Raw genomic sequence first — 70792 nt, 5'->3', positions numbered from 1 at the left:
TCAATTACATTTTTCATAGCTACCATGTACTCGGTTTGTGTTTTCCTCAAAACATTCCCACAAATGTTTGTAATATGCAAAGTGAAAAGGTTTGGTTTGGATAAGAAGTAAGAAAAAACAAGTAAAATAAAGTCTTAAATTATACAAAATTGAGTAATGCAGTGTGCATATGAATTTTATGTTATAACAGTGGGTTATTTCACACTGTTAACCAGAGTGACAGCCTGTGGGAAGAAAGTGTCTCTGTGGTGGATGGTTTTAGTAAACAATGCTCCGTGTCACCATCCTGAAGGCAGCAGTTTGAACAGTTGTGAGCAGAGATGTTTCCTAACCCTGGACGTGTACAGGTCCAGGATAGAGGGAAGACTGAACATCAGAGCCGATGTATTTATTGAATATGTTCACTGTACTCTGGAAATAAATGAGCTCTTCTTTAGTGTTTACAGGCTGATCAAGAAGCACACCCTGTTTAACACTTTCCACAGTCTCATTCATCTCCAGCCTAAACACAGGATTAAGGTAATCTTTATCTACAGTAAATATACATGTAAACATTTCATTAGAACTGCACATGCTGATTTGTTCTTTAACAAACTATGAAAGCTCATTGGGGATCTGCTTGTATCCATGTTAGTGTTTAAAGTCCAACATCTCCCTCTAGTGGTCATATATAAACATGTGTGAGGATGGCGTTAATGTAAAATGTGAATCATAGTGTTCCAGTCAGTCACCAGCAGGGTTTTAATAGTTTTGCAATTTTCATTAGTTTTTATTTTTATTTAGTTTCGACTTCAGATTTTCAATTTTATATCAGTTTTAATTAGTTTTTACCAATTTTTCGCTAGTTTAGTTTTTATTTTTTTGAAAATCCTTAGTTTCAGTTTAGTTTTGATTAGTGTCAGTTATAGTTTTAGTTTTGTTTGCAATAATTAAGTGTAACAAAATCCCAGTTTCATCATATCAGTCCTGCTCTTCTGCTTATCCTTGGGTATGTTGCTATTCCAGCTACCATACCCTGCACCCTGTCTGTCGCAGGGCTAACATGCAGAGACAGACAACTCACATTTCCACCTATGGGTTCTTTAAATAAATAAATAAATAAATAAATTAGGGCAGATGAACAACCATTGATACCAGGCAACTACAAAATGTATATCTTGGCCCCAATGAGACTATTAACTCTTGCAGCACCGGGTGTTCGTAATTTTGGTTCAAGTGAATTGATAAACTTTTTGAAGGCAATTGACTCACACAGTTGTGTAGATATCCCCGTCCTGTTGTCTCGGGATGCATCACGCTGCCTTGCCTGGGGTTAGCGTCTGTTTCTGGGGATGAGGGTTGAGTGTGCTCCCTTCTCAAGGTAAGCTAGGTTAGCCTTCTTGTGTGAACTTTTCAAGTGCACTTTAAGGTTTGTGGGATTTTCTTCCCTTTAGAAATGTCCCTCATAATTTGTCTCTTTCCACTACAAGACACTTGCTTTATCCAAAGCACAGTCATATTCAAAGTAATCCCAAATTGGACTCTGGCGCTTTCTCCCGACTTTTCCTGACACGATTCTGCGCGTCGACAGAGCAGCAACACAGACGACTCGACTAACGTACTGCCACCTGCTGGCATAATAAGACACAGCAAGAAAAAAATCTGGAAACTAAACTTCATTTTCACCCTTGACTATTGTATGACACACACACATTTACGAAAACGAAACACATTTTTGCTATAAATTCAGTTAATTTTAGTTAGTTTTGTGAACACTCATTACAGTTTTAGTTAGTTTTCCTTTTTTGTTTTTATTTTTATTTCCGTTAACGAAAATGTTTTTTCACTTCTAGTTTTCGTTATTTCGTTAGTTTTCGTTAACGATAATAACCTTGGTCATCAGTGTGTTGGTTAAACCCAGATTCTGTTAAAAGAATAAATAAATCCTTACATTTTATTTCGTATGCATTCATGTTTTACTACTTGTTTTGTAGCAGCTTTAAGAAATTTTTGTAAGGTTTATGTTATATAAAAAACACTACAGGGGGTTTGAATAGTTTAACACTGGCATTTTTAAATGAAGAGGAAAATAAGTGAAAAATAAGTGAAAAAAAAAAAAGCCATCCCCCACCTCTGTGTTTGAACCAATAGAAAAGCTGGTGCTCAGAGGAAGAGGGCGGGCTTTACTTGGTGTCAGTGACAGAAATGAAAAAAAGCTCAAATGAGTGAGAAGGACGATGAAGGAAACATCTGTGCTGTGTCTGCTCTGTAAGTAGAATCTCTGTGTTTGTTTGAATTCTTGTACTTTGACTGTCTGCTCTCCTGATAACTGATGATGGAGGAGAAGACATGAAAAACAAATCAGGCTGAATTCAAGTTCAAACACCACGAGGACCAACTGCAGGTCTGAACTGACTCTTTATCTTTGCTCAGGAGTCGAGGAAACACAGCAGGCAGTGAAAAGATCAAATCATTCACTCATTATATCAACACAGCTGCAAAATGGACACAAATATATCACTTTAATAATAAATATTTGGTGAATACCAACAGTGTAGTCAGTTCACATAAAGAGCTGCGTTTTAAGATAAAGGTGGTGCAGTGGAGTTGTTCTTTATGTTCACCTCAAATCAACCTGAGTGTCATTTCTCTTTAGTTCTGATCTCACTGCTGAGCTGCACAACAAACCAAGGTCAGTAACCTTCTTCTGTCACAGTTTAAACCTGAGAAATGCTCACTGATATGACCTGATTGAGTTCATGTTTGCAGAAACTCTCTTTTTGCTTTTCGAAAGAAAAAAAAAACTCTTAACAGATCATCAGTTTTTCATTTTAACCCTCACAGCTCGTCTGACTGTGAGTCCCAGCAGCTCTCAAATCTTTAAAGGAGACTTTGTGTCTCTGAGCTGTGAGGAGGACGACAGCTCTGCTGGATGGACTGTGAGGAGAAACACAAATATAGGAAACACAACTCAGTGTGGAGATGGGTGGGGAAAACTTGTTAATTCTTCTTGTAACATTAGCTACATCATCCCGTCAGACAGTGGAGTTTACTGGTGTGAGTCCAGAGAGGGTCCCATCAGTAACATGGTTAACCTGACAGTCACTGGTAAGCTGAGTGTGTGGAGTTAGTGTTGATGAAGCTGTGTGTAAATGGATGAAATGCTGTAGTTTGTCTCTGTGTTGAGGTGGATCAGTGATCCTGCAGAGTCCTGTCCTCCCTGTGATGGAGGGAGATGATGTCACTCTGCTCTGTAAAACAAAGACCACTCCCTCCAACCTCCCAGCTGCTTTCTATAAGGATGGCTCCCTCATCAGCAGTGGGTCTTCAGTTAACATGACCATCCAGCATGTTTCCAGGTCTGATGAAGGCCTCTACAAGTGTGACATCAGCGGTCATGGAGAGTCTCCATCCAGCTGGATCACTGTCACAGGTGACACACTCACCTGTCTGTGTTTCTGCAGCTTTCAACATTCACAATGTGACGACAACTTAATGACTGTGTTTGCTTTATTTTAGGGGAACACACCACCACACCTCCACCTACATCCACACCTCCTCCTGGTTCCACCTCCATCACTCTTCCTCCATCACTCTCTCCTCCTGTTCTCTCTGTGTTGTCATGTGTTGGATCAGTCTGTGTTGTGGTTCTACTGGTGTTACTGGTTCTGCTGGTGAGACGATGTGTTCACAGGAAACGTGAAGGTGAGACTCAGACTTCTAATTTTAGTGTTTTTGTTAGTTTTTTTTTTCTTTTAAACAGCTTAGATTAAATGTTCTTTCAGAGTTTTAGTCTTTCTTTTTTTTTCATTTTAAATTCACTGCAGCTGAACACGAGGCAAACATGGGAAGTGACGTCAACACTGAAATCACATACGTCCAAATATCACATCGCCAGCAGCAAAACAAAGGTAAATTGTTGCTTTGGTTATTTTTCAGGAGCTGCTGGGAGCGTGAAAATCCTGCTAGAGGAGTTGTTCCGTTCCAGTCAGGCGTTTAATCCAGTTACTTCTCACAGCTAACGTTGCAGAGTCATAAGGACCTGGTTCATGTCCCTGGATGAACGTTACTGTATATCTCAGTGTTGTTTGGTTCAAATACAGTTTAGCATCATTTTCTTTCAACCACCTTTGGCCTGGTGTTGCAGATTTAGCCAGTGGTCCACCTCGTATGGACCCCACAGACCATCTTTCTGTGACACAATTAGGCAATAAATCAGGTTGGGCTCAGATGTGTGTGTGCTCTGTTCAGTTTGTCTCTTTATGATTTTCAAAATTGTTCTTTCCAATCCTGCTAACAACTGTGACCTCTTTAAAATTCTGTTTTTAAAACCACAGCAGCTGCTTCCTGTTATTCCCATTAACTGCTGTCTGACACTGATGAAAGCTCTCACTGCAGTATGTCACGCACATGGTACTGTTCATGTTGTGAGGACCTTTCCGTGTTGCAGGTTTGGTTTGTTGTAAAATGTGCCTGTCTGAATCAAAGGATGATCAAAAGACCATCCACCTACTTTTTCTTAGAAACATCTTCCAACTCTGACGTCAAATCCTGTTTTGCAATAGTGAAGGAAAAAAAAGAAACTCTGAAAACCTGCTGTTATTTGAAAGGTTTTCATTAATATCATGCAGCTGCAATGAGTAGTGCGGTAATGTAAAAGTACTGTTGTTGTTATAACTGCAGTAATTTCTCTGTGTTTTATTGTGGAGAAAGTGATCCACCTGCAGTCAATTCAGCAGTGAGAACAGGAAGTGTCAGTTATGGACAATCAGACAGCAGACGACCGGATGTACAGCTGATCTCAATCTCCAGCTTTTGACAAAGCCAAGCTAACCACATCCTGACTAAAGCCAGTACATCAAATCGTCTTCTTGCTTGGAAAGGAAAATGTTTTCTTTCATGCAAAAGAGGAACTATTTCTATTTCACTGTTCTAAACTACACTGGTATTAAGAACATTTGCCAGAAATATTGTTTTTTGAACTGTGTGTGTTTGTGTTCAGACTTTAAATCAGAGCCAGACGTCATCTACTCTTCATTGAAGTAGTCCACCAGTCCAACCACTGACATCCAGCTGCTGGTCTCTGACTGCCCCCCCCCCCCCCCCCCCCCCCCGCACCTCAGACCAGAGGACATCCAGACGTCACAGAGATTTTTATGTCTTTTTTTCTAGTTAATAAGACTCATGCTTCTGAGTTAAAAAATTGTCTTTTAGTGCAAAATCAACAATATAAACTTTTTATATGTATATATGTGTGTGTGTATTTTTGCCATATTTCTGTAGCATCAATAAAATGTCGGTGTCAGTTGTGTTTCTCACGTGGGTCTCTGGGTTTCTAAAATATGTCCTGTGGAAAATCTGATTTGTTGCTGTTTTGTTGTGGCTGACACCCACCTGTCTTTAGTGCACAGCGAACATCAGTCAGCAGCTGCAGACTAAAAATAGCAGGATCATGCAGTAGTTATAACAGCTTCAGTACAGTAAAGGTGTCTGTTTGATGACAGAGATTTTTTTCTCACCTTGAAACCAACCAGCAGCAGCTACATCCAAAAAACCCACCGCAGTTTTATTATTACAGAGCTGAAGGGTTTTGGCATCTGATAAACCTCAAACTCATGAATTTGTGACTGCTGTGGAAAAGCATTTGACCACTTCCTGTCTTTGTACTGACATTTTCAAAATAGGCTCGATACCTTTGATTCAGCTGTATCATTTATAGCGTTTATACTTGTGAGGCAAGTGCACAGGAACAAGTGCAAGTGCAGTCTCCCAGTGCTTCCTGCAGGATGTAGCATCTAACTAGCTTTACTGAAAAGGTGCTTTACCAGGAAGGGAAAAGAGAGGGAGCCATCGTAACTACTTAATGGTTAAATGTGCTCGAGGGCATTTGATAAACTGAAAATTTTAAAATTACAGATGGTGTGATTTTCTTTTTAGCTCTCTGTTCTAATGTAAATCAGTTTTCTAAAGTTTGTGTGGAAAATTATCCACCAAAAAATCCAACCATGGCCTTGAACCTTGTTTGGTGGAGGCCATGAATGTCCATGCTGTATTAGCTGGGATAGTCTGGAGCCTGTCCCAGCTAATATAGAAAGGCAGGTTACACCCTGGACAGGTCACCAATCTGCCAGTTATCAATAACTACCAGAACAGCACGATGGTAGCACAAATCCACAACAGTCTAAGTGTAAGATTAAAGGTTTCCTACTTTTTATGCACTGTGAGGCGTGTGTTGATGGAGGTGACTCTTTAAAGCTGACGTCCAACTTGAAGTAGAAATAAGAAGAAGTAGAAATTTGTAACTTTCCATCTCAGATGAAAGTGACAATATTGCTATTGTTGTATAGAAGAGTGTAACTGTGTCGCTAGATTTAAGGGTTAGCTAAGTCATGCTTAAAGTGGTAAAAGGTCCATTTAAATCATCATGGTAACTTGTGATGAACACACATTAAGCGTAAAAATATGTATACACAAGATTCAAGCTTTTCTTCAGAGTTGGTGGGTTTTTTTGTTGCTGTTTTTTGCAGCAACAGTGTTGAACAGATGAAATAATTTGTCCAATAAGGATAAGAACTGTTTACAAACGCTGGGCTTGACATCAAAGAAGCAAAAACGAAACTTAATATAGAAAAAATGCAGATAAAGGTCAATGCACTGAGGTAATATATACACAATAGTAGTGTAAATTATGATAACACTGATAATGTTGAATTTTATTATTATATTTATGTTCTTTGCACATCCTTATTAGCTCTTTTTGTCACAATATATTTGATATCTGAGAAAGAAAAGTGAACCATGTCAAACAGTCACTTTTATGTCAGAGCACACAAAGAGGCTAAAGCTGAAGGCTGATCATCACTGTCACACAACTGGGCTGTTATGTTTGATCATCACCTGCGACAAAGAAAGCCTGGTTAGGTTGGACTAGCTCCATAGCACACCCTTCAGATAAGTCACTGTAAAAACATGATAATGTGCACATGTAATAAGTAACTTATTACTAATTGAAGGAATTGATGGTTCAGTTCCACCATCAGTGGGGCTGCACTATCGGAGAGTGAAACACTTATCTGTTTGTTTATTTATTTAATTCTGCACACATATTTACCATATTTGCTCATCCACCAGGGGACGCTGAAGCTCCCTCAATATCCTTACTTTTCACAACCTTTACTATGTTTTTGCTTAATTTGCTTAACTTCCAATATGTCTGTGAAGGTTCTCAGTCATCCAGGCCATCATAGTCTAAGGAGCTTGGAAAGAAAAGTGTCTATGCTTTTTTTAAGTTGCTTGAAGACGTTTGTCTTGGTGGGACACTCCCACAGAGCTTAAGTCTGGGACTCTCCACCATTTGACCCTAGAACTGAAGAAGCTTCTTGGATTTCATATACCTTTATTAGTCCCACAAGGGGAAATTTCATAAGGCTGCCGACCTATTGCACGCAATGGCGGCGCCATCTTACCCTCCGACCATACATTACACAAACATCACATGGGGTAGACAGGTCAGAGAGGTATAACAATGGAAAATGCACCACATGAGGAAAGATAAGGAGAAAAAATAACTCCCCCAGACTGAGCTCCAACAGGGAGATCAGTTTGAGAACAGAAAAAAACACCTCTGCACATAGTACATGAAAAAACTCTTAATAACCAAAGAAACACATGACAAGCAACAGGGGTGGGTAAAGGGTGAGAGACAGCCGATTTAGACAGTACATCCGGGCCTGCATGCGCTGGTCTCCTTGATCCACCATCAGCATCAGAAGGGAATAAGTGTCGAAGGCGTTTGGAGGGGGGATGAGTGTACATCTGCATGTGTATATATATGTCTGTGTGCGTGTGTGTGTGTGTGTCCAGAGTTCAGCTGAGACAGTGTCCTTCGCCCTGCCAGGCTAAGTAAACAGTCTTCCAGCCAACCCAGGTGGCCTTGTAGGGAATGGGAAGAACAGTCTAAACACAGTCGTTATCAGGGTGTTGTTGTTCAGCTCCAGCCTTGCAGCTGGCGCCGAAAGAGCATCTGCATAAGTGATGGTGCTTTTTACTTTAGTGCGAACAGGCTTATGGTTGAGAAATGAACATTCAATGCACGGGCGACAGATCTGGTTGACATTCCTGCTGTCAGCATGCCAATTGCACGCTCCCTCATTGCTTGTGGCATCTGTGGCATTTTGCTGTGAGACAAAACTGCACATTCCAGGGTGGCCTTTTGTTGTGGGCAGTCTGAGGTACACCTGTGCACTACTCATGATGTCAGATCAGCATCCTGATGTGGCACACCTGTGAGGTGGGATGGATTATCTCAATATAGCAGATGTGCCCACTACCACACATTTGGACTGATTTGTGACCACTGTTTGGGAGGGATGGTTATATTGTGTATCTGGAATGAATTTTAGGTCTCTACGTCCATCCCATGGGGAATGGGAGCAGTAACAAAGGTGTTGCGTTTATATTTTTGTTGAGTGTATGAAATGATGAGAGGTGAAACGTCTTCAAGAAACTTAAAGAAGTCCAGGCGCTTTTCGTTCCAAGCTCCTTAGATTCGATTTTCAAATCAAATTATTCAAAGCTTTTACTGTTTGACTATAAACTGTTGTTCAGTCAATGCCAGCTCAGAGAAACAGACCTGGTCCCTCCTGGTCACACTTTGTTCCTCCTCTCTTCTCTCCTGCTGAGTTTTACCACATTTGTTTTGCTGCCTTTTACTGATCATGCTGACATGTTTCAGTGGAAGAAGAATAAAGAGGAAAATAATGAAACTATAATCAGAGAAGCTGCTGATTAATTTTCACTCAACCATTTAGTCCTTGACAAATTTACTTTTACAGCAGGACATTTGACATGATATGAAACGACACACCCAGATTTCAGCTGTACCAACAACAAACACTGACTGGTGAACCCATCTGACCACAATATAACAAAAGCAGGCCTTTATGAAATGTGACACTCTTTATGTGACTCACTTCACCACAAACACAAAACTTTTTAGAGATTCCTTCAGATCCTTTTAGAGGAAATGTCAGTGCTGAGAATACTTGGAAACAGAGATCCAACTGTTAGTGAATTAAGGTCAAAATGAGACTCGTCATGCATTATAAGTAATTTTGAGCAGCCAGCTACCTCACATGGTGATATGAGTCTTCATAATTTTCCCAAAATGCCGTTTTTTTTAGTTTTCACCAATGAATTATCAGAAAAAACATCAAACAGGGTGTGTTTCTGTTGGTCTATGTCATAGATATTAAATTAGTAACATTTCTCTAAACATGATATTGTCCCATATATATATCCCATCGTGCACTTGGAGTTGATCTGGTTTCAGTTCAAATTCCATTTTCAGCCCTGAAAATTTTATGTGGCTTTATCATGGACGTTCCGTTATGAGGAATCAAAATGTCAAAAGAATCAGAAGAGAGGAGACAGATTTAAACCTCTCGTCTGTGTATAAATTTTAAGTATATTTATTGTATTTGTCAAATACAGAGCATCAGATCCTGTCACTTGAGAAGTCAGGGAATGTGGTTGCAACAGTGATGCTATGAAGTCAAACAGGTCTAAGGTGTGTTGTATAAAACAGCTGACGGGAAAATACGGGTTAGATTGTTCACTGGGCTGTTTAGTGCAGCCACAGACCAAACCAAGGTCACTGTCCTCAAAGACTTTTTTCTTTTTCATTCTTATTTTTCATGTTTTCTCTCGGTGGAAAAGTTTTCCATGCTGATGATCAGAAGAGTGTTTGAGGGTTTCAGAGATCCTTCAGAACAACAGTAAGTGTTTAAATGACGTCTTTCAGTCTTTTAGATAATCTGACAGGTTGATGAAGTCTGTGAGCTTCAGTGGATTAACTGATTGTTCATGTTAATCCATCTGAACCAGGATTAAAGCTTCACTTTACTGGTTACAGATGAATGTTTTGTGGAGTGAGTGTGAAGCATTTGATTTACTGTTGGCTGGTTTAAGCTTTTACTTGGGTACTCGCAGAGGTGGGAAGTAATGAAGTACATATACTTTGTCACTGTGTGCAAGTAGAATTTTCAGATATCTGTCATTTACTTATGTAGTTTTTTTCTGACAACTTTCCACTTTTAGTTCCTACATTTTTAAACAAATATCTGTAATTTCTAGTTCTTACATTTTCAGAACAGGCTCATTATTTCACATCACTGCAAGCCTTTAAACATCAAATCTATTTAAGCATAAACAGTAACACATGAAAGGCAACCTGCAGTATGTATTTGTAGACAGGGATGTGACCATGACGCACATTAGAAGGTTATTGAGCGCACACTGAGGATTAAGCAGAAAGGGTTACTAAAGAAAGCTGATAATCACTGTCATGATCTGACCTTAATGAAATGTGACACTCTTCATGTGACTCACTTCACCACAACCACAAAACTGTTTTCATAGATTGCTTCAGATCTTTTTAGAGGAAATGTCAGTATTCAGAATACTTGGAAACAGAGATCCAACTGTTAATGAAATTAAGCTAAAAATGGGCGCTTTCATGTATTTGTCACAGTCTGCAGAGACAGGCCGTGCGGAGGTGTGTGTAATGGACCCAGGTGCGTACACAAGTGAGCAGACGGGAGTGAGCTTAACAGAAAGCGAGCCTTTAATTGTGGCTGATGATCATAACAGAAACAAACAAGAATGAGGGCGGCACAAGAGCAGTAACTTAAACAAACCTGAACTGGGAACAAACTATGGTGAGGATATGGCTGGGAAGACAACAGACCGGGCATGGGAACACAGACGACGCGACACAGACTACATGAAACACAGAGACTAAATACACAAGAGGGATGATCAGGGGAAGTGGCCACACATGGGAACACAGCTGACACAGATAAACATAAGACATGGCAGGAGTAAACAACACTGACGGGAGACTGTCAAAGTAAAACAGGAAGTACACAGAGGTGCAAACAGGAGGAGAAAGAGAGCACGGGCATAGTGGGCTGGGGAAACATGGAATGAAACACAAGGAGGGGAGATGAGGGCTCACAGATACATAGAGGGGTACACAGGGGATAAAAGTCACAAGGGGAAGTCAAATAAGGAACAACATAACAGGACAACTCAGGAAACATGACCTAAATAAGGAACGAAATACAAAAATACAAGAAACTAAGAATACTGGGCCCACATGGCCCAGGACCATGACAGTATTAAAACTAGTTTTGAGCATCCAGCTATCACACATGGTCACATGAGCCTTAAAAAGTTGAAATCCATCATTCTTGGACTTGCAGTTATTAAAAATAGTTTAATTTCAGCTTTTAACAGAAACCCTTCTATGTGGATTTATAATGGACTTGTGCTTATGATGAATTAAAATACTGAAAAAATAAGGCAACACATTTGAACCCCCACTGCTTCAGGACTGATTCTCTGAAAATATTTGTAGTATTTGTAGTACAAAAAAACATCAGCTGCTTCGTAATGAGACTTTGCACAGATGAAGGTATAAAAGGAAAAAGTTGTTACTTTCTGCTGCTCTGCTTTGTGACAGATGTCTTTCCTATGTTGTGTATGGTTAATATTAAAACATGAACTTATTTTACTTTTATCATTATTATTATTAACTTATGATTATAGCATTCATACATAATTTCTACTGCTATTAGACCAAGTTCATCTAAATCCACGGACAGAGTTGATGGGAAAGTCAGCACATTACTCCTGTGTTTGAAAAACAAATTCACTTCCTGTCACTGTCAAATCTCTGCTACTTTAGGTATGTTTGTGGTATTTGCTTGTCAAATGTGCAGGCTCTGAGCCAATCACTTAAGAAGTCAGGGAATGTGGTTGCTAAGGTGATGCTATGAAGTCAAACTTGTCTAAGGTGTGTCATAGAAAACAGCTGACAGGGAGGTACGGGTTTGATTGTTGTTTGTGGCTTTGTAGTGCAGCCAGTGACCAAACCAAGGTCACCATCCTTGTTTGGTCACTTTTTTCTTTATTTTGTCTATTTGCTCTCAGTGGATAATATTTCCATTTCCATGCTGATGATCAGAACAGTGTTTGAGGGTTTCAGAGATTTCTCACAACAACAGTAAGCGTTTAATAACTAAATAACCACTTTAACCTAAATCGCTTTGATAAGAACTACTTTAGAAATCCTCTTGGGGCAAATTTGTCAGTAGTGATTTTTCGTTTATTAATGGATTTAATGAAATTCTAAAAAAGTGACCCACAAACCAAAGGATTAACACGGTTTGTCAAAGTAAATGTTGTGCCTCAGCGCTACACAATGTAATGTGTTTAAGTAAGTCCAACTTTTACTTTTTTCAGGAAACACCGTTTTCTCCTCCTGTCATTTTTAACGTTCGTTACAGATCGGGGAGTAAGTGCGTAGTGTTTGTCCACAAATCCATCACTTCCGTTCAAATACAGCTGCAGCAGTATGCTAGCAACCAAAATAATTAGGGAGAATTTTGTCATCCTGTCGGAAAATTGTTACTAGGGAATTTTTCCCTAGCAACAGGTGATTGCCAGGGGGTCGCTGAACAGCCAGTGTGACTCCCACTGTAGCAGACATTCCCCCGTTACTGCCATCAACCTGCAGGAGCTCCTCAGAACCTGTGGGGATTTTTGCCTCATGATCCGTGGTTAGCTGGTTGTTAGCGGACCACTGTGTTACTTGGGTCTTAGCGCTTGTACTTTTTATTGGGTCGTGCGCTTGTACTTTTTATTGGGTCGTACCTGAGTCACGTGCCTTAAAATAAGGTAAGTCACATGACTTCATTACCTGGAGAACCCACATTAGCTAAATACGGAAATGGCTCCTCCAACATATGCTCCGCTTTGCTCCATTTCGCTGTTGGTCGGCGTCTTCGTGTTTGTCTCAGCAGGTGAGATTTAACTTTTGAAACTAAAGAACCCCCCCACAGAGATAAACAGAAGGAATGATGTTTGTAATCGTGTTTAATTTTTCTGTGGGAAATTTCACGATTACGTTCAACTTTAGAAAGTGAAAGAAGCCCGAGTTCACAATCCAAGATGGCGGCAGTGCTTGTAAACATTAGTGAAAGTTTAAAATTTGTAATCTTAATCTTAAATCTGGGGTGGCAGCAGCCCTGAGCTAACCACTGTTAATTAGCAGTTGTCGGTAAAGAAAGGAAAACAGAATTTGTTTTGCTCCCGAGCTACGGTGGAGGCCTCACCCATGGACTCCATGGACTCCATGCTAGTTTGTCGCCCTGTGGCAATAGTCGGTTATTCCATAAGTATCAATGCTAGAAAAGTTCCACAGTGAAATTACAATCCCAAAACGTTTTCATTGGGAGAAACGTTTCGTTACTCATCCAAGTTCTTCAGTCTCAGCTGACTGCAGGTTTCTCCAACCTTATAAACAGTACATTTGTACAATCACAGAAACCAGCCCACTAATGAACAATGGGCTGGGAGGTCACTTTCTTAAACATTAATATGCAATTGTCATAGCCAGTGATCAGACCAATGAACAATGGCCATGAGTACCATTCACAGAGAGTTGGGGAATGGCTGTAAGATGGTGACAGATGTACCCTTAGGCCCCCTCCTCGATTCAGAGATGATCTTTCCCTTTTCACGTAAATGGCATCCTTGACTCCGCGCCGCGGTCAAACCAGCGTTCCTTCCTCTCCAGGATGTGCACATCCTCATCATTGAAAGAGTGTCCACTGGCCTGTAGGTGAGAATCAACTGCGGTACCAAAAAAAGGATAGCACAAGCTCAAGTCAGCACTCAGAAACTATCTGTGGCGCACTCACATAGTGTGATATGTTTTGTAGAGAAGGATGTGACTCTGAAGCAAGATTAAGAAGTTGGCAAGTTAACTCGAGTCAGTTTTTAGTTTCATGAAGGTGGCTCTTTTAATCGCCATGGTAACTTTCTGAACAAAAATCTCTATTTTCTCTGATGACTTTCTTTGGCGTAAGCACTTTGTATGACGCTGATTATCTGCTGAAGGAATATGAATTAATGTGTTTACCTTAGTAATATCCTTAAGAGTCAGACAGTAGCAGCATAAACTATATCTTGTTCTCACAAGTAAATAATAATAATAACAGTAATAATAATGCTTTTGATCGTTATATTGATGTCTCTGGTTGGAGAAAGTGATGGTCAATAGTTTCTAAGAAAGAAGAATGAAACGTGAACCAGACACTTTTTGTGAGCGCACACTGAGGCTGAAGCGGAAAGGGTTAGCAAAGAAAGCTGATAATCACTGTTGTGATACTGATCGTCTCTGACTGGAAAGAATCAGAAAACATTATGAATCCTAAAGGAAATAGTGTCATATGTAAACCTTGGTATAGCAGATAACGTTGCACAGAGCCAAAAATCAGTTTTGATAATGAAATGTCATTCATGTATTTTTCAAGTAAAAGTATAACAGTTATATTTCATGTAATCTGTGTGCTATTATTTATTTAGTTATTTAGTCTCAAATAAAACTTATTTATTGCAAGAGAACTGAAGACAAACTGAAACGTAAAAGAACAAACTTGTTTAGATGATCAGGTTTTGTTCTTTCTTAAATAATTAGACATGGCACACAGGAACATGTACATGCATGGATGTACAATAGTTTTGAATGGAGAGGCTGTACCTTCCTAAAAAATGGAAGATATCCAGCACACTCCTTTACTAAATACTTCAAAGGATGCAAAAGCTTTCCAGTTAGAAACAGAATAAACACATATTTATCTGTCCAGAAAAAACAAAACAATGCAGGTAAAGCAGAAATATTTCCTGCTGTGTGTATATTAATTAAAATTTTCATGAAACATGTTCACGATCACAGACACAGATCAGTAGATTAATAAATGATCGCACTGACTTGCCCGGGTGCTTCTTTTTTTTTTTTTTTTTTTTTTTTTTTTTTTTTTTTTTGCTTCTTAAGTTGTGAGGGGCACGAGGCATTTGCAGTGTTGACATTCTGATTTTGCTGGACAAAAAGAGAAGTAAAAAAACCCCAACCTTACAGCAGTTTCCTGAAAAACGCTTAATCACATAGCACGACTTTCTGCTCAGCAGATCGTGGCATCACCTCCAAATAGAGGCAACTGCTGCAGCAAATAATAGTGGCATCTGTAGGTGCCACTCTAGGTACCAACTACAGCTACAGCTGTGACCTGTACCTCTACCTACTGCAGCATGAGGCTGGGAGGAGTCTGTGTGTTGTTAACACAAACTCCATCCACTCTCTCTGCGAGAAGAATATGTGTAAAGAGGAGTTTACAGTCCAGCAGAGGCGGTGCAGCCACTGTTCAGGGACTGTCTGCATGCAGAGAGCTCTGCTGTCAGCTGTGCAAAGTATGTGATACAACCGGTCTGTGGTTCGTTCCTGCTCGTGTTGTTGATGGTTCGTCAGCCAGCCGGAGAGAAGAGAGCAGATCTAACATAAAAAGAGCTGAAGTGAAAACGAGTGTGAAGAACAATGAAAATGTCTCTGCAGTCACAGATTCCTGTGTCATCCACTTCCACTAATGCACAGTCAGGATTTTGGTGGACTACACTGGAGGGCATCTGAGTCAAAACCTGTCTCCCCCTGCTGTCCCAACAGAAACCTTTATCAGATGGACACATAAATGACACTTTGTGTGTGTCAGTGTGATGTGTTGTAGTGTCAGGAGTCAGTATGCAGCTACAAAGCTTTTAGTTCAGTGTATACAAACAGCTGTAGCTACATAAAGGCAACATGCAGAGACTGTGTGTTTTTTCTTCTTTAAACTTTTTACTTCTTTTCTCCTCTTTCAGATCAGAAAATCATCCCAGCTAAATCTGGACAGAAGAACGTCACTCTGCCAAGTCGAGCTCCAAACAACAACGTCATTATTATTGTAGAGTGGAGCAGAGCTGACCTGGGGGAAGAATATGTGCTTCTGTTTCGGGATAAGAGGCTCAATCCAGACGAACAGCATCCATATTTTAAGAACCGGGTGGATCTGCAGGACAGACAGATGAAGGATGGAGACGTGTCTCTGATTCTGAAGGATGTGACGGTTAATGATACTGGAACATACGAGTGTCGTGTCGTCCAAAGAGAAGCAAAGCACAGGAAGAGAGGTGTTTTAGATAATGAGCCCATCAGCAGCATCTACCTGAGTGTTGATCCTCCAGGTGAGTGAGCAGAGTTGAGTGTGTGTGTGATCAGAGGTGAAGCTGCTTCCTGCTTGTCGATGTTTGTTTCTAAAGATGTTGTTGATGAGACTTTGTAGAAAGCAGCTGGTCTGAGTGATGTGATCAGAGTGCAGTAGATAATGTCTGACAGCAGTTTGAAGAGGAAATGGATTCTGTTCTGTTCTTCACTCATCACCTACCTGACAGCTGACACCTCACACCTGTTTCTCACCTGCAGATCAGACAGGAGGAGACACAGAGGATGGAGGGAAGGAGGATGGATCTGTTGGACTGATCGCTGGTCTTTCAGTTTCTGCTGTGCTTCTTGTTGCTGCTGTTGTTGGATTCTTGATCTACAGAAAACATGAACAACAGCAGAGTCAGGATTCATACCAGCCTCCCGTTGAATCTCAGCCTGTTTGAAATGTCAGCTTAACTGTGATTCTTGTGCTTTTATTTTCAGTCTTGTCACTGAACATGTTGAAAGACAGAAATCTATAACACTAAACATCTATCAGGTACCTGTCAGACACGTCCAGATTTTAGTTTGGATTTACATTTTACATCTAAAGAAAAGAAAAAGTTCATTGCATTATAGACAGTTAATATCTGTCTGAAAGCATTAAGAATCCATTGATCAAATGTTACTTTTTTGACCAATTTTTAAATGTAATTACATTAAAATGAAACCAACACATTTCATTGTAGCTGCAGAGTCCAACATTTCCTTCCTTTGACCTGGAACGATTCATGCAGTGGGAAGCACAGGCTTCATTTAACTTTACCTTCCATGAAGGAGACTCTTCAGTCTGTTACTGTCCAATTGTTACTTCATTTTAAATAATCCAAAAGCTTTTCATATATTTCTGCTTTATTTCTATATAATTTTTTTATGCTAATTTGTTCACTGAGAAAGTTTCACATATGTTAGTCCTTAATGGATGTGGGCTGTTTTTCTTTACATTTTCTGTGGCTGTAATTATTAGTAGTATTATTTTAATCAGAGGCTTTCTGACTTCGTGAAACTGGTGATGCCGGTTTTATTTCACCTTGAATTGTTGTGCATGTGTCCAATCACCATGACCATGTCATATTCTGTTTTTACCCACATAATAAACAGAAACTCTAAAAGATATACAAGCCTTCAAGTTTTCATATAAAAAACAGAGTTGAGAGGGTATTTGGAGTGTAAACTGGGCCAGGTTATGCGTTCAGCATTTAGTTGGCGCCCATCAGAGACCAGACCTATATTATTTTAAATATTACATCTAGAAATCATATAATTAGACAAATAAAAAATTTTCTGTTAACTTTAAAATGAAAGATGTACAGTGTGATAAGATGCAGATGACCCGGAAGTTAGCAGCTCACAACATGACCTCAGAGTTTGACTGGATCTAAGGGAAGGAGCCAGGTTACCTTAACCAGTACATACCCTGCTGCACCTAACAGCCAAATAAATATATATAAGATATTTCTGTTTTGCCTGCGTTCTTATTTTATTTGTTTAGTTTTTGGTTTTACAAAGACGGCATTGAGATTGATTTCTGTGCCATAGGTAGGAGGATAGAAGAAATACGGCACACATTGGAAAAATAAAGCAGGAAAACATTCTAGTATCTGTTTATGTTAGTTAGGGGGCGAGCCCAGTGGTAGTCCTAGCCTGTTTGGTGCCCTGGGCAAACACTCCCTCCGGCCATTAACATTAACACACTTTGGGAAGGTCTGGCTAAAAGGAAGAGATGTTCTTCATGAAGGTCATCAAGATTCATAAAGACATTGTATTGATCTCCTTTCAAACAGTTTAAGGTAAATAGTGATGATGCAGTTGAGTGTATTTTTTATTTTATATATTATATATTTTTAGCTCCAGCTGTTGATAATAATATATGTTTAGAAAAATACTAGAAAAAGTAATATAAAAATGTGTAGGTGTAAACCAGGGGTGGCCAACTCCAGGCCTCAAGGGCTGATGTCCTGCAGGTTTTACATGTGTCCTTGATCCAACACAATGGGCTTAATGGCTAAATTACCTCCTCAACATGTCTTGCAGTTCTCGAGAGGCCTGGCAATGAACTAATCATTGGATTCAGGTTTGTGGACCCAGAGTGATATCTAAAACCTGCAGGACACTGGCTGTCGAGGCCTGGAGTTATGTACCCCTGCTGTAAACAATACTGTTCAATTTAAGATAAATTTGACAAAGAAAACTCGATTAGAAGAACAGGTGTTCCAGCAGACAACGTTTCCTTTCATAATTGTGCTAATCACATACTTGTGCAAAAATAAAAGGCCTTCTGTAATCATTAAACACATATAAAACTCAGCTGTAGTGATTGTGATGATCTGCTTGCATCCATGTTAGTGTTTAAAATCCAACATCTCCCTCTAGTGGCCAAATATAAACCATGTGTGAGTATGAGTTTAGAAGAGTTTGACAAAGAAAACCCAACAGATGTTTCAGAAGACATTTTTCCTTGTATATTAAGGCTCGTGTACTTGTGCAAACATCAAAGAGCATCAAACTCAGTTGTGTTGAAACCTCAATTTGATGATCTGCTTGTATCCATGTTAGTGTTTAAAGTCCAACATCAAAATCAAATCAAATCACTTTTATTGTCACATCACATGTGCAGGCACACTGGCACAGCACATGCGAGTGAAATTCTTGTGTGCGAGCCCCACAAGCAACAGAGATGTGCAAACACAACAACACAAACGAGCAAAATACAAGAATGGCCAACCTGAAACTAATAAATATATGTACAATATATAATAGTGTATGCATTTCTGGATGTGTATACTAAATATTTTCCTACGTGTGTGTGTGTGTGTGTGTGTGTGTGTGTGTGTGTATACACATTTTTACAAATTAAATAGTAAAAAAAAAAAAAAAAAAAAAAAAAAAATAATAATAATAATAAAATATATAAAATATACAGAGTTGAATATGTGCAGAACAAGTGGCATCTCCCTCTAGTGGTCATATATGAACCATGTGTGAGGATGGTGTTAATGTAAAATGTGAATCATAGTGTTCCAGTCAGTCATCAGTGTGTCTCTGCACAGCTGTAATTAAAATGTGTTCAGAGGGCCTCAGTGTCTGAATGGTTCCAGTTCAGCTCCATAACAGCAGCGTCCCTGGTTTGATTCCTGTGTTTCAGCTCATATCTGCCTCTCTCACTGAGGGGGACGTCCACTACATGGACATGATTTGTTCATCAACCAAACTGGAGATCACTGAGAGCAGAGGACATCTTACTTGTTTCTGATTGTTCTATCCAGCTGTGTGAATTGCCAAATGTCTGAGCAATCTCATTGCATTGAAAGATACGTGTTTATAGTTTATATCTTGCATTTAGTTACCCACTGTGTTTGAACCAATAGAAAGCTGGTGCTCAGAGCAAGAGGGCGGGCTTTACTTGGTGTCAGTGACAGAAATGAAAAAAAGCTCAAATGAGTGAGAAGGACGATGAAGGAAACATCTGTGCTGTGTCTGCTCTGTAAGTAGAATCTCTGTGTTTGTTTGAATTCTTGTACTTTGACTGTCTGCTCTCCTGATAACTGATGATGGAGGAGAAGACATGAAAAACAAATTAGGCTGAATTCAAGTTCAAACACCACGAGGACCAACTGCAGGTCTGAACTGACTCTTTATCTTTGCTCAGGAGTCGAGGAAACACAGCAGGCAGTGAAAAGCTCAAATCATTCACTCATTATATCAACACAGCTACACAGTGGACACATAACTTTGTGGGATTTACTTTTTCAGTCGTTTGTTGTCCGAACGTAACTTAACCTGCTAAGACCCGAACTCTTCCACAGCATGCATTTTTAATTTCTCTTTGATATTTGGGCATATTGGGGCCCGATGAATGTAAAAACAAAGAATTAACAGATTTTTTTTTACCTTATTTTTGTTTTTAAGAAAAATAAGAGCCACATAGGATATTTGTTTAAAATTTTGATAGAACAGTAGCAGTATAATGTCCTCGTAAGTGGATATCAGGCCCATGTAGAGCAAAATTGAGTATTTTGGTCTAAATAACCCGAAATGTTATGTCCACATATGTGGATGCCAGAGAATATCAGAGAGTGATGAGTTTGTGTGTTTGTCAGCTGTTTGTGTGGAGTTGTTCTTTATGTTCACCTCAAATCAACCTGAGTGTCATTTCTCTTTAGTTCTGATCTCACTGCTGAGCTGCACAACAAACCAAGGTCAGTAACCTTCTTCTGTCACAGTTTAAACCTGAGAAATGCTCACTGATATGACCTGATTGGGTTGATGGATTAACAGATCATCAGTTTTTCATTTTAACCCTCACAGCTCGTCTGACTGTGAGTCCCAGCAGCTCTCAGTTCTTTAAAGGAGACTTTGTGTCTCTGAGCTGTGAGGAGGACGACAGCTCTGCTGGATGGACTCTGAGGAGAAACACAAGCAAACAACAGAGGACTCAGTGTGGAAGAGACTGGGGAGATCCAGCTACTTTAGCTAATTCTTCCTGTAACATCAACTACATCTTAAAACAGGACAGTGGAGTTTACTGGTGTGGGTCCAGAGAGGGTCCCATCAGTAACATGGTTAACCTGACAGTCACTGGTAAGCTGAGTGTGTGGAGTTAGTGTTGATGAAGCTGTGTGTAAATGGATGAAATGCTGTAGTTTGTCTCTGTGTTGAGGTGGATCAGTGATCCTGCAGAGTCCTGTCCCCCCTGTGATGGAGGGAGATGACGTCACTCTGCTCTGTAAAACAAAGACCACTCCCTCCAACCTCCCAGCTGCTTTCTATAAAGATGGCTCCCTCATCAGGAAGCAGCCTACAGGTCACATGACCATCCAGCATGTTTCCAGGTCTGATGAAGGCCTCTACAAGTGTGACATCAGCGGTCATGGAGAGTCTCCATCCAGCTGGATCACTGTCACAGGTGACACACTCACCTGTCTGTGTTTCTGCAGCTTTCAACATTCACAATGTGACGACAACTTAATGACTGTGTTTGCTTTGTTTTAGGGGAACAAACCACCACACCTCCACCTACATCCACACCCCCTCCTGATTCCACTTCCATCACTCTTCGTCCATCACCTTCTCCTGTTGTTCTCTCTGTGTTGTCATGTGTTGGATCAGTGTGTCTTGTGTTACTAGTTCTGCTGGTGAGACGATCAGTTCACGGGAAACCTGAAGGTGAGACTCTTACTTCTCTTACCCACTTCTCTTCTGGTACCAGCAGCCACAGAATGAACCACCAGACCCGGTCATGATGATGCTCAGCATTCACATTCTTAGAGGCTTTACTAGATCACAATCTCACACACACACTTCTAGAAGTTCAATAATATATCTACTGGTGTCCTACACCAAGGATAGCAGAATTTGGTAAATTCCCTTGCATCTTTAGTCACAGACAATCAGCTCTGCTATCAACTTTATGACCTACAGTGATGTCTTCCATGTGTGTTTCATTCTGCAGAGAGTGCTGAAGACCACTCAGCAGTGACAACAGATGAGGTCACTTATGGGCAAATCATCATCAACAAGAAACAAGACAATTCAAATATGAGAGGTAAAGCTGCTTTTCTTTGTCTTTATCATGGTCTATTTCTACAGCCCGGAACTTCGGTTATGTTTGGTTAGGTAGGTAGGTTTGTTAATTATGTTTACTATGTGGGTAGCATGCTAACCTTTCCTAAAAAGCATGAAGCTGATGGGAATGTTGGGATTTTTATTGGTTATTAGACTTTATTGGCTACATCCCCATAATTTTAGAACTTGAAATTAACAAGATAATTATTTTGTCCTTAAAGATAACAAGTTGTTTGTTCATGCAAATAATGAGTTTTGACAAGATCATCAGCCATTTGTTTGTATTTATTCATTCCCTAACATTTCAGGGTCCAAGTCGCAGAGGCAGCAACCTACAACTGTGACTGTGACTAAAAAGAAGAAAAAGAATAGCCCTTTATTGTCACTATATATGTTCAACAAGATTGTGGTGCTCCACACAAATTCTGCAGGCATTAAATTTAAACAGTAAGACAGCAGGAATAAATGACAAACAGGAGAAATGTATAGAAACCAAGATAAAGGCATTCAATATAGAACAGGTTGCAACGTGCTAGGAAGTAGTGTAAAGATGGTTCTGACTAGAGTTGGTTTGTGAGTGGCCTGAGTTTTGAGGGTTACTCAGACCATGGCTCGGATTGGTGGGTGGCTGAAAACAGTGTGCTATTGGGGATAGTGTTTGTTAAGAGTCCAAATAGCCCAGAGCAAGACATGGCGCACAGCGTGATGTGAAATAAGGCACATACTTTGACATTGCGTGACCTGTATTGCTCGTCCACACATGAACGCAAAAAAGGATTTTAAAAAAAATCTCAGTTTTCGGTGATTCAAAACGCCGTTTACGTGTTGTAACAGTTGCTATTGTAATGCAGTGTATGACCACATGGCGGCGCCTCCTGACTCATGACTGGTATGTCAACCCCTTTTTGTTCTTCTTCGCCCTCCTCCTGTAATGGATGCTCCCATGTGTACGCGGACTATTGTGCTCTTTAGTAATGTGTGGTAGAGGTAGCACTTTTATTTTTGATATTGTAAATAAATGAGTACTTTTTGGAAAGTCAGAAGCTGTTGCTCATTCGCTATCCACCTGCACACCTCCGCGGCTGGCTTCATCTCCACCGCACGTTACAGTGTGGACGAAACAGCTGCGTTTTCAAAAATACCTGTGTAGGTGTGGACGTAGTGTAAAAGAGTTAGTAGTTTATTTTCTTATTACCTGCAGATTACTTGTATTTACTTAATTGTTTACTAAATGTTTGAGGTGTGAAATAAACAGCAATGGAGCAAAATATGGGTGTGTGTGGTTGGAGAATGTGTTTGTGCGTGCGTGTTCGCTGACGCGGGGGGTGGGGGGCGAATATTTTTCTTGTAAAACAAGGTGGGGTCTAGCAAAAAAAGTTTGGGAACCACTGCCTCAGACAGTCAATGTAGATCGCATCAAATGCTCAAACCATCAACTTTAGAATGTAACTGTAGAAAATGCTGGGAAACAACTCCTCTGCACTCTCACATATCATCATTAAGTTCAGAATATACCAAGGTTATGTATTATCCTCAACTTCTTAATTTACTCACAAAGAGTCGCTATAGAATGCTCTCTTACACATCCATCAGAGTATAAATGTGTGTAAATGTCAGATACAAAGTATTTACAACCGTAGCTGCCTCCACCAGTGTATGAATGTGAGAGTGAATGAATAGTGGTATTGTAAAGCGCTTTGGGTGCCTAGAAAAGCGCTATATAAATCCAATCCATTATTATTATTATTATTGTTATTATTATTATTTATGTACAAAAGAATCCAAAAAATCCATTTCAATCAGTGAATGAAGCAACTTTTTCAAAAATACTCAGAGTACAAAAGTTCGATGTAAGAACCAGTCCGTTTACCATGACCAAATGGTTTCCAAGAAAGGGAGGGTGATCTGAACTGAAGAGTAGAGTTGCCAGAAGGCATACAGACAAAGAGAAAAACAGAATAGCTGCAACTAAATGCATATCCACTGTCCAACAGGAACCATGATAAAGAGATCAGTCAGAGCCAAATATTTCCAGAAGATAAGACAAGTGTTGCGAAGCCAACTGAGTGGTAGATATAAGTCCTAAATAGGTCCTACTCGTCATCAGATAACAAGCTGGAATAACAAGCAGGCCACAAGAAGAGATGGCTCCCATAGATGTAAAACACGGAAACTCATGCACAGAGGTGTCCACCAGCGAGTCCACCAAACATGCCCGAGAGATTATCCAGCACATAGCAGCAGGATGTAAGATGCAAGCTGGTAGATGGTACACAGAGAGGCACAGCCAAGCTGCTAGGATAGTATACAGGAACATCTATTCCTCATATGGACTAGAGGTTCCCAAGTTCCAATGGGAGACACCCAAAAGGTGGTTGAGAACAACAGGGCTAAGGTCCTGTGAGACCTGATACCAACCAACCAGGTTGACAACGAGCAAAAGACCATAGATGTAATAGATGTGACAATCCCAGTGGACAGAAACATCATGAAGAAGGACCACAAGAAAATAGAGGCATACCAAGGGCTCAAAACACAACTGGAGCAGATGTGAAAGATAAAGTCTGCAGCGGCCCCAGTGGTAAAACATCCTATTTTAGATAAAACATCCTTCACATGTGTCCCCATCAGCCCATATACAGACCCTTTCCAAAAAATTTGAATACCATGGAAAAGTTTATTCATTTCCATAATTCCATTCAAAACGTTAAACTTTCATGGATTGTAGATCCAGGGCCCACAATTTAAATGAATTCAAGTATAATATGGGCTTCCAGCTCATAAAACCCACGAAAACAGGATTTCAAAAAATTAGAATACTGTGAAGACATCGCCATTTATTTTTCAGTTTTTGCAGGAAAAATAAAGAAAGAAAAGCATTCCTCGCTGCGTGTTGCTGGGTCTGAAATACACTGTACACAGTGTATTTCAGACCCAGCAACACACTCAGACAGAAACTGGTTCACCCGAAAGACAAAACGCCAAAACACAAACTTAACAATGTGGTGTATGCTGTACAGTGCAGCGAGGAATGCTCAGACCTCTACATTGGAGAGACCAAACAGCCACTTCACAAGCGCATGGCACAACACAGAAGAGCCACCTCCACAGGACAAGACTCAGCAGTCCATCTGCATCTTAAGGATAAAGGACACTCTTTCGAGGATGCCAATGTTCACATTTTGGACAGAGAGGACAGATGGTTTGAAAGAGGAGTGAAAGAAGCCATCTATGTCCACTGTGAGCGACCATCTTTGAACAGAGGCGGGGGTTTACGACACCAACTCTCTGCCATCTATAATCCAGTTTTGAGATCCCTTCCCAGACGCCTTAACGCCCACTCACATCCTGGGCCATCTGACCTCAGGAATTCGCATGATAAGGTGGGGCCAGGTTTCACAATGAACACACCCGAAACTCTGGCTGATTGGGTCCCACACCCAATTTCACACCTTGGCTCAGGTGATTAGAGGATCATCAGGGGGTCCTTTTGTCCCTCTGTGGGGGTCACTCCCACTAGGTTTATATCTGGGACTCTCCACCATTTGACCTTAGAACTGAAGAAGCTTCTCGGATGAGAGGTGAAACGTCTTCAAGCAACTTAAAGAAGTCCAGACGCTTTTCTTTGCAAGCTCCTTTGACCACAATGATATATCAATCTTCAATACTGGGTTGGGAATCCCTTTGTCTTAACCAATGCCTCGATGCACCGTGGCAGTGAGGCAATCAGCCTGTGGCATTGCCTGAGAGTTATGGAAGCCCAGGTTTCCTTGGTGTTTGCTGTCAGCTCTTCTTTGTTTTTGGGTCTGGTGGACCTCATTTCCTCTTGATACCCCCATAGATTCTCAATGGGGTTTACGTCCGGTGAGTTGGCTGGCCAGTCAAGCACTATGATGGCATGGCAGTCAAACCAGGTTTTGGTTCTTCTTGCAGTATGGGCAGGGGCCAGGTTGTGCTGGAAGATGAAATCTGCATCTCCATATAGATCCTAAGCAGAAGGAATCATGAAGTCCTCATAAAACATTCTGGTAGACTGTTGCTGTGACCTCAGATTTAAGAAAGCAGAGTTTACCAACACCTGCACCGTACATTGCATTCAAAATCATGGCTGACTGTGGATATTCACCCATCTTCCTCCAAAAACTTGGACCTTGATTTGCGAATGAAAGGCACACTTTATTTTCATTGGGAAAGAGGACCTCTGACCTCTGGCCAACAGCCCAGTCAATCTTCTCCTTGGCCCAGTTGAGTAGCATCCGACGTTGGCTCTGGCTCAGAAATGGTTTTGAAGCTGTGACTCCTGCCCCATTCCACTCTTTCTGGATCTCTGCTAGATTCTTGAATCTTCTGTTTGATAATCCGCTGGAGGCCACGGTCATCTCTTCTGCTGGTGCATCTTCTCCTGCCACATTTTGCCCTTCCACTAGACTTTCCATTGATATGCTTGGACACCACTCTGTGAACAGCCAGCCTCCTTTGCTATGAACTTTTGTGGCTTACCCATCCACATGTGGAGGGTACCAATGATGCTCTTCTGGCCAGTTGTCAAGTCTGCAGTCTTCTCCATATTGAACCTAACTGAGACAACTGGATCAAAGTAAGACAATTCAATGACACCTGGGAAAACCTGTGCAGGTGCTTTGAGTTTAGTAGATGAGTTGTGTGTGACACTCAGTTTAAAACATTCATGCCCTGTAAAATTTGGGCTGATGTCTTCACAGTATTCTAATTTTTGAAATCCTGTTTTTGTGGGTTTCATGAGCTGGAATCCCAAATTATGTACAAATAAACAACTAAGATTTTTTTTAAGGTGGTATATTTCAAAGGCACAAAAGGGGGACGTCACAACAATGTGATTGGTCACTTGCAATGTTGAACCTGGAACAACATTTATTATGATGATGTGGGTACAACTTGAAATTGTTTAAGTTGTGGGCACTGAATCCATAATCTATGAAGGTTTAATGTTTTGAATGGAATTATGGAAATAAATGATAAATGATATTCTAATTTTTTTGGAAAGGGTCTGTATGTGTGTGTATTGTCAGCTAATCTACTGTTATATAAAATACTGAAGGCATCACCTATTCATTGTTGTGCTGAGGGCTTGTGCCACAATGATTGTGAATGATTAAAACTGATTACAGCATGTGTTCATGACCATGTTCATCAGTTCAGCTGTCAGTGATGTTTTAGGAGGAATCAAATATCTCAGAATTGTTTGGTTCACATGTGGCAGGTCTACGGGTTTTGGGACCACATTTGGCAGTGACTAATGGTGTTAGCTCAGCTCAGACCTCTGGTCTTGACTCCGGCAGGACCAGAGGTGGAGGTTTGTGCATTTATATTAACAATGCTTGGTGCATGAACTCCACTACTACTGAGAGTCACTGCTCACCTAATGCGGAGTTTTTAATGGTCAAATGCAGACCTTATTATCTCCCCACAGAACTCACTTCAATCATACTCACTGCCGTGTATATCCCCCCCGATGCTAATGCTAGGTTAGCCATGAAAGAACTTTCTGCAGCCATTAACAAACACCAGAATAAACACCCCGAGGCTGCTTTTATTGTTGCTGGCGACTTCAACCACACCAACTTAAAGACAGTCCTCCCCAGATTCCACCAACATGTCTCCTGCCACACCAGAGGAGACAAGACTTTAGACCATGTGTATTCCAACCTGGCTGGAGCCTACAAAGCCACACCCCTCCCCCACATTGGACAATCGGACCATCTCTCCCTGTTCCTCACACCTCGGTATTCACCACTCATCCAACGTGTGAAACCTGCTGTGAGGACAATTAAAGTGTGGCCAGAGGGGACAGAGGCAGTGCTCCAGGACAGATTTAAAAACACAGACTGGAATATGTTCACCCACACAGACCTGGACCAGTACGCCTCATCTGTACTGGATTACATCTCCGAAACCACAGACAGTGTCACCACCCAGAAACGGATCACCATGTACCCCAAACAGAAGCCTTGGATGAACCGGGATGTTCGTCTCCTCCTGAAGGCCCGCAACACCGCCTTTAGGTCAGGAGATGCACACGCCTACAGCACAGCCAGGGCTAATCTAAAGAAGGGCATCAAAAAAGCCAAACACCATTACAAAAAGAAGGTAGAAGAACACTTCTCCAACTCCAACCCCCGACGCATGTGGCAAGGACTCCAGACCATTACAGACTACAGGACCACCAAACCCTCCCCCGCATCCTCTGATGTCTCCTTCCTCAACGAGCTCAACAACTTTTATGCTCGTTTTGAGCGAGGGAACCCCACAACCACAACCAAAGCAGACATGACGCCAGACCACCAACCTCTGACTCTCTCCCCCACCGATGTAGGAGCGGTGCTGAGCAGGATCAGTGTCCACAAGGCTGCAGGTCCAGATGGCATCCCCGGGCGTGTTCTCAGAGCGTGTTCTGGGGAGCTTGCAGGAGTGCTCACAGACATATTCAATCTGTCCTTGGCCCACGCTGTGGTACCGGCCTGCTTCAAATCCACCTCCATCGTCCCGATACCCAAAAACTCCAACCCATCTTGCCTCAATGACTACCGCCCAGTAGCACTCACCCCCATCATCACTAAGTGCTTAGAGCAGCTGGTCCTAGCACACTTCAAATCCTGTCTCCCCCCCACCCTGGACCCCCACCAATTCGCATACCGCCAGAACAGGAGCACAGAGGATGCAGTCTCCATCGCACTGCACTCTGTCCTCTCACACCTGGACAGCAACAACACCTACGCCAGAATGCTGTTTATAGACTTCAGTTCAGCATTCAATACAATCCACCCCTCACAACTCATCAGGAAACTGACAGACCTGGGTATCAGTTCCCTCATCTGCAAATGGTTACTGGACTTCCTGACCAACCGCCCCCAACATGTCCGGCTGGATAACCACTGCTCATCTACCATCACAATGAACACCGGTGTACCACAAGGCTGTGTGATGAGCCCTTTCCTCTACTCCCTCTTCACCCACGACTGCAGACCTGCTGATGGTTCCAACACCATCATTAAGTTTGCAGATGACACCACGGTGATTGGCCTCATCAGTGACAACGATGAGGCCGCCTACAGGGAGGAGGTGGATCGTCTGGCTGAGTGGTGCGACACAAACAACCTGCTTCTTAACACCGAGAAGACCAAGGAGCTCATCGTGGACTACAGGAGGAATGCTGACCCACATCCACCCATCCACATTAAGGGGACGGCTGTGGAGCGTGTGAGCAGCTTCAAGTTCCTGGGAGTCCACATCTCCGAGGATCTCACCTGGACGACCAACTGCTCCAAGCTGGTCAAGAAGGCTCACCAGCGCCTCTTCTTCTTGAGGACCCTGAGGAAGAACCACCTGTCCTCAGACATCCTGGTGAACTTCTATCGTTGCACCATCGAGAGCATCCTGACCAACTGTATAACAGTCTGGTACGGGAACTGCTCTGCCTCGGACCGGAAGGTGCTGCAGAGGGTCGTGAAAACTGCCCAGCGCATCGCCGGAGCACCACTTCCTGCCATAAAAGACATCTACAGGAAGCAGTGTCTGAAAAGGGCTGGGAAAATCATCAAAGACCCCAGTCACCCATCACATGGACTCTTCACCCTCCTGCCCTCTGGGAGGCGCCACAGGAGCCTCCGGACTAAGACCACCAGGTACCGGAACAGCTTCTTCCCCACAGCTGTCAGACTCCTGAACTCTGCCTCCTGACATCTGACCCACGTTAAACTCATGCACTGAACATACACACACCCACAATGGACAACTGTACCCTCAAACACACAATAATAACATGGACTGAACCACCACTCACAACCACTAGCACTTTATATAGCCTCTGTAGAAACTATCTACACCCTCACTTATCTTAACTGCACTACTGTATAGCTCTGTGTAAATAATCATTCTCTACATTCAATAATCTTTAATCCTACAACTGTTTACAACTTGCATAGTTCCCATTTCTGTATAGCTGTATATCTCAGATTTCTGTAAAGTTATTTATTTCATATTCTGTATAGTTTTTCATATTTATATCCTGTTCATAGCCTGTACATAGCTTGTACTCACTACAGCCTGTACATACTTAGTTATAGAATATTCACAACATACTTCATACCGTGTACATTATAACATACCATAATAGACCCATTTCTGTAATATACTTACATATCTATACTATTGCTAATATATATTGTAATATATCTATATCACTAAAGCACTTCTGGATGGATGCAAACTGCATTTCGTTGCCCTGTACCTGTGCAATGACAATAAAGTTGAATTCTATTCTATTCTATTCAAGTCCACCTTACCTGCACAAAATTTCAGGTGTGTTGTGACTTTTTGGCAGGACTATAAGTGAGTGTTAAGTGCCACAGCATTGTTGATTGTAACTTAGTAAACAACTTGTTAGCAGGAATAATTCAATGTCTTAAGATGGCTAAGGAGACAAAACTCTTGACACTTAACCCACTTTGATACAATGAATTATTTTGACTTCTTTCTGCATGCGAAACCACAGAAGCAACATCCTGTTGTTGACACCGGTTAACTGTAGTCTGACAGCGACGAGACCTCTCACCACAGTGTGTCCTGGTTTGGCTAACAGAAGTGTTCATGTTGTGAGAACAAGTTTGCTTTGTGCTCTGTGGTGAAGCGTCTCAGTCTGCATTAAAAGAAGATGGCATTTTTGTGGTCTTCTGCCTGCCATGTTCACAGAAACACCCACCGGTTCATTCTGGTCAAATGTTTTTCAGCAGAGGTGGAAAAAAACAGTGAAAACCCACACCTGTGTATAAAGTTTAACACTTAATATCTGAATAAACCAAAATAACAATGTGCTACCACAGCTGTAGTATAATACTAAAACAGTACCATTGTACATGCAATTATTCCTGTATGTTTCAGAGAGTGATTCAGCTGACGTCTACTCAGCAAAGAGAACAGAAGCCATCAGTTATGGAGAAATAGCTGTCACACCAAAGAGGACCAGAGGTACAGCTGCTCTTTACCTTTAACTTTGGACACAGCCAAGTGAATATTTCCAGACTGTTTCCAGTCTTTTTGCTAAGCTTATCTCAACTTAATTCAGGATATCAAACCGTTCATCTCTATCAGAAAAGAGGCTGTTTTTCTACTATTTTAAACAATTTGTTGTAAGTTAATAAAAAAAAAAATGAATGAAAATGAAATATAAGAGTTTCACATTTGTCTTGAGATATGTCTCCCATTTTGTTTAAAGATAACTCAGCTGTCAGTTTTTATTTGGTAAATACATTTTTTTTAGTCATAAATAAATAAATAAATGAGGTCCAACGTCTGCTTACTATTTGTTCTACTTGTGAATGTTCAAATCAAACATTAATTTCAAATAATCAGTTAAAAGTTCATACACTGACATATGCACCCCCACAGGCATTTCTTCTGTGCCAACCACTTTTCCACTCTTCATGTTATTAATAGTTGCCCTCACATCCTCATCACTGATTCTCTGCTCTTCCTGATTGAATATAACCCTCCTCCTCCCTATAATTTTCTTGATTTTTATTATATTATTATATATATTATATTATTTTTATTATTAAAACCCACTTTTCTTAAACAATCAATGAAAACGACTGATGTGTTAAAAAAATGGTTTGAAAGCAGTTGTTTTTTTTTTCATTCACAACTCCTACAAGGAACTAATGTGGTCATCATAGACATTACTTGTGGTGTACCACAAGGTTCAATTTTAGGTCTTCTTTTAATTTCTGTTTACAAGTCACTTGGTCAAACGTTAAACACCCACATCTCATTTCACTGCTACACCAATGTTCACCATTACAGTCTCAAGCCTCACCTACTGCTCACGTAGTGAACACAAACAGAAAAAGAGAGAAGCTAGAAGTATCAATTATATCTCTTTTTAATTCCATTTTATGCACATGACCAGCTAATTGCTAAAGGTCTGTCTGTTTCAGGTTTGAGTTCAGTGTGAAATTTATTTAAGCAATTGAAGTGTGGACACTATGGAAGCTCTGTGATTTGTTTCTGAGCTGGTCCCTAGTAAAGACTGAACTGGGACTGTGTGTGATGCAGAGAGGTGGAGACTGGAGGTCTTGATTGAACTACAAAGCTTGTAATCATGTTTCCTGTTGTTTGAACTGTGTGTGTTTGTGTTCAGACTTTAAACCAGAGCCAGACGTCGTCTACTCTTCATTGAAGTAGTCCACCAGTCCAACCACTGATGTCCAGCTGCTGGTCTCTAACTGGTCCCCCCAGCAGCTCAGACCAGAGTATTCTGATTCTGATTCCAATAATTTGATGATTTCTGGCTGCTTCAGTCTGATCCAGCGCAGATGCTGATTACTAAGTTGCTCTCTGTACATTCTCAGACACTGAAAGTTACAAAAACTTGTGAATGGGAAAATGTGGCATACTGACTAAATTGCTTTGAGTGTCCAGTAGTGTTTTAATGTGACCTCATGGTGGCAGTGTTGTCTCTCTGTTACGATTGACAATGACAATAGATACTGTGGAATAAGTGTTAGAAAAAAAACCCATTAAAAATAATTATTATTCATTTAAAATTAAGCATTACATTATCGTTAAACTGACTGCTTCTTCTAACTTTTGGGCTATTAATAATTTGTCCTCAACACCACACAGAACATTTCTAACCTGTTTTCTTCAACATATCTTTCTGTAGTGAAATTATCCAGAGATGATACATAACCATCTGAATATTCATTTAACACTAACTATATTGGCTTACACCCAGGTTACCTGGATGGTGCAGGGAACTACTTCAGTACTGCTATGCATGTAATCCCCATGTAATGTACAAAACCTTTTTTTTAATGTATCTTTTATTGTACCTCAAATTATAGCTTCATAATGATTATAGGAGTCCTTATGAATGACTCCTATAATCATTATGAAGGTTCATAATGATGAATGACTCCTGACAGGCGCTTGCAAATTTGATAATATCTCCCCAATCCTAGCACGTTTACACTGGTTACCAGTTGTGGAATTAAAGAAATTATTTTATGGCTACAATATATTCTGCATCATTAATGATATAATCTATAGTATTGATACTGCATTAAGATGTTTATTAAAACCTGCTGACTTTACATTAACTTTTACAGCCACTATTACTATTACTATTTACTATTACAGGTACAGCCAGAAGTATTTCATACACACTGCATGATTGTGCTCATTCAGAGTTGATGTTCAGTCTCAGTTTATTGAAGGTTTCAAGCTTTGTGAAGCGCTATGACTTCACAATCTATTGTGTAAAAGACTTAGAACATAGAAGGCCGCGTACACGCTTATAACACATATAGTACATACAATCTAGAAACAGGCTTGAGTGAAGGCCTGAATGTATTCAGCTTCTTGTTGCAACCTGTGGCATTTGAGTTTACTTAGTAACAGGTGACAGAAGATGGGTCAACAGGACAAGTCCACGGGTATCTCCAGGGCCTGAAATCATCGCCTTATTTGGGAAAAGATGTTAGAAAGAGGAACTTCTGTGTCTGAACTTAGCTCTAAAAATTGTCTCATTGTCTGTACAAGATGCAAATGATGTTCTTAGAAATACAAAAATATGTTATAGAACGCAAGAGGGGGCGTCAAACCCTGATGATATATAAACCATTCTCTGTGTATTTTTGGCAGAAGAAGTCCGCAGATGTGATGCTGTGTCCTTCTTCCTGCACGTGTGTTCTTAATAAACTCTTCATCTGATTGCACTCTACTGGGGCCTCCATTGGTTTGTTTTTGTGCCACTTGTCGAATTCGGGACAGTACATCGCAGAATCGACTTAAAGATTTTGCTGTTTGTCTTTAAATCTCTGAATGTATTAGCTCCATCTTATCACTCGGATCTTTTAACAAAAAAACAAAAAACAAGTAGCCCTTAGGTCTGCAAATAAGTTGCTTCTGACAATGCCCAGAACTAGATGGAAAAACAGGGGTGACCGAGCTTTTGTGATCGCTACACCCAAACTACACCCAAACTCTAGAACAGTCTGCCCCTTCACATTAGGTCTTCACCAACACTCGACATTTTTAAAACCCGGTTGAAAATACATTTGTACACTCTAGCTTTTAATCTGACTAGTCTTTTATATTCTATGCATGTTTACAATTTTATCTCTACTATGTACAGCACTTAGGCTCAACCCATGTTGATCTTAAAAGTGTGCTTATTAATAATTTTGTTTGTTTGTTTGTTTAAGTGAATGAGTGTTAGTATTATATAAAAATACAACTAAAATTAAACAAAATTTGATGACTTCTTGTGCCCAATTTCACTGATTTGAATTGTTTTAATGTTAAGTCAAAGGAAACCTTGTACATTGTAAGAGTTATAATTTATTTTGTCTACATTTGTATTGTGGTCATATCTTGGGTGTATTCAGTGAGTTAGAGTAGTTTAAACATCATTGACATATCAATATTTTATCAGGAGCATACCACATATTTTTCACAATGTAGAATAATTGCAATGTATAGTTGTTGTTAATTGCTAAATTTACAATATAAGTTACAATATGTATATTAATTTTTCACTACAAGACAATATGAAAAACTTTACGAATTGTAATATGGATGGATTATGTAATATGAACAGAATAAGATGATAGACTGTAATCACATTTTAATGTTTTTTTTATTGGGTACTGAGAAAGTTAAACTCTCAAAGCCAAAATTAAGAAATCAATGCTTTTTTGTGTAGATTAAATATTTTATCATATTTTCTTACATCATCCTGTTTCACAGACATTACCTCTTTAAGCAAAACTGTTATGAATGTGTTCATATTTGATTGTGTTCCATTAAAATAAGTTTAAGACAATAAGAAATACCATATTTGTCTGTGAAACAGGATGTTGTAAGAAAATATTTCATACACACAAATATAGCACTCGACAACACTCACAGAACAGCTTGATCTACATAACAAATGACATTTACTTATAAAAAGTTGGTCTAACAACAAGAAAATGTGAATTTTAGCAGCTCTGCTCTGCTGTTAGCAAACACAGATTTAACTGTTTTAATAATAAGAGTTTAATCTGTTTAAGAGTTTAACCTCATAATATGTATAAGAGTTTAACCTAATATTCAGAAGTGAAGGAAGAAAATCAAATCAGAAATCAAAAATGTAATTGGAGTGAAAAATTATTATTTATTTGTGCAACTGAGTCATGTCAGTTTGTTGGTTGTGGTTTCACACATCAGGGGGAGCTGCAGCTCCCTCAGCATCCTCAGGTTTTGCTATAATTTCAAGTGTTTGCTGACTGTATTAACTGTAAATGGTTTATTTTCTAGTGTTGATTCACTGCACGCACAGAGGAACAAAGTGACCTTGTGACGTTGCTTCTTGGTCACACTTTGCTCCTCGTCTCTTCTCTCCTGTCCTGCTGTCGTTTAACTAATCATGCTGACGTGTTTCGTTGGAGGAATAATAAACTAGAGAAGAAGCAAAAATTTTCATTATCAGTATCTGGTTAATATCCAATTAATCATTTAGTCCTTGATGAATTTACTTTTACTGAAGCTCATTTGATGATATGCACTGACACACCCAGAGTCCAGCTGTACCAACAACAAACAAACACTGTCAGCTGAACCAGTCTGACCAGGATATACAAAACTGTGGCTTTTATGAAATGTGACACTCTTTATGTGACTCACTTCACCACAACCACAAAACTGTGTTTAGAGATTCCTTCAGATCTTTATAGAGGAAATGTCAACATTCAGAATACTTGGAAACAGAGTTTAACAAAGATTTTTAGCCCTGAAAATATCATGTATGTATATCCTGAACTATAAGTATGAGGGCACAAAATGATAGATATATTTTAACCAACACTGCTGTTTAGTGCAAGGGTATGTAATTCCCAATATATATGTAGTATTTAAAAACCTTTAATAAATGATTGTACAAATATCCTCAGCTGATTCTGAAGTGGTCAGGTGGGAGGTGCTGTCACAGATTTTCTGTCTGTGAGAACTTATTTACACAAACTTTGTACAGATGAAAGTAACAACACTGTTACATTCAACACTGTTGAGTAAAAGAGAAAGTAGTTACATTTGACTGCTCCTGGTCACATGACGACCCCACAGCAGTTAGTGCCCCTTATTTTGATTTACAGAGTTTTACACCCGGTGCCCTTCCTGACAGTCCTAAAGTGATTTGTGTCTCCAGCTGGAATCAAACCAGCAACCTTTACGTTAATCAGTACACTCTGGAGGTACAACAGTATATTTTAGAATGATTCCTTTGACATTTTCTGTAATGTGTGTGTTTAATATAAACTGTTCTTCTTTTATTTGTCTTCTCTTATTAGTGTCTATATTTGTTGGATACAAAAACACCTTTGACTTTTATTATTATCATTTTGTCATGAGACCCTTCATTCATCATTTATCTCAACTCTAAACACACACACAGTCTACAAAGTCTACACATCCACCTGTGCCAGAGAATTAACTTCCTGTTGCTGTTACCTCTCTGCTACTTTAGGTGTGTTTGTGGTATTTGTTTGTCAAATACACGGCTCAGATCCAGTCAGCTGAGTAAGTCCGGGAATGCTATGAAGTCAAACTGGTCTAAGGTGCGTCGTATTAAACAGCTGACAAGGAAATACGGGTTAGATTGTTCACTGGGGCTGTTTAGTGCAGCCAGAGACCAAATCACTATCGTCAAAGTTTGTTTCCTTTCTTTTTTCTATTTGCTCTCAGTGGATAATTTTTCCATCCTGATGATCAGAAGAGTGTTTGAGGGTTTCAGAGATCCTTCAGAACAACAGTAAGTGTTTAAAACGACGTCTTTCAGTCTTTTAGGTCATCTGACAGGTTGATGAAGTCTGTGAGCTTCAGTGGATTAACAGATTGTTCATGTTAATCCATCTGAACTGGATTAAAGCTTCGCTTTCCTGGTTACTGATGAATGTCATGTGGAGTTAGTGTGAAGCATCTGATTTACTGTTGGCTGGTTTCATCTGTGTAAACACATCATATGAAATTATTTCAATGTGTTTTAATTCAAAGCTGTCAGACTTTATCTGACACAATATAAAGAAGAAAATCAACTCAATGACAAACAGGAAATGTAGTGAGGGCACTATTTATGTTGGAGATTCTGACATGATCCCTGATTCAGCTCCTGGGATTTTGAGTTGTCTTGAAGATTTCTCTTTCAGTCTTTTCTGTTTGGTTTCTGTTTTTGATTTTTGTTTGGCTCAATTTTAATTGCTTTATTGTTCTAATAGTGGGGTGTATTTCTGACAATATTGAGTGTTTGTTCCTTTGTAGTTTTCATAGGACTGAGTTTCAGGTTTTCTACTCCATGTTTGGCTTCCAGTTTGACTTCATTGTTGCTGTTTTTATGGTGACTTTCTGCTTTCTGTTTTGTTTGTCTTTTATATTAGGATTTTATTTGGGCTTTTGGAATTTATACGATTTGTTTGGGAGGAATAATTTACTTTTTTTTCTTGTGTGTTTTAGTGTTAATATAACTACTTTTTGGATTATTCCTTTTTTTTTTAAATTTGAGATGCACAAAATCATACAAAAGACTCAACATTATGTCTGAGATTTGTTTTTAAATGTTTTAATTTTGTATTTGTTGTTTGGTCGAGGTGTAAAACAAGCTACTGCTCACCATTTAAAGGAATGCTCATTTCAGAATCAGAATCTTATTGCCAAATCTTGAGCAGGTCTACAACATTAGGAAATTGCTGCGGCACTTAGTGCAAACATACTGTCAGACAACACTTAAATAAACATAAAAATAAGAATTAAAAGTGCTAAGTAGATAGATACAGTGGGGCAAAAAAGTATTTAGTCAGCCACCGATTGTGCAAGTTCCCCCACTTAAAATGATGACAGAGGTCAGTAATTTGCACCAGAGGTACACTTCAACTGTGAGAGACAGAATGTGAAAAAAAAAAATCCATGAATTCACATGGTAGGATTTGTAAAGAATTTATTCGTAAATTATGGTGGAAAATAAGTCAATAACAAAAATACAACTCAATACTTTGTAACATAACCTTTGTTGGCAATAACAGAGGTCAAACGTTTACTATAGGTCTTTACCAGGTTTGCACACACAGTAGCTGGTATTTTGGCCCATTCCTCCATGCAGATCTTCTCGAGAGCAGTGATGTTTTGGGGCTGTCGCCGAGTAACACGGACTTTCAACTCCCGCCACAGATTTTCTATGGGGTTGAGGTCTGGAGACTGGCTAGGCCACTCCAGGACTTTCAAATGCTTCTTACGGAGCCACTCCTTTGTTGCCCGGGCGGTGTGTTTTGGATCATTGTCATGTTGGAAGACCCAGCCTCGTTTCATCTTCAAAGTTCTCACTGATGGAAGGAGGTTTTGGCTCAAAATCTCACGATACATGGCCCCATTCATTCTGTCCTTAACACGGATCAGTCGTCCTGTCCCCTTGGCAGAAAAACAGCCCCATAGCATGATGTTTCCACCCCCATGCTTCACAGTAGGTATGGTGTTCTTGGGATGCAACTCGGTATTCTTCGTCCTCCAAACACGACGAGTTGAGTTTATACCAAAAAGTTCTACTTTGGTTTCATCTGACCACATGACATTCTCCCAATCCTCTGCTGTATCATCCATGTGCTCTCTGGCAAACTTCAGACGGGCCTGGACATGCACTGGCTTCAGCAGCGGAACACGTCTGGCACTGCGGGATTTGATTCCCTGCCGTTGTAGTGTGTTACTGATGGTGACCTTTGTTACTTTGGTCCCAGCTCTCTGCAGGTCATTCACCAGGTCCCCCCGTGTGGTTCTGGGATCTTTGCTCACCGTTCTCATGATCATTTTGACCCCACGGGATGAGATCTTGCGTGGAGCCCCAGATCGAGGGAGATTATCAGTGGTCTTGTATGTCTTCCATTTTCTGATGATTGCTCCCACAGTTGATTTTTTCACACCAAGCTGCTTGCCTATTGTAGATTCACTCTTCCCAGTCTGGTGCAGGTCTACAATACTTTTCCTGGTGTCCTTCGAAAGCTCTTTGGTCTTGGCCATGGCGGAGTTTGGAGTCTGACTGTTTGAGGCTGTGGACAGGTGTCTTTTATACAGATGATGAGTTCAAACAGGTGCCATTCATACAGGTAACGAGTGGGGGACAGAAAAGCGTCTTAAAGAAGACGTTACAGGTCTGTGATAGCCAGAGATTTTCCTTGTTTGAGGTGACCAAATACTTATTTTCCACCCTAATTTACGAATAAATTCTTTACAAATCCTACCATGTGAATTCATGGATTTTTTTTTCACATTCTGTCTCTCACAGTTGAAGTGTACCTCTGGTGCAAATTACTGACCTCTGTCATCATTTTAATTGGGGGAACTTGCACAATCGGTGGCTGACTAAATACTTTTTGCCCCACTATATATACATGAGTGCAGGTGGTGATCAGTGCCAAACATGGAATGATACAGTGAACACAGCGTAGGGTCATGTGTTAGTGGTGGGAACAGTCATATGGTTATTGTTCATGAGTCCAACAGCAGAGGGGAAGAAACTGTTCTTATGGCGAGAGGTTCTGGTGCGAATGGACCGGAGCCTCCTGCCTGAGGGGAGCAGGTCAAACAGACTGTGTCCAGGGTAAGAAGCGTCAGCTGTGATCCGAGCTGCACGCCCCAGTGTCCTGGAGGTGTACAGGTCCTGCAGAGATGGGAGTCTGCAGCCAATCACCTTCTCAGCAGAGCGCACAACACGCTGCAGTCTCTGTTTGTCCCTGATAGTGGCTCCAGCGTACCACACGGTGATGGAGGAGGTGAGGATGGACTCGATGATTGCAGTGTAGAACTGCATCATCGTCCGTGTTGGCAGGTTGAATTTCTTCAGCTGCCTCAGGAAGTTCATCCTCTGCTGGGCTTCCTTTGCTGCTGTTATGAAAATTTTAACAATAACCTGCAACACACCCAGTGAGCTTGATTTGAAGTGGGTTTAATAAACACATTGCAATGTGGAGAAAACATTCAGGTCTAACACCAAACAGTTTTCTGAGGAAAGACACCGCCCATGAACAATTTTATACCTTCCCAAACACTGTCAAATAAAGAACGTTCCACAGCACATCATTTATCTCTATACCTTCAGTCCAACTCATCCTTGACTCCCCCCAATCCAAGGAAAGTTATGACCACCCGTCACCTCCCTACAAGCAGGATGCCTGTAGACCTTCAACTTCATAACAGGGCCCCTACCTAAACATCCGCATCCCTCGATAAGCAAAAGGAGTCTCACTATCTATTTAATGTCTCCCTTACAATGGTCTCACTGTGTGTGCAGAGCACAAGGCCCCTCTGTAGTCAACATGCATACAACTAAGTGAGAAAGTGAAATTACTAGAACTAATGTGATATGATTAAATATGTGATTAATGCACAAGAAAGGAAATCTGCCACCACACTGCAGAGCTTACTCAACTCTCCAGGTTTTGGTCATAGGTAAGAATGTTTTCCCAGGATAGTTTTCAAAATTTGAAGCTGATTTGGGTTCAGTGGGTCACTTTTCTCATATGTGTCTATTTTCTTTCTGCAGCCCCTGTTTGATACACCCATGTGACTGATGTTGATTTGTCACATGAGGCTATCATGTGAATTTCTAGCTAATGTCCAGCCAGATCATCTTTGGGCTGCAATTTGTTGCTTTCCTCTCAGCTGATGCTGCCAAAACATTTGTAGACGTGTCTGCATTTCTGTCATTCCTGTCACGTGTTCGTGCTGCAAAAGTCAATCAAGTTTAACTTGCAGTAATTCGGCATCTATCTAGCTCTACTGTAGAGTAACTTCAGTTTTGTTTTTTTCAGTGATGGGTCTGATCCTATGACAACTGGGATAGGCCCCGCTTGCGACCCTGATAAGGATAGGCTGAAGAGAATGGATGGATGGAAGTGACAGGTAATTTCAAAGTACATGTTTCAAACATCTCAACAAATATCAGAAAACACTGTTTCAGGGATGGACTGTTTCTCATGGAGAGAAACTCAGTGAGAAAAGATGTAAGAAAGAGAACAGGAGAGATTAACGATTATTCTTCTCGAAACTAAGGACTGCTTAGGCATTGCTGTTTAATAAACTAGTGCTATGTTACTTTTCATTACTTTTTCAATATTTTCAAATTTTAAAAAATGGACCAAGCTATCAGATAACCAAACTCTCAGCGAAAGCTAGCCTACTCTTAGCTCAGCTTTCATATCTGAGTTTTTGGATTTTATTGAATTTTATCTGCAGTTCACTGAAATCAAAGTTTCTCTGTGACTTTCAGAAGTTAAACCCCAGTTCCCCATCATCAGATCAGTAAATAAAAACCCAATAATACGAATCTCTGGAACCCAAATCAACCTGACATGACTGCGTCAAATAGCAATTTTTCTGCAGTTTTCTCCTGAACGGCAGGCGTCACCACTTAGATTAAAACTCTGCATCAGCTCTTTTATTCCAGTAGAAAAAGTGAAGACAGGAAGTAGAGAACTCAGTTTTTTGTTGTTGCCTTCGTTTCTTTTAATTTCTTTCTCGTCTCGAGCTGTTGCGGCCTCTCCGTGATTATAATATATTATAAAATAAAGATATAATTGAAAACTATCCAAAAAAAAAAAAAAAAGAAATGATCGTACACCCTGTCTCCAACCCACGGATGTGACGTCCGCTAATGTTTGGGTGGAAGTGTTAGCTAGCTAGGCTACGGAAATGTCTCGCCGAACGTCTTTTTTGTTTTTCTCCACTTTGCTGTTTGTCGGTCTCTTCGTGTTTGTCTCTGCAGGTGAGATTTAACTATGGGAACCCAAAATCACTTTCGCTCTGACATAAAAACTAAGATGGATTATGAATTATTTTTATGTAACCCAGTAACGAGTTACAGTACGAAATTCAGCTTTCAAATACCACCTGTGAAAATCCCCAATAATCCTGAATTCACCATCCAAGATGGCAGCAGTGCCTGTAAACATTAGTAAAAGCTTAAAATTTAAAATCTTGTTACGCTTATTTAATCCCAGAGGTCTGATGGAGGTTGTACTGTGACGTCTCTCCTGAGCTAACTTCCTTCCAGTACGAGTCAGAAAAGAAAAGAAAACACTATTTATGTTGCTTCTAGCTAACTGGAGTCCATGGATGTGGATGGACACCAACGACCTGTTACATGCTGGAGATCTCACTGATTTGATTTCTCACTGATTTGTTATTCTGTTTTCTATCTGTAGCTAGCCGTACAGCACAATGCTAACACAATAGCACAAAAGTGAAAGTACAGATTACACGTTTTGGGTTTGATACTGTTTGTGTGCACTGCCTCATTTTGTACTTCTATTTGAAAGTAATTCTGACTAAGAAGCAGAAATTGCTGACTTCCCATTTCGGATGGAAGACGCTACTGATCTGCACTGCTACTGTTTGAGAATTGTTAAATACGCTGCACTCTGAGAACTTGGTCTTGTACTGCAGAGTTCAACATATAGAGGGCAGTGTTGCCAACTCCTCAGTAATCAAATTCGCTATTGGTTGTCCTAAAAGTCGCTAGAAGTCGCTTAATGACATCATCACCTAATTTGCATGATTGGTCATGCTAATGTAATTGTAACCTACGTTGTTGGAGACAGAAATAATGGAAGAGACATAAAGTGAGTAAAAAACGTCCAAAAGGCAGTTAGAATTATTTAACTACAAATTACATTTCTTTTAGCAATTATTGTTTTTTTAATGTCACAATTCCAACCCTGCTCCACACTGGCAACAGTGACCCGAAATTGGCGCTATGGGGGAGTTACTGTGTGTGTGTGTGTGTGTGTGTGTTCATTAGTTATAAGTTGGCAACACTGATAGAGGGTGTCTTTAAGTTATCTAGATTCATGTACCCAAATACTGTTGATCAGATAGACAAGTAGCATTTTCCTTGTGTGGTCATGAAACAGTCGCCCTAAACTTCTCCAGGATGCACTTACATGTTCACATGAAACAGATGTGTTGGCAACATCAAAACAGTCACAGTGATTAGTGTAACAGCAGCTGATTGTGCAAAGGAAGGATAAACTATACAAGGTCATTAAACATATGTAGAGGTTATACATAAAATCTGCTGTAGATAATCAGATGTAGAGGAAAGGCTCTGTGCTGTAGTTCAGTGTAAAACGTGCTCTATAAATGTGTGCATGTTTTGGTCAGTGAGACTAGAGAAGAGCTGTTAATAAAATGTATCCTATTTAAAGGAAGGAAGAAAAGCTCACAAACACTTATTGTGTGAGTTTTAATTCCACAGTTTTATCAGTAAGACACATGAATATGATGGATTATAGTTGAGGCTGGTCTGCTACCTGGATGCTTCTCTGTTCAAAGTTATTCATCAGTCAGAATAAGATGCTGGATGTCTGTTGACCCTAAAGGACACCATCCGCTCAAAAATAGCAACAGTTGTGTGTAAGAATTTATATTGAATGTAGGAATATTGATGATATTTGCTGGACGATTGCTCAGTCAGTAAGTGGTTATTTCATAGCTGTTTAACTACAAATTTGTAGTACAGAAAACCCCAAATTAACCCTGAAGTTACCGGAGCATGAGGATATCTAGATTCTTTGCACTGAACATGCCTCGTTTGTCAGTGTCGTCTGTATCTCTCCAGAGCTTTACAAATGAACCACAACTCAAGTTCTTGTGTGTGGTTGCACAAATGTGCTTGTGATTAATATCCTTCAGTGTTTAATCACGACAGCTCTGCTCAGCAGGTGGTGGCATCACCTCTGAATAGAGGCAGCTGCTGCAGCAAAGCAGTGGCATCTGAAGCTGCCACTCTAATGCTGCTTTTATGCTTCAGTGCAGTAATATGAAGGCAGACTGACGGCTCATCTACCTGCACAGTGTTTGATGTTGATGGAGGCAGTGTATGTGGTACAACCGGTCTGTGGGCAAATCTTCCTTGTGCTGTTTGTTGACCTTCAGCCAACCACAGAGAAGAGTCAAGTTATAACACACAAAGAGCTGAAGTGAAAACTGGTGTCCACTGCAGCCACTCTGTGCTTTTCATGCTTTGTTTTTATATCTCTTTTATATCCCTCTCTTCACCCAATCAGCATTGAGCCAACTCATAGCTCATCCTCGTCCATTGATGTGCATTTGGCATTTTAGAGAACCAAACAGGAAACATGTTTGGTACTCTTCTGCATTTGCTCTCCAAACAGCAACACATATACAGACAGGAGATTAGTGGCTTAAAGTTTCTGCTTCACCAGTAACATCAGATCTCAGACCACATTGTGGAGAAATGCAAAAGTAATGTAGCCATAACTCTAACTAATTGCTGTTTCCATCGAGTCATTAAATCAAAATTATAATGCAATTAAGACAAGCTCCTGTTTTTTATGCTGCTGTGAAGGTGACACATGGGTGAGCGGAGTCTGTATAAACTTAACATCTGTTTCTGTAATCCAGCTGTGACAGAGACAGAAGTGTAATGTGTGTGTCAGTGTGATGTGTTGTAGTTTCAGGAGTCAGTATGCAGCTACAAAGCTTTTTGTTCAGTGTATACAAACAGCTGTAGCTCCATAAAGGCAGCATGCAGAGACTCAGTGTCTTATAATGAGAGGCTGCTTTCTCTCACACATTATGTTCACTTATTATCACCACATGTTTTTGTTTTGTGAAGCTGCAGGAAATGTGGAGTCTTTCCAGAAAGATTTCATGCTTAAAGCATTTCTGAGAACTCCAGTGCACCAAACACTTATAACAGCAGTCTCAGTTTAAAATTAGCTCCTTATTTATTGTAGGTAGGTAACAAAGTGAAACACTCTTCCATTAGAACATACTTTTAAAGCAGCGTCAGTGAAAAATTAGGTTTGACACAAGTGACCTTCACTCTGATTGGCTGCTTTAGAGGTGAGTGGTTGTATTTTGACCTTTAACCTCTCAACTCTGTGTTGTTCCCTCTTTCAGATCAGAAAAACATCACAGCTGAGTCTGGACAGGACATCACTTTGACATGTCGAGCTCCAAACAAGAACAACATTATTGTTCTAGAGTGGAGCAGAGCTGACCTGGGAGAGAAATATGTGCTTGTGTTCCGGGATGAGCGTTTCTATCCAGAACAACAGCATCCATCTTTTAAGAACCGGGTGGATCTGCAGGACAGACAGATGAAGGATGGAGACGTGTCTTTGATTCTGAAGGATGTGACAAGTAATGACACTGGAACATACGAGTGTCGTGTCGTCCAGAGAGGAGCAAAGCGCAGGAAGAGAGCTGTTTTAGATGTTGATCCCATCAGCATCATCACACTGAGAGTCGTTCCTCCAGGTGAGTGAGTGAGTAGAGTGTGTGTGTGATCAGAGGTGAAGCTGCTTCCTGCTTGTTGATGTTTGTTTCTAAAGATGTTGTTGATGAGACTTTGTAGAAAGCAGCTGGTCTGAGTGATGTGATCAGAGTGCAGTAGATAATGTCTGACAGCAGTTTGAAGAGGAAATGGATTCTGTTCTGTTCTTCACTCATCACCTACCTGACAGCTGACACCTCACACCTGTTTCTCACCTGCAGGTCAGACAGGAGGACACACAGAGGATGGAGGGAAGGAGGATGGATCTGTTGGACTGATAGTTGGTCTGTCAGTTTCTGCTGTGCTTCTTGTTTCTGCTGTTGTTGGTTTTTTGATCTACAGAAAACATGAACAACAACAGAGTCAGGATTCATACCAGCCTCCTGTTGAATTTCAGCCTGTTTGAAATGTCAGCTTAACTGTGATTCTTGTGCTTTGCTTTCAGTCGTGTCACTGAAAATGTGGAAAGACAGAAATCAGTAATATTAAACATTTAGCAGGTACCTGTCAGACACGTCCAGATTTTGCATTTAATTTACATTTTTCATCAGAAAAGAGGAGAAAGTTTTTTGGAATATAAACAGTATTTGTCTGATATTACTCAGGATCCTTTGATCACATGTTGCTGGTGTTTGACTCGTTTTAAATGTAATTTCATTAAAATGAAACCAAAGAAAAAAACATTTCTATGTAGCTGCAGGTCCAACATTTCCTCCCTTTGACCTGGAACGATTCAGCTTTATTGAACTTTACCTTCCATGAAGGAGACACGTCAGTCTGTTACTGTCCAGCTGTTACTTTCTTTTATATATTCTCCCAACAAAGATCCACATGTGTTAGTACTTAATGTGTGTTTTTTTTATTCCAACATTTCCTGTGGCTGTACTTTGTTTTTTAATCAGAAGCTCTGACTTCCTGAAACTGTTGATGCCGATTTTGTCACCTTGAATGGATCCAAAATAAATATAACCATGTGTAAACTGTTTCTGCTTCTCATAATTACAGACCTGCCTCTCAGAGGTAGTGGATATTATAACGTAATCGTTGGACAACTGGTCAATTACATTATTCTGTATTCTTCCTCCCTGTTACATTGATAAAACTGCCTCTTTTTTGATCAACTACCTATACAGTGCAGGCTAACCTGGAGGTTAGCAGCTCACAATATGACCTCACATTTCATAGTTCTAAATAAAGGAGTCCGGCTACTTCACCAGAACACAACATAGACACAGTAGTCCTGATGCTCAGTCAAGAGTGATTCTATTCATCTGGACATTTTCAGTGGGAGAAACGTTTTGTCACTCATCCAAGTGACTTCTTCAGTCTCAGCTGAGTCAGAAATCAGGAAGGTTCTGGTCCAGATGGACCGGAGCCTCCTGCCTGAAGGGAGCAAATCAAGCATTCTGTGTCCAGCTGACTGCAGGTTTTCCCAACCTTATAAACTGTACATTTGCACAATGACTGAAACCAGCATCACTGCATATCATTAATATGCAAATTGTTATGACCAGTAATCAAGAACCACTGATCAATGGCCATGTTAAGTCTAATTGTTGAATGTTGCCATTGTGTTTTTTAAATTTGTACAGTCTTAGTTTAAGCAGTAGGATCAAAGCCATTCCTTTGATCCTGACCACCTCTCCAGCCACTCTGTGCTGGGGGAGGTTTTATTGTAGATACATCCTATCTGAAAGATCTGTTTCTTTTGATGTAAGCTTCCTGGGTTTACGACCCTTTGGTCAGCAGGAGGTCTGACACACACACACACACACTTACAGAAGTTCACACATATACATACAAATGCTTTGTCTCAGAACCAAGGGGGCGTGGCTTTGTTCTGACGTGTTTTGTGTGAACTGTGTCTCAATAAAAAGGGCAGCAAGGGAGGTCGTGGTCGAGGTCATTTTCGTGGTGGACACAGGCCTCCCTTGCGCAAGTGTTTGATCGATCGACTGTCTTGTTTTCTTCATGATGAATAAGTCTCTAGAATTAGCGGGGCTTGTGGAAACACAGACCCAACAGGCCATGAGTACCATTCACAGAGAACGGTGGAATAGCTGCAATCACAGCATTGTAAGATGGTGACTGATGTACCCCTAGGCCCCCTCCTCAGTATTTAAGGTTTGACTCTCATCATGCACTGGAGCACAAACTGGGTGTCATTAGGACGCTACAACACAGAGCGAACACCATCCCCACTGACACAGCGACCAGGGAGGCAGAAGAACATCACATCAAGAAGGCCCTGAGTAAATGTGGTTATCCCAGCCGGATTTTTGTCAAAGCTGGGAAGGTGCCTAAAGAAATCTCCAGCCGATCCAGGAGAGAAGGACAACCGCTGCCCAAGCGAAAAACTGTAGTGATCCCGTATGTGTCAGGAGTATCGGAGCATTTGAGATGCATTTTTTTCTAAACACCGGGTCTCTGTGGCTTTTAAACCCAAAAACACGCTGCGCCAAAAACTGGTCCACCCCAAGGATCGGGTCCCCCGACACAAACAGAGTGATATTGTGTATGCTGCCAGAAAGATTGCCAGGATTTATGCTATGTAATGTACTGTTTATGAGATTGGGGAAACCTGCAGTCAGCTGAGGGTGAATATGTCTCTTGGATGAGTGACGAAAGGTTTCTCCTACTGAAAACGCTACGTCCAGATGAACAGAATCAAATTTAGTGTAGCACCCTCAAGGATTGACGTACACACGATGTAGTTATAAAACAGGGTTTATTCTGGTCTTGGTGTAACCGGTTTCTGCTTCATCCCGCTGCAACAGTTCGGCCCAAACAGACTCCTCGACTCTGCGTTGTGTTGTGTTTTTAAAAAGACAAGGAGTCTCTTATCGATCGTTGCCACTTTATTTCCTGAATGGAAACAACGGTGTATTATCAGTGCACAGGCTCGCCACACACCACTCCGCACAGCACACTCTCATATGGCTACAGCAGACTGGCAGCGATTACTGCAGCAATATTACAATTTCTAATATACAATAAAATAACAGCAACAACAAATGATGTACCTGAATGGAAACAACGGTGTATTATCAGTGCACAGGCTCGCCACACACCACTCCGCACAGCACACTACGGCAGAACATCTCATTAGCATTCCGCTTTAGCATACAATTTAACACATTAATAAACAAATGAAAAGTACATAAAACTGGTGTTGGACATGTGTCCACTAAGCACTTATTACACTCGGTGCTCATCAGCTAATCAAACATGTTTTATGTGTCTGTACTACTTAGCTATATCGTGTGCGGAACAATACAACTCACCTCTCGTATGGCTACGGCAGACTGGCAGCGATTACTGCAGCCAGCCTCACCTAACCAGCCACACCGAGAGGGGGGGGCGCTGTTTCCCCATTACACTGATATTTGTGGCAAGTGGAATAATACCACATAAACACTGTTACATTGGCAACCCGTGAGAACTGCTCACGGACAAAACAATAAAACAAAAACATCAAATCAAAATGCGCTCTTGTACGTAGTGTCAATCAATCAAAAATCCTTAATTACAGAAAATAAACATTTAAAATACACAAACCTCGTGAGCTGACATCCAGGAGGTGCTAAATAGTCCTTTATGGCCTTATTGCCTTATCTTCCATCTTCTTTGTCAATTATTTCCACTCTTTAAACGATATTTTCTCCATGTGTGGAGCTACCTGTGAGCTGCAGCATGCAGACACCATGTGCGCTAGCAAAAGAAAAGTGGCTGGGTGGAGACCCAAACAGCAAAGCTGTACCCTACACAGTTCACCACCAGAAGGCGCAAAGGAACAAAATCCAGACATACAGCTTAACAAATATCAAATGCAACAAACATCAAATGCAACAAACATCAAATGCAAAAGACCGTTACACTCCCACCAATCACTTGTGATTAAAAAGAAAAAAGTATTGCCTATGAAGTAATGAACAGCTTTTGAATGAACTATCATGAATTATCCTTTAAGCAGAGTGCGGTGGAGAATCTTCTTCCGCTTCCATCAGAATGACTGTCTTCTGAATGGGTCTTTCCAGGTGCACAGGTTTGGAGGTACGTTTTCCTGCTCTATCCAGGGTTGGATCACTCAGCAGAAATTTCACCTTCCTCACTTTTCCATCCTTTCCAGGATACACTTCAATGATCCTTGCCAACTTCCACTGGTTGCGTGGAGTTATCTCATCCTTCAGGAGGACAACATCATTGATCTTAGCATTTCTGTGCTCTTTGGTCCACTTCTGTCTGCCTTGAAGATTTAACAAATACTCCTTTTTCCACCTTGTCCAGAAAGTGTTGGCAAGTAGTTGAACACGACGCCACCTCTTACGGAGATAAAGATCTTCTTTCACAAACCTTCCTGAAGGTGGACAGATGATTGTGGACTTCATGGTTAGTATGTGATTCGGTGTCAAAGGTTCTGGGTTTGATGGATCACATAGTTGGTCAGTAGTCAATGGTCTGCTATTAATCACTGCCATGACTTCATACAGGAATGTCCTCAGAGTGGAGCTGTTGAGTTGTTTGGCTGATTGTTCCAGAATGGACGTGAGAACACTTCTTATGGTGCGAATTTGTCTTTCCCAGACACCACCCATATGACTAGATGCTGGGGTGTTCATGAGAAACTCACAATCCAGTTTCCCTAGCTTGGCTTGATCCATTTCCTTAAATGCTCCAATAAACTCATTTCTAGTGCCGACAAAATTCGTGCCTTGATCGCATCTTATCTGGCGAACTGTACCTCTGATGGCCATGAATGCACATAAGAGTTGATGAGGGAATCTGTACAGAGATCGTCAAGCATTTCAAGATGCACTGCTCTGGAGCACATGCAAGTGATTAGCAAGCCATAACGCTTTAGCTCCTTGCGGCATTCTCTGACATAAAAAGGACCAAAGCAGTCCATCTCACAGTAGGTGAATGGCGGTGTGGTCTCCATCCGATCCTCTGGGAGGTCTGCCATCTTCTGCTGCTCTGTGCGCCTTCTGAACCTTCTACATTTTACACATTTATAGATGTAAGATGACACAATCTTGCTGCATCCAAGAATCTAGAATCTGTTAGCTCGAATTTCATTCATGGTGATCCCTCGTCCTTGATGGTATGTCTTCTCGTGATAATGTTTGACCAGTAATGCCGACACGTGACTGTCTCTTGGCAGGATCGCAGGATGCTTGACATTGGGGTGCAAAGCTGCATGTGTTAAGCGTCCGCCTACCCGAAGAATGCCTTGGTCATCAAGAAATGGACATAACTTGTGTAACTTGCTAACCTTGTCTTTCATCTGCATCACATCATGATGTTGCAAGGTTTTTATTTGCTGAGCAAAGGCTGTTTCTTGAACCATCTTTATGATTGTTAACTCTGCTTCCTTTCTCTCTTGTAGGCTACTGATGCCTTAATCATCCTCGACCAGTTGGAAAACTTGTGTAAGCGATCTAACAGTGACCTTTGTTCCTCCACTTGTATCTTGTGGACTTGAACCTTCTTAACCTCCGGGTCACTGTTTGATAACTCTCCCACCTTAATTTCCCCACTGTATATGACCCTCTGCCAAAGGAGGTCTGGGCCTTTGAACCAGTTTGATGCTACAAGTCGTTCTGCTGTGAGGCCTCTTGAGGCGTGGTTCGCCGGATTATCTTCGGAAGTTACATACCTCCATTGGGTTGAATCTGTGCTTTGTTTGATGCGTTCCACTCGGTTTGCAACAAACACATGAAATCTTCTGGCTTCATTGCTGAGGTATCCGAGTACCACCTTCGAGTCAGTCCAATACCTTTCTTCTGAAATTTCCATTTCCAATTCCTTTTTCAGCATGTCACCAGTGCGCACAGCAACAACGGCCGCCGACAACTCAAGCCGAGGTATAGTTGTGACTTTGGTTGGTGGAACTCTTGATCTTCCCATCACCAATGAGCAGTGGACTTCACCAGAGCAGTGCTTACTTCTCTGAGGTAAGTGCACATTCCATATCCAGATGCATTTGCATCAGAAAAATGATGAAGTTCGTAGTGCTGTGCCTTGAAGTTCGAAGTGACACAAGACTCCGAGCAAGGTGTTTGTTAGCCAGTGAGGAGATGGCCATTTAAGGAAGCGCCTTGGAACTTGGCAGAGGCATCAAAGACAACACGAATCTTTCTGGGTTTTTGTGGATGATACACACCATGGTGTGGGATGTACCAAACTGGTGTCTTGTCAATGTCTTGCTCTGTGACCTTTTCAGCATCTCCATGGGCTAGTATCTCATCCATGAATAACTTATAGTCCATGTAGTACTGTTTGTTACTCTTGAGCCTTTCTTCTAAACATTTGAGGCGATGAATAGCACATGTCTTGTTGTTTGGCAGGTTCGGCCTTTCACTCTTAAATGGGAGTGGCATTTCAAAATGACCATCCTCCTTGTGCCTAATGCTGGCCTTCATCTTTGTTAAAAACTTGAGATCTTCTTGAGAGACCTTTGTGTCTTCTGGTGCTTTCTCAACAAAGTCAGACTCCAACATCTTTAGGACCTCTGTGGGAGAGATCATTTCCTTTATTTGAGTTCTGTAGACATAGTGAACCTTGTTGGTGAGATTTGAAGAGGGATTAATGTCAGGCACCACTTCCTTCACAATGACTTGGTGACTTATTCCGAAGGCGTCTCCATAATCGAGACATGGATTGCCATAACCCACAATACTCCATCCCAGATCAGTTCTTTGGGCAAACGGCTGATTTTCCTTTCCAGACACAACCTCACGAGGAACAAGTGCTTGGGGGCAGTTGTACCCAATCAGCAGAACAACATCACAGCTTTGTAGTGGAGCGATCTCACTTGCAATGCATTCAAGATGAGACCATGCCTTAGCTGTTGCAGGCGATGGAATGTGATCTCGGTTTGCGGGAATAAAGTTTCTGGCATACGTCACTGGTAGGGAAATGGTCTTATTTGAGTAGAACCCTCTGACTTGTAGACCTGAGAGCTTGCGACAGGACACAACTGTGTTTCTTGAAGACATGGTACTGAGCTTTAGCTGAGTTGATTCACCTTTGATATGCAGAGCTTGTGCCGTTTCTTCAAGATTAAAGGTCGTATCGCTCTGTGAATCAAGGAGCGCGTACACAAGAATTTCATGCTCTGGCTCACCTTTGGTTGACACCCATACTAGAATAATGGAAAATGTGTGAGTGTCGTCAACATTTTTCTTTTTCTTTTTTTTTGTGTCCCGTTTGGATCTTTAGCCATCAGAATTGTTGTCTTAAGGCCAAGAGAGATGCCAAGCGGATTTATTTTACCAAGTGGATCATCATGGCCTTGCCATATTGGTCCATTTGATTGACCTTTATTATAATTATGAATTTATTTTATTTTCGGTTGCTACAAACGGGACAGACATGACTGGGGGATAGGACGGGGAGAAAGAATAAAAGAAAGAGAGGGAGAGAAAGAAAACCAAAGGGGAGAAGAGAGGGTGAGAAGGGGGGGAAGAAAGAAAAAAAAAAGCCAAGGGGAGTTGCAGTGACGCACCCGTGAGCTCCGCCGGCAGCCAGCTGTGCCTGAGTGACCGAGCCCCAGGCCGAAAGGCCGGGGGCACCCCACCTCCGAAGTGGCCCGAGCGAGCCCCAGGCTCCAGGCCCCGATAAGCGGCCGCCAAGGAGTGAGCCGGTGTGTACCTGGACGCCCACCCCCAGACACAAAGAACCACCAACGCACTGATACCTGAGGGAGTCCGCCACTGGCAGGGGAAGTGGTGGTGGGTGGAGATAGGCCTCCAAACCTTGGAGGGCCTGAGATGTCCCCAGAGAGGTGGCGTCTGATACACAACCTGACATACAGACACAAACATCCACCCCCCCCCCCCCCCCCCATGCTCTCATATGCACTTACTCCACACTCAACCAACGTGGAGAGAGACATAAAGAGACGCTGTACACACGATTACACTCCCCAAGCGTACTCTAGGTACTCTAGGTACCCTTGCCCCTGGAGGGGGAACTGCACCCAGACCCAGGTGGTGTTACCCTTTTCCCTGCGGTGGGGAGAGGCAATTGTCTTCCAGGGGCCAGAGCAGGCGACATTGAAGGAAATTTAAAACTGCTGGCTAAGGGTAAACGTAAATTCAGTAAAATCATAATTCCCGTCGGCAGTAATGACACCCGGTTACGCCAATCGGAGGTCACTAAAATCAATATTGAATCGGTGTGCAACTTTGCCAAAACAATGTCGGACTCTGTAGTTTTCTCTGGTCCCCTCCCCAATCAGACCAGGAGTGACATGTTTAGCCGCATGTTCTCCTTAAATTGCTGGCTGTCTGAGTGGTGTCCCAGAAACGATGTGGGCTTCATAGATAATTGGCAAACCTTCTGGAGGAAACCTGGTCTTGTTAGAAGAGACGGCATCCATCCCACTTTGGATGGAGCAGCTCTCATTTCTAGAAATATGGACAAATTTATTAAACCCCCCAAAATATGACTATCCAGAGTTGGGACCAGGAAGCAGAGTTGCAGTCTTACACGCCTCTCTGCAGCTTCTCTCCTCCTGCTACCCCCCCCCCCCCCCCCAAAACCCATCTCCATAGAGACTGTGTCAGCTTCCAAAAAGACAAAAAACAAACTAAAAACCAGCAACAAACAACTTAAACATAAACAATTACAAAGAAAGAACAATACAGTATCCACATCTGAACCAAAGAGTAAAACAGTGAAATGTGGATTATTAAATATTAGGTCTCTCTCCTCCAAGTCTCTGTTAGTACATGACTTAATAATTGATCAACAAATTGATTTACTCTGCCTTACAGAAACCTGGTTGCAGCAGGATGATTATGTTAGTTTAAATGAATCAACACCCCCGAGTCATTCTAACTACCAGAAATCTCGAAGCACAGGCCGAGGGGGCGGTGTGGCAGCAATTTTTCACACCAGCCTATTAATTAATGAAAGACCAAGACAGACTTTTAATTCATTTGAAAGCCTGATGCTTAACATTGTCCACCCCAGCTGTGAAACTCAGAAACCAGTCTTACTTGTTATCATCTATCGTCCACCTGGGCCTTACACAGAGTTTCTGTCTGATTTCTCAGACTTTATATCTAATTTAGTTCTGAGCTCAGATAAAATAATTATTGTGGGTGATTTTAACATCCATGTAGATGCTAAAAATGACAGCCTCAACATGGCATTTAATCTGTTATTAGACTCAATTGGTTTCTCTCAAAATGTAAAAGAACCCACCCACCACTCTAATCACACTCTAGATCTTGTTTTAACATATGGCATAGAAACTGAACATTTAACAGTGTTTCCTGAAAACCCTCTCCTGTCTGATCATTTCCTGATAACATTTACATTTACAATAATTGATTACACAGCGGTGAAGAGTAGACTTTATCAAAGTAGATGTCTTTCTGAAAGTGCTGTAACTAAGTTTAAGAATATAATCCACCCACTGTTATCATCTCCAATGCCCTGTACCAATACAGAGCAGAGCAGCTATCTGAACGCTACCCCAACAGAGGTCGATTATCTTGTTAATAATTTCACCTCCTCACTACGTACGACTCTGGATACTGTAGCTCCTGTGAAAACTAAGGCCTCAAATCAGAAGTACCTGACTCCGTGGTATAATTCTCAAACACGTACCCTAAAGCAGATGACTCGTAATCTGGAGAGGAAATGGCGTGTCACAAATCTAGAGGATCATCATTTAGCCTGGAGAAATAGTTTGCTGCTTTATAAGAAAGCCCTCCGCAAAGCCAGAACATCTTACTATTCATCACTGATTGAAGAAAATAAGAACAACCCCAGGTTTCTCTTCAGCACTGTAGCCAGGCTGACAAAAAGTCAGAGCTCTTTTGAGCCAACAATCCCTTTAACGTTAACTAGTAATGACTTCATGAACTTCTTCACAAATAAAATTTTTATCATTAGAGAAAAAATTACCAATAATCATCCCACAGATGTAATATTATCTACAGCTACTCTTAGTACCATTGATGTTAAGTTAGACTCTTTTTCTCCAATTGATCTTTCTGAGTTAACTTCAATAATTACTTCCTCCAAACCATCAACGTGTCTTTTACACCCCATTCCTACAAAACTGCTCAAAGAAGTCCTGCCATTAATTAATTCTTCGATCTTAAATATGATCAACCTATCTCTAATAATCGGCTATGTACCACAGGCCTTCAAGCTGGCTGTAGTTAAACCTTTACTCAAAAAGCCATCTCTAGACCCAGCAGTCTTAGCTAATTATAGGCCAATCTCCAACCTTCCTTTCATATCAAAAATCCTTGAAAGAGTAGTTGTCAAACAGCTAACAGATCATCTGCAGAGGAATGGTTTATTTGAAGAGTTTCAGTCAGGTTTCAGAGCTCAGCACAGCACAGAAACAGCTTTAGTGAAGGTTACAAATGATCTTCTTATGGCCTCTGACAGTGGACTCATCTCTGTGCTTGTCCTGCTAGACCTTAGCGCAGCATTCGATACTGTTGACCATAATATCCTATTAGAGCGATTAGAACATGCTGTAGGTATTACAGGTACTGCGCTGCAGTGGTTTGTATCATATCTATCTAATAGACTCCAATTTGTGCATGTAAATGGAGAGTCCTCTTCACACACTGAGGTTAATTATTGAGTTCCACAGGGTTCAGTGCTAGGACCAATTCTGTTTACATTAAACATGCTTCCCTTAGGCAGTATCATTAGAAGACATAGCATACATTTTCACTGCTATGCTGATGACACCCAGCTCTATCTGTCCATGAAGCCAGATGACACACACCAATTAGTTAAACTGCAGGAATGTCTTAAAGACATAAAGACCTGGATGGCCGCTAACTGCATTGAATCATATCTGTTATTAACCTCTGTCTCTCTTCCACAGCATGTCTTTATCCTGTCTTCCTTCTCTCACCCCAACCGGTCGCAGCAGATGGCTGCCCCTCCCTGAGCCTGGTTCTGCCGGAGGTTTCTTCCTGTTAAAAGGGAGTTTTTCCTTCCCACTGTCGCCAAAGTGCTTGCTCATAGGGGGTCATATGATTGTTGGGTTTTTCTCTGTATCTATGAAGCGCCTTGAGGTGACTTTTGTTGTGATTTGGTGCTATATAAATAAAATTGAATTGAATAGGCAGACCACCCCGACTCCGTAGCAGCAGGGAGGCCCCACACTCCAGACCGCAGTTGGACGGCCAACTCCTCCTAGCCCTCCCGCTCCAGCAGGCCGCAGATAATGGGGGTGGGAGAAGAATCCAAACCTCCCTCCACCCGCTCATTGTAGTGTTGATGCATGTGTGTTCTAAGGTGCAATTAAAACCCAGGAGGGCATGGTGCTACCTGCCAAGGAGCAGCAGGTAAGCGCATAGTCCCTCCTGATAGCCCTCAATGTCTAAGTGTATTTAAAATTGAGAGGTGGGCAACGACGCCAGGGGTGAGGTGTACACCCTGATGGTAATTTGGACTCCGTGTATCGTGCCCACCCCCAAGATCCTATATCTATGTGTAATGAGAGTGTGAGTAATGTGAATGTCTAAGTTGTGGGATAAAATTGAGGCAGAGGCAGCAACTTAATTAAACAAGGATCTTCTGGAACATCATATCCTGAATATTTTACTGATGCAAATGGTGAAAATCACAACATGAGTAATATTGTCGATGGGTTCAATAAATTCTTCATAAATGTTGGCCCGGAACTAGCAGCGGACATCCCGTGTCATAAAAATGAAAATATCAGTAATATAAAATCAAATCCCTTTTCACTGTTCCTCTCAGCTACAAATGAGCAAGAAGTAATAAATATCACATTAAAATGTAAACGTAAGTCTTCAATGGATTATCATGACATAAATATGTCTGTAGTTAAACAGGTTATTCTGAATATTGCTAGTCCCTTAACATATATCTGTAATTTATCATTTCAGTCCGGTTGTTTTCCAAAAAAAATGAAAATTGCGAAAGTAATACCACTATATAAAAGTAATGACAAACACAGTTTTACCAATTATAGGCCTATTTCTCTACTGCCTCAATTCTCAAAAATTCTAGAAAAACTTTTTAATTCAAGATTAGAAAAATTCTTTGAAAAACATCAAATAATAAATGTTGGTCAGTATGGTTTCAGAACGCAAAGAACCACTTCAATGGCGATAATTGAGGCAGTAGAAGAAATTACTGATACACTGGATAAAAATAAATATGCAGTTGGTATTTTTGTTGATCTCAAAAAGGCCTTAGACACAATCAATCACTCAATTTTACTGGATAAATTGGAAAGATATGGTATTCGAGGGAAAGCTGGTAACTGGTTAAAAAGTTACCTAACAGGTCGGGAACAATATGTTAGCATAGGGCATTACCATTCAGAGAAACTTGGTATTACATGTGGTGTTCCCCAAGGGTCAGTGTTGGGACCAAAACTTTTCAATGTATACATAAATGATATTTTTGATGTTTCTCAAGTACTTAAACTCATACTGTTCGCAGATGACACCAACATATTTTTCAGTAGCGATGATTATACTGATCTTGTAATGACCGTAAACAGGGAACTAAAATTAATTTAAAAAATGGATGGACATAAATAAATTATCATTAAATATAAATAAAACTAAAGCAATGTTTTTTGGTAATTTCAAATATAATATAGAATTACCAATTATCATTGAAGGTGTACGAATTGATAATGTGAGTGAAAACAAATTTTTGGGAGTCGTAATTGATAATAAAATTTCATGGAAACCCCACGTCAGACACATAAAAACTAAAATTTCTAGAAGCCTCGCAGTTTTGAACAAAGTGAAACAATTCCTTGATAAAGATGCACTTCGTACTCTGTACTGTACCCTGGTTCTTCCATATCTTACATATTGTGTGGAAGTGTGGGGAAATACATATAAAAATACAACTAATCCATTAGTCACAGTACAGAAACGAGCACTGCGTATTATTCACAAGGCTGGTTATCTAGATCATACTCACAAACTCTTTCTTCAGGCAAAGTTACTTAAATTCCAGGATCTGGTTAATTACAATACATCCATAATTTTGTATAAAGCTTTTACTAAACTTTTACCGGCAAATTTACAAACTAGATTTGAAATTCGAGAAAAGGTTTATAATGTGAGAGGCTTTGGAGAATTCAAATTACCCAGAACTCGAACAACCCGTAAAGGCTTTTGTGTGTCTGTATGTGGTGTGAAAATCTGGAACAGTCTGAGTTTACAATTGAAACAATGCAAAAATATTCATAGATTTAAATTTCTCTACAAACAGTTGGTCTGGTCACAGTATACTCAATGATGGTTTTAGTGTGCTCTGTAATGTCTGTTCTCTTACCATTGCTGGTACGGATTCCAAAATAAAAAAAAATAAAAAAGTGTGCGTATGTATGTACATATATGTACTTGTGTGTGTAGATATATATGTATGTATATGTATGTGTGTTTGTTACTTGTAGTTATTACTGCCTGTTACCTGTGGTAATGCAATTTATAATTTATATATTCTGTATTCAGTTATGAAGGCTCTAATAGTTGTTTGCGAGCTGCCGCTTAGATGCTTGTATGTGCCCGGGGCTGTTGATGGGTCTGTATGCAATGATGGGCGTAGCTGCGGGAAGTTTATTGTTTTTTTTGTTGATGAGTGAGTATAGGGGTGGGATTTAATAAGTTTTCTTCGTCCCACTCCTTTTTCAGGCAATTTTTGTTTTTTGTTTTGTGTATTTTATGTTCAATATAGGTATTTGTTGTGCCTGAAAATGAACAAATAAATGAATGAATGAATGAGAAGGGGACAGAGGGGAGGGGGGGGGGGGTAGCCTCCTCCGCACCCTGGTGACATACCCCTACTCCAAGGCCCTGCATGTGTGGGTGGTTGTGGTGGAGCGGGAAGAGGGAGGCAGCTGGAGATGGGGAGGGAAGAAAGGGAGGGGCAGGTAACCCCTCCCTGGGGCCAGCTCCCCCGCTGACCCCAGTAGGCACTCCCACACTCCGCGACCCGCCAGGGAAAGGGGGCCCAGGCCCATCCAGACCGGGACCCAGTGCAGCAGCGCCTCCCGGCCCCACAGAGCCCGGGACAGTCCACCCAACCCCACCACAGAGAAAACTGCACCCACCACAATAAACGCCCAGGCTGAGATCCCGTGACGGGTGACGGTAAGTGACGGAAGTGACGAGTAAGGTAAGCGACCCATGTTGTAGGTGACGTCAGACGCCGGAGATTTGGCAGAGAAAAAAAGCAATAGAGTTTAACAAAGGTTTTTCAAGCTTCAGTATTACCAAATATACTAATCAATTGTCATATAATTGTTTTAGGATTCCTAGGGTTTTAGGAATATCACAAACTACAAGCCTAAAACCCCCCACTCCACTGATGACTTGCTCTTGGCCAACACCCTTAACGACTTCTATTGCCGTTTTGACGAGCCATCAGGCAGCCTTCACACCTCCAACGGCCCCAACAATAGAGGCACTTTGGACACTCATTCCCCCACCTCTCCCCCCTCCATAGAGCCATCACCACCTTCAAACTGTTCACCTGCAACACCTGCCTCCTCACCCCACACAAAAGAGGATTTCACACCACCTCCTCCCACCACAACTCTTCATATTCATGAAGCAGATGTGAGGAAGCAGTTTAGGAGTCTGAATGCTCGGAAAGCTCCCGGCCCAGACGGTGTGTCTCCTGCCACCCTCAGACACTGTGCAAACGAGCTGGCCCCAGTGTTTTCTGGCATTTTCAACTCCTCACTGCAGGCATGTCATGTGCCTGCCTGCTTCAAGTCCTCTACCATAATCCCTGTCCCCAAGAAACCTAGGATCACTGGACTAAATGACTACAGACCCGTGGCTCTGACATCTGTGGTCATGAAGTCATTTGAGCGCCTGGTTCTCTCCTATCTCAAGACCCTCACGGCCCCCCTCCTGGACCCCCTGCAGTTTGCATATAGAGCCAACAGGTCTGTAGACGACGCCATCAACATGGCCCTACACTTCATCCTGCAGCATCTGGACTCCCCAGGAACCTACGCCAGGATCCTGTTTGTGGACTTCAGTTCTGCCTTCAACACCATCCTTCCAGACCATCTCCGAGGCAAGCTTTCCCAGATGAATGTGCCTGATCCCATCTGCCGGTGGATCACTGACTTCCTGACGGAGAGGAAGCAGCATGTGAGGCTGGGAAAGAATGTCTCGGACTCCCGGACCATCAGCACCGGCTCCCCTCAGGGCTGTGTTCTTTCTCCTCTGCTCTTCTCCCTGTACACCAACTGCTGCACCTCCACCCACCAGTCTGTCAAGCTAATCAAGTTCGCAGATGACACCACCGTTATTGGGCTCATCTCGGACGGGGATGAGTCTGCCTAGAGGAGGGAGGTTGAACGTCTGGTGACCTGGTGCAGCCACAACAACCTGGTGCTGAATGCCCAGAAGACAGTGGAGATTATTGTGGACTTCAGGAAGCACACAGCCCCACTCCCCCCCATCATCCTGACTGACACCCCCATCACCTCTGTGGACTCATTCCGCTTCCTGGGTACCACCATCACCCAGGACCTGAAGTGGGAGCCCACCATCACCTCCGTCATTAAGAAAGCCCAGCAGAGGATGTACTTCCTGAGGCAGCTGAAGAAATTCAACCTGCCAACATGGACGATGATGCAGTTCTACACTGTAATCATCGAGTCCATCCTCACCTCCTCCATCACCGTGTGGTACGCTGGAGCCACTATCAGGGACAAACAGAGACTGCAGCGTGTTGTGCGCTCTGCTGAGAAGGTGATTGGCTGCAGACTCCCATCTCTGCAGGACCTGTACACCTCCAGGACACTGCGGCGTGCAGCCCGGATCTCAGCTGACCCTTCTCACCCTGGACACAGTCTGTTTGACCTGCTCCCCTCAGGTAGGAGGCTCCGGTCCATTCGCACCAGAACCTCTCGCCATATGAACAGTTTCTTCCCCTCTGCTGTTGGACACATGAACAATAACCATATGACTGTCCCCGCCATTAACACATGACCCTACGCTGTGTCACTGCATCATTTCATGTTTGGCACTGATCACCACCTGCACTCATGTATATATCTTTCTACGTAGCACTCATAATTCTTATTCTCATGTATATATCTCATGTATATCTCATGCACATATCTTTCTACATAGCACTTTTAATTCTTATTCTTACTTTTTTTTTTTCATGTCTATTTAAGTGCTATTTATGACACTATGTTTGCACTGAAGCACCGCAGCAATTTCCTAATGTTGTAAACCTCAACATCTGGCAATAAACCCCATTCTGATTCTGATTCTGATTCTGATATAACTAACGTCATCTGTCCTATCATCTTTAACACCCTGGATGACAACGGGGAGAGTTTAGACGCTCTCCAAGATTACATCGACCGCTGTTTTCAAGATTTAGTAATGAAGAAGGCTCAGGGTGCATCTTCCCCGGCCAAAATTGAGACGCCGTCATCGAAGAGATGTCGTCCGGCAGACTCCCCCAGTACAACATCGCCTGCCGGCAAAGACATCGCAGACATCCTGGAGTCAATCGACAAGCGATTGTCCAGTTTCGATGCGAGGCTGTCCCTGGTGGAGATTTTACACCGGGAATTTAAATCTCTGAGAGAATCCCTGGAATTCAGCCAGCAGCAGGTGGAAACGCTTGCCGCTGAAAATGCCACGCTACGGGAGTCGGTCAAATCTCTCACCGATAACGTGACCCAGCTAAACATTGAAAATAAAAAAATAAAAGAATCCGTTATCGATCAACAAGCCTGTAGCACGAGAGATAATCTTGTGTTTTCTGGTATTCCAAAATCTGCCGGAGAGGACGCGGAGGCAACGGTGAAAAGCTTCATTAAAATCCACCTGAAGCTACCGGAGGACACCGTAAAGAACATCGACTTCGATAGAGCACATCGCTTGGGGGGCGTGAGGTCGCAGACCGGGAGACCACGGCCTATTGTGGCCAAATTCAGTCAATTCAAACAGAAGGAACAGGTGAAGAGTCGCGGCAGAGAGCTGAAAGGAACGGACTTCAGCGTGAACGACCAGTTCCACAAAGAGATCCTGGAACGACGCAAGGTCCTGTTCCCAGTTCGACGTAGCTTTATCCAGAAAGGCTCCCGTGCTGTCATCGCCATGGACCGGCTCTACGTGGACGGACAGCTCTACCGCGACCCCAGCACCACACCGTGGTTATATTGACTGCACTCCAGATAAGAACCCACTACACTCTTTTTTTATTCATTCACACTTTCTCCTTTAACATGGGTTTAACCTAGTAATATCAATATGATGTCATAGCAGATATAACACCGTCACCCTCCGTCATTGCTTTAATTGGAATGTTTCCGTTTCGTTTCTTTTTTTTGTTGTTGCTCACAGTTCATGTGGTTTCTTTCTTTCTCTTGTCTTTCACTGCTGTGATCACCTACTTCCCCACTCACCTACAAACAACACCCTCTATTTTTCCATATTTTCACACCACGATCACGCAAACACATCAGCTCAACGGCAGCACATTCACAACAGCCTCACAGCACGCACAGACTTGCAGGACACATAAGCAAGCCACGCTTGTTCATATTAGTGAATATTCACACACATAGTCAGACTTATGGAGCCTCTCACCACACTTCTTTTTCTCTTTCTATTTACAAACAAGTGATGTTTCCACATTCTCTCCACCTGTCTAAACGAAACACCCAGCGTGCATCATTAGACATACACACACAATTATGGGCATGCTGAGGTTTGTCACATGGAATGTAAATGGAGCTGGCACCAGAGGAAAGAGGTTAAAGATATTTAACCAGCTTAAAAAACTACAGGCAGATGTTGTTTTATTACAAGAAACTCACAAACCTGTCACAGGTTTAAATGAACTTAAAACACCTGAGTTTCCTAACGTGTTTGCAGCCTGTTATAATTTTAGACAATGGGGAGTAGCAATTTTAATACATAAAAATGTTAATTTTACAGTACTCGATACAGTTATAGATCCAGAGGGTAGATTTCTAATTATTAAACTATTAATATTGAACAAAAACCTATGTATTGTAAGTATATATGGTCCAAATGTTGATGAACCCTCATTCTTCCACGGATTTTTTAGTACACTCTCTGAACACCTTGATTGCACACTCATTCTTGGCGGTGACCTCAACCTTTGACTAAATGAAGACATGGATAGGCTCAACACAACAGGAACTCAGCGCAACTGGCAGTCCACAAATATAATCAAACAGTATATGAGCGACTTTGGTCTTTGCGATGCATGGCGCTCTCTTCACCCAACCGGAATATACTTTTTTCTCGCATGTTCATCACTCTTACTCTCGTCTGGATTATTTTTTGGTCAGCAGCTCACTGCTGTGTGACATTTCAGACACTGAGATTCATCCTATAGCTGTCAGCGATCATGCTCCTGTATCTTTAACACTAATGCACAAGAATAATTCTACGCCAAGAAAAAACTGGAGTGTCGTCAACATTCTGCGTGACTCTGTTAGAAGTTGCTTCACTTGTTGTTGGTGTGACACTGTTGTCTTGTGAGACATCTGAGTTCGTTTGTCTTGTCCTGTCACTGTTCTTGTGTGGATTTCTCCTTGTTCTGTCTTCCTTCGTGCGATTGTCATGAAGACATGTTGGATGTCTTTTATTACATGTGTCACAGGTTTCTCTCCCTTCACAATCCTTGGAGCGATGACCAGAGTTCAGACAGCCAAAACATAACTTCTTGTCTTGAACAAACTTTAGTCTCTCATTTATGAACCTTCTACACTTAAGTAGGCTGTGACCCGACCTTTTACAGTACACACAACTAGCACTAACAGTCCTTTCATTTGAGTTAGTTGCTAGCACCTTTGCTCCATTGCCTCTGTTCCTTGTTGTTTTTGCCCCTTCAGTTTCACTTGGCTTCAGAGCAAAAAGAGATGGTATGGGATTACAGGCAATTTTGGCTTCCCGTGAGATGAAATCTACAAATTGGCTGAAGCTTGGAAAGGTGTGAGTCTCTTCTTGCACTTCTGTAACCTTTCTGTTCCACCTTGAAGTAAGCCAATCTGGAAGTTTTGCGAGCATTTTTTGGTTTTCATTGCAGTCATTGAGCACTTCAAGCCCCTTCATTTGCGACATGGCTGTCTTACAGCAGCAAAGGAAGTCCGCAAATGCTTGAAGTTCCATACTGCCTTTAGAGCTTATCTTAGGCCATGCGTCAAGTTTGTCTCTGAAGGCCTTTGCTACGAGGAAGGGATTGCCATACCTCTCTTCGAGAACTGTCCATGCTGCATAGTATGCAGACTCTGTGCCAAGCGGGAAGTAGCCTTCTATTGCCTTCCTTGCAGGTCCACTTACATATTTCCTCAGATAATAAGTCTTCTCTTCAGTTGGTATATTTTTCCTGTCAATCAGAGTCTGAAAGGAAATTTTCCAATCATTATATCTGATAGGGTCGCCACTGAATATTGTTGAGCCTTTGCTGCATTCAGCTTTTTTACAGTCTCAAGTCGCTCTACTTCTCTGCGCTTAGCTTCTAGAGCCTTTTGTCTTTGTGCTATTTCTGCTTCTTGCCTTTCAATTTCCTTCATATGGATTTCTTCTTCAAGCAGAACTTGGAGAGCAGCCTCATTTGCTGCAACTTCAGCAGCTGCATCTTGTCTTTTAGCCGAGAGCCGGCTGGAGTGTCTAGAGGAAACCCTCGCATGAGAAGAGAGCTTAGTGTGGTGTGACTTAACACTCATCCTGTCTGAGGCTTCTAACTTAGGCATAGACTCAGTCTCCTTCCATTTTTCATCCCTTTGACTTTTCACATCTGAGGCCACGGATTTAGATGAAGACTCAGTGTCCTTCCAAAGTTCTTCATCTCTTTGAACCTCCGCACTACTTGGGCTTGGACACTTTCTTACAGATTCGATAATTGTCTTTGTTATGGCTTCACACGTATCCATCCTTCGTCTTGTGTCACTATCTGGAGATTCAATACGCCTCAAGTCATCATAGGCAGCATTCACATCCTTAGAATCACTCAAAACCTTGGAAACATGTTCTTGTAGCAGATCCGTTGAGCACTGACCATCTATAGCTCCTTTGGCATCCTTAATGACAACCTTCCACTTCTCATAGCGCACACTGAAACAATGTGCAGCCCTCTTTATGTGCTCACCGTACAGTTCTTTGCCCTTTTCCGTCAACGTACGGACTCGTTGGCTCTGTCGTGCTCTTTGTGAGGTAGTAGAAACATCATCAGCTGTGCCTTCAACTGCTTGTAGTTGCTCATCTGCAGAAAGTTGTTCCACATCACCCTTTTCACTGACTTCTGGATTAGCCTCAAACTCTGCCATTGTTGGAGGGGTTTGGGTTTTTTCTGTATCTTACTTAGCCTTAATGTAAAGGTGCAGCAGCAGTTTAAAATTTGATTTGGTAGTTGAGGAGCAAATGAATATTAATCTACGTTTAGTGTTACAACTTTAAAGCACGGTAATTACTATTACTCCTTAAACATCACTTAACGTGTATACTTAAGTCACATTATATATCTTGTCCAAGCCAGTAATACTGTTTCTTACAGCAACTGCTGAAGCCCACCATATGCACAATGCACAGGTTACTCATCACAACATTAACTTAACACTGTATGAATATCAGTCACTTAAACAGCAGAAATGTAAACAATGAGAAAGAAAGAAAAAAGAAGAAATATTCCAGTCCTTTGTTCATTTATAAAAGGAAACTTATCTTAATTATTTTTACAGTCCTTTTCCTTTTTATTTCTTTTTCTTTTTTTCTTTTTTTTTTTCTTTTTTTTTTAGGACAGGGGGAAAGAATGAAAGAAAGAGGGGGAGAGAAAGAAAGAAAACCAAAGGGGAGAAGAGACGGTGAGAAGGGGGGGAAGAGATAAAAAAAAACAAACAACAACAAAAAAAAAACAAAACTCCTGGGTCACCTGTATGGAGAGAAAGAAAAACAAAAAAAACAGAGGAGACAACAAACAACAAAGAGCAACATAATAATAGAAAAAAAAAAAAGCACCATCACAATAAACTAGCTAGTCATAGATATCAATAGTTACTAAATAATAAACGATATTGTGCAGCACGCAAGATAGACAGCGCACAGTGTGCTTTGAGGCAGCAGCCAAGAAAGCTTTAGTCCGCGTCTGTGAATACCCATGTGTACACCTGTGTGCATACCTGTGTGGATCAGCATGCTTGCATTCCAAAGGTTTCTCCATGTAATGATCTGCTAGAGAGTGTGGGGAGCCACAGCCCTGTCCTCTATGGTATCAAGCAGGTATGGAGGAGATCAAAACTCCAGACATCCAGAGGCCCCCAGAACACAAGAGACCAAGGAAGACCCACAGAGGGGCAGCCGCGCCACTGTCCCAGTAAGAGCTAAGGAGAGTCCCAGATGAGGGCTCATTCAGCAGCCGCGGAGCAGAAGCCAGGGGGAGTTGCAGTGACGCGCCCGTGAGCTCCGCCGGCAGCCAGCTGTGCCTGAGTGACCGAGCCCCAGGCCGAGAGGCCGGGGGCACCCCACCTCCGAAGTGGCCCGAGGGAGCCCCAATAAGCGGCCGCCAAGGAGTGAGCCGGTGTGTACCCGGACGCCCACCCCCAGATACAAAGAACCACCAACGCACCGATACCTGAGGGAGTCCGCCACCGGCAGGGGAAGTGGTGGTGGGTGGAGATAGGCCTCCAAACCTTGGAGGGCCCGAGATGTCCCCAGAGAGGTGGCGTCTGATACCCAACCTGACATATAGACACAGACATACAGGCACACACAGACACAAACATCCATTCCCACCCTCATGCTCTCATATGCACTTCACACTCAACCAACGTGGAGACAGACATAAAGGGACGCTGTATACACGATCACACTCCCCAAGCGTACTCTACTAACCGGGTCTAGGTACCCTTGCCCCTGGAGGGGGGAACTGCACCCAGACTTATTTCTTTTTCTTATGGTTAATTATATTGAGTCCTTTAACTGAGGCAACACTTATTTTCGGGGCACCTGAATTTTCTTGCGGGGCTGCGTCCTTCATCTACCCGTGCAGAGCGGAGTTCTCACTGTAGCACCCTCAAGGATTGAATGCAACAAACATCAAATGCAACAAAAATCAAATGCAAAAGAAAACATTTAGGGATAGACATGTCAGTCAACTGGCGAGGACTGCGCACCATGACAGAACAGCTACCTGTTCCGTTATGGTGCGCAGTCCTTGCAGTCTGTATTGAGTCAAAATGAATAAATAATAATTAAATAAAAAAATCACAATGGAAAGCCAAAAAAACTCCTTTTTAACATTGTCATCAGAAATGATACAAAAAACCAAGTAGTTTACAGAGTCCTCCTTTCTCCATGGTTTGGGCTTTTCAGCTGTGGCCACACCTCTTTCAGACTCTTCTATATTTATACCCCAAAAGTTGCCTTTTAAAGTTAAAACCGGAGGTTTGCAGCTCACAATATGACTTCAAAGTTCAACTGGATCTAAATTGAGTCAGGCTACCTTTACCAGTACACAACATAACATAGACATGGCAGTGTGTGTGCATGCTCAATCATCCAGATAAGTAAATCCCAAAAGGTTGATTCTGTCCAACATATTTGTTTTTAATATGAGTTTAGAAGAGTTTGACAAAGAAAACCCAACAGATGTTTCAGAAGACATTTTTCCTTGTATATTAAGGCTCATGTACTTGTGCAAACATCAAAGAGCATCAAACTCAGTTGTGTTGAAACCTCAATTTGATGATCTGCTTGTATCCATGTTAGTATTTGAAGTCCACCATCTCCCTCTAGTGGCCATATATGAACCATCATAGTGTTCCAGTCAGTCATCAGTGTGTCTCTGCACTGCTGTAATTAAAATGTGTTCAGAGGGCCTCAGTGTCTGAATGGTAAATGGTCTGTATTTGTATAGCGCTTTACTTGGTCCTGAGGACCCCAAAGCACTTTACACTATACACAATCATTCACCCATTCACACACACATTCACACACTGGTGATGGCAAGCTACATTGTATCCACAGCCACCCTGGGGCGCACTGACAGAGGCAAGGCTGCCGGACACTGGCGCCACCGGTCCCTCTGACCACCACCAGTAGGCTACGGGTGAAGTGTCTTGCCCAAGGACACAACGACCGAGACTGTCGGAGCCGGGGCTCGAACCAGCAACCTGGTTCCAGTTCAGCTCCATAACAGCAGCATCCCTGGTTTGATTCCTGTGTTTCAGCTTGTATCTGCCTCTCTCACTGAGGGGGACGTCCACTACAGAGACATGGATTTGTTCATCAACCAAACCACAGATCAGTGACACCAGAGGACATCTGACTTGTTTCTGATTTTTCTATCCAGCTGTGTGAATTGCCAAATGTCTGAGCAATCTCATTCCATTAAAAGATACATGTTTACAGTTTGTATCTTGCATTTTTATAAGAATTTAGTTACCCAGTGTGTTTGAACCAATAGAAAGCTGGTGCTCAGAGGAAGAGGGCGGGCTTTACTTGGTGACAGTGACAGAAATGAAAAGAAGCTCAAATGAGTGAGAAGGACGATGAAGGAAACATCTGTGCTGTGTCTGCTCTGTAAGTAGAATCTCTGTGTTTGTTTGAATTCTTGTACTTTGACTGTCTGCTCTCCTGATAACTGATGATGGAGGAGAAGACATGAAAAACAAATCAGGCTGAATTCAAGTTCAAGCACCACGAGGACCAACTGCAGGTCTGAACTGACTCTTTATCTTTGCTCAGGAGTCGAGGAAACACAGCAGGCAGTGAAAAGCTGAAATTGAAATGAAAGCCTTTATTGTCATTATCCACAGTATAACGAGATTTAAAACAGCTCCATAAAAGTGCACATGTACTTAGCACATTATAAAAAACTATACATTAATATGGTAAATGGTAAAATGGTAAATGACCTGTATTTGTATTGCGCTTTACACATCCAGTCATCCACCCATTCACACACTGGTGATGGCAGCTACATTGTAGCCACAGCCACCCTGGGGCGCACTGACAGAGGCGAGGCTGCCGGACACTGGCGCCACCAGTAGGCAACGGGTGAAGTGTCTTCCCCAAGGACACAATGACTGAGACTGTTCGAGCCGGGGCTCAAACCGGTTCCCATCTCTTGAGCCACGATCAACAATAATATAACTATACAAATAATATAAATACAATTATGACACAGACAATTTGAGCACCAACAATTTTTAGTGCAAATTAGTTTTGTGCTATTTTGAGTTGAGTATGGTGATAGCTTGTTTGCTCTAGCCTGTATGGATCTGAAGCGCCACAGGGCAGTAGGTTAAAAAGATGTTTGTGTACTTAAAGATGTTTCTGGTGTGGAGCAGGGAAATTATTTTACTGCTATTGTTAAATAATTATCATCATTACCATTACCATTATCTGAACCTTAACACTGGCCCTGCTGAGACAACAGGAGTTATAGATGGCAGACAAGAAGGGAAGGGGCAACCAGTTATTTTTCTTGCTGTGTTTACCACCGTCTGAAGTCTCTTCTTGTCTGCCTTCGAGCAGCTAGCATGCCACACTGCCACTGCATAGGTCAGCAGGCTCTCGGTGGTGCATCTGTAGACGGTCACCAGCAGTGGGGTGTTTAGTTGCTCCTTCCTGAGCACCCTTAGAAAGTGTAGTCGGTGCCAGGCCTTCTTAACCAGCGCTGTGATGTTAAATTTTAAGGATTCCTCTCGCTCTACATACTTGATGGGCAGGGTGGCAGGGGCACTTCTGAAGTCAAGGAAGATGTTAGGGTCAAATTGTTGAATGTTGTCATTATGTTTGTTAAATTTGTAAAGTCTTAGATCAAACTATAGCATCAAATACATTCCTTTGTTTCTGACCACCTCTCCAGTCACTCTGTTCTGGGGGAGGTTTTTTTGTAGATACATCCTCTGTTTCTTGTGTTGTAAGCTTACTGCTTTTATGATCCTTTTGGTGAGCCGGAGGTCACACAAATGCACCCCCATGACACACACACACACACTCCCTGTGCATATGATACGACAACTTTTCTCCATGGTAAATGGTAAATGGCCTGTATTTGTATAGCGCTTTTACTAGTCCCCCCCTAGGGACTAGCTTTACACACCCAGTCATCCACCCATTCACACACTGGTGGAGCAAGCTACAGGTGTAGCCACAGCTGCCCTGGGGCAGACTGACAGAAGTCTGATGTCTTGTCTGATGCAAATTTGTCAATGATGTTGTCTGGGTGAGTGGGACTGCAGCCAGATGTGTAGAGGGAGTAGAGTAGTGTGCTTAGTACACAACCCTGGAGAGAGCTGATGCTGAGAGTGTGAGGGGAAGAGAGGTCAGGATCCAGATTGACTCGCTGGGGTCGGTTGACCAAAAAAATGGCGGGAGCCACCCACTTGCTCTTGGATAGAGGATGTACAAATTAGTCTTTCAGTCGTTTACTCATTATGTGGACACAGCTCTATAGTGAAAACATGGGTTTACTGTAGTATTTAAAAGTTGTAGTACTGACCTGTACTCACTGTATAACAGGTTTGATAAACTTGAGCTCTACTGTGACCCTGAAGTCAATAATTCTGCAAAAGAACAGAACACAATGTTGCTGTAAAAAATCTGAATTTGTGAGTTTGTGTGTTTGTCAGCTGTTTGTGTGGAGTTGTTCTTTATGTTCACCTCAAATCAACCTGAGTGTCATTTCTCTTTAGTTCTGATCTCAGTGCTGAGCTGCACAACAAACCAAGGTCAGTAACCTTCTTCTGTCAC

At 41.6% G+C, this 70792-nt stretch overlaps 6 protein-coding genes across 7 annotated transcripts in view; 5 read left to right on the top strand and 1 right to left on the bottom strand.

Annotated features, from left to right (window-relative positions):
* Positions 1-2591: 2591 nt before the first annotated feature.
* On the top strand, positions 2592-5284 carry LOC146713114 (high affinity immunoglobulin gamma Fc receptor I-like). The gene is made up of 5 exons (XM_085452454.1): positions 2592-2671; positions 2824-3087; positions 3167-3412; positions 3499-3684; positions 3807-5284. Exons 1-5 carry the CDS (start codon positions 2596-2598, stop codon positions 3977-3979), a joined length of 945 nt encoding a protein of 314 aa, XP_085308580.1. The 5' UTR covers positions 2592-2595; the 3' UTR covers positions 3980-5284.
* A 7443-nt stretch (positions 5285-12727) lies between these two features.
* On the top strand, positions 12728-17232 carry LOC146713113 (uncharacterized). The gene is made up of 3 exons (XM_085452400.1): positions 12728-12845; positions 15739-16101; positions 16340-17232. The coding sequence occupies exons 1-3, from the start codon at positions 12773-12775 to the stop codon at positions 16522-16524; spliced, it is 621 nt and encodes a 206-aa protein (XP_085308526.1). The 5' UTR covers positions 12728-12772; the 3' UTR covers positions 16525-17232.
* A 2282-nt stretch (positions 17233-19514) lies between these two features.
* On the top strand, positions 19515-32549 carry LOC146713112 (Fc receptor-like protein 4). 2 transcript variants are annotated; one of them, XM_085452357.1, is made up of 7 exons: positions 19515-19604; positions 20284-20319; positions 20429-20701; positions 20781-21026; positions 21113-21322; positions 21597-21665; positions 31860-32549. In XM_085452357.1, exons 1-7 carry the CDS (start codon positions 19574-19576, stop codon positions 31901-31903), a joined length of 909 nt encoding a protein of 302 aa, XP_085308483.1. In that variant the 5' UTR covers positions 19515-19573; the 3' UTR covers positions 31904-32549. The 2 variants fall into 2 exon arrangements, 1 of the variants encoding a protein (XP_085308483.1); XR_014919082.1 differs by lacking the exons at positions 19515-19604; positions 20284-20319; positions 20429-20701; ... (1 more) ...; positions 21113-21322; positions 31860-32549 and adding an exon at positions 30602-30681 and having other exon boundaries at positions 21608-21665.
* Positions 32550-41367: 8818 nt separating this feature from the next.
* On the top strand, positions 41368-46025 carry LOC146713111 (coxsackievirus and adenovirus receptor homolog). Its single transcript, XM_085452403.1, has 3 exons — positions 41368-41504; positions 44666-45025; positions 45263-46025. Exons 1-3 carry the CDS (start codon positions 41432-41434, stop codon positions 45445-45447), a joined length of 618 nt encoding a protein of 205 aa, XP_085308529.1. The 5' UTR covers positions 41368-41431; the 3' UTR covers positions 45448-46025.
* Positions 46026-64431: 18406 nt separating this feature from the next.
* On the bottom strand, positions 64432-65364 carry LOC146713110 (uncharacterized). The gene is made up of 2 exons (XM_085437517.1): positions 64905-65364; positions 64432-64835 (listed from the first exon to the last, which is right to left on the bottom strand). Exons 1-2 carry the CDS (start codon positions 65362-65364, stop codon positions 64432-64434), a joined length of 864 nt encoding a protein of 287 aa, XP_085293643.1.
* Positions 65365-68557: 3193 nt separating this feature from the next.
* The window catches only part of LOC146713109 (Fc receptor-like protein 5), a 4000-nt gene continuing 1765 nt past the window's right edge, over positions 68558-70792 (top strand). The window contains exons 1-2 of the mRNA XM_085452378.1: positions 68558-68614; positions 70735-70770. Of these exons, the coding sequence (XP_085308504.1) occupies positions 68584-68614; positions 70735-70770 (67 nt within the window). The 5' untranslated portion in view covers positions 68558-68583. The remainder of the gene's footprint in view (positions 68615-70734; positions 70771-70792) is intronic.

Source organism: Copadichromis virginalis, linkage group LG3 (genome assembly GCF_057382275.1).
Source record: "Copadichromis virginalis isolate Kocher_CV1m ecotype Utaka linkage group LG3, C_Virginalis_male_GT1.1, whole genome shotgun sequence".
Classification (NCBI taxonomy): domain Eukaryota; kingdom Metazoa; phylum Chordata; class Actinopteri; order Cichliformes; family Cichlidae; genus Copadichromis; species Copadichromis virginalis.
Note: the sequence above shows the minus strand (reverse complement) of the source record. Positions and strands in the feature narration are given on the sequence as shown.

Excerpts from the sequence above, each read along its gene's own strand:
- LOC146713114 (XM_085452454.1), top strand. The coding sequence starts at position 2,596 with ATGTTCACCTCAAATCAACCTGAGTGTCATTTCTCTTTAGTTCTGATC. Across the intron at positions 2,672-2,823 it reads GAGCTGCACAACAAACCAAG|CTCGTCTGACTGTGAGTCCC; the intron begins GTCAGTAACCTT and ends TAACCCTCACAG. Across the intron at positions 3,088-3,166 it reads GGTTAACCTGACAGTCACTG|GTGGATCAGTGATCCTGCAG; the intron begins GTAAGCTGAGTG and ends CTCTGTGTTGAG.
- LOC146713113 (XM_085452400.1), top strand. The coding sequence starts at position 12,773 with ATGGCTCCTCCAACATATGCTCCGCTTTGCTCCATTTCGCTGTTGGTC. Across the intron at positions 12,846-15,738 it reads CTTCGTGTTTGTCTCAGCAG|ATCAGAAAATCATCCCAGCT; the intron begins GTGAGATTTAAC and ends CTCCTCTTTCAG. Across the intron at positions 16,102-16,339 it reads CCTGAGTGTTGATCCTCCAG|ATCAGACAGGAGGAGACACA; the intron begins GTGAGTGAGCAG and ends TCTCACCTGCAG.
- LOC146713112 (XM_085452357.1), top strand. The coding sequence starts at position 19,574 with ATGAAGGAAACATCTGTGCTGTGTCTGCTCT. Across the intron at positions 20,702-20,780 it reads GGTTAACCTGACAGTCACTG|GTGGATCAGTGATCCTGCAG; the intron begins GTAAGCTGAGTG and ends CTCTGTGTTGAG. Across the intron at positions 21,666-31,859 it reads AGACAATTCAAATATGAGAG|ACTTTAAACCAGAGCCAGAC; the intron begins GTAAAGCTGCTT and ends GTTTGTGTTCAG.
- LOC146713111 (XM_085452403.1), top strand. The coding sequence starts at position 41,432 with ATGTCTCGCCGAACGTCTTTTTTGTTTTTCTCCACTTTGCTGTTTGTC. Across the intron at positions 41,505-44,665 it reads CTTCGTGTTTGTCTCTGCAG|ATCAGAAAAACATCACAGCT; the intron begins GTGAGATTTAAC and ends TCCCTCTTTCAG. Across the intron at positions 45,026-45,262 it reads ACTGAGAGTCGTTCCTCCAG|GTCAGACAGGAGGACACACA; the intron begins GTGAGTGAGTGA and ends TCTCACCTGCAG.
- LOC146713110 (XM_085437517.1), bottom strand. The coding sequence starts at position 65,364 with ATGGCAGAGTTTGAGGCTAATCCAGAAGTCAGTGAAAAGGGTGATGTG. Across the intron at positions 64,836-64,904 it reads AAAGTGTCCAAGCCCAAGTA|ATGTGAAAAGTCAAAGGGAT; the intron begins GTGCGGAGGTTC and ends CCGTGGCCTCAG.